The sequence below is a fragment of the Lissotriton helveticus genome, chromosome 4_1, assembly GCF_964261635.1.
Source record: "Lissotriton helveticus chromosome 4_1, aLisHel1.1, whole genome shotgun sequence".
NCBI lineage: Eukaryota > Metazoa > Chordata > Amphibia > Caudata > Salamandridae > Lissotriton > Lissotriton helveticus.
The window spans coordinates 469,868,728-469,940,816 of NC_136063.1; positions in this window are offsets into that span (position 1 = coordinate 469,868,728).

Sequence of the window (72,089 nt, forward strand, 5' to 3'; positions counted from 1 at the left end):
GAGAGATAACTTTGTACACCAATACAGACACATATTCCTTCTTTGTAGCTATATCACGAGTTTACATAGGTAGGAGAGGGAGACAGCACCTCACTTTGGTGAACTTATGGTGTGCAGAGCAACGGGAAACACCAAGAAAGGTGGGAGGCGTGAACTCTATGGGAAATTCCTCTTTACTACATAAAGGACATCTAAGGCAGCACTGGAGACCCAGGCTGGAAATTCGGAAGCTTCTCTCTTAACCTGTTCCTTTTTCCTTACATGCAAATTAACTGACAAACATAGGAGGGAGGGACAGACACAGGCTGGCCACTGGATAATCTCCTCCTAACCCGATATTTCTCCCTTGAAGATCACACATTCCAGCCCCAAACTTAGGGAAGACAACTGTGGAAAGCCTTTAGAAAGTACTGGGACAGGGAACTCTAAATATTCTCCTTTTAAGTTATGGATCGGATTGATTTGAGCTGTGGAGTGAATAGCTCTTGAACTTTATCTAATAAACTTTACTGTGAAATTGTGTTGTTCTTTGACAAGATGATGGATCATATGTGAGAAATAAAAGAAAAATCACGTTCTGCTCTAGGGACATCACCACTCATGAGTTATACCTGCTCAATGAAGTATGGCAAAATAATACTGTAGAGAGCCTGTTGTGCAGGGGAAACATCGTTTACAATAACGTCTAAATCAAGAATGCCTTTACAAAGAAGGCTTTCCAACAAAAAAGACTTTACCATGAATGTTTTTACAACAAATTGTTTAATCACAAGTGTGCCTTTAACACAGATACCTTTACCACGCAAATGTACATATTTCGCAGGTAAGTATAAAACCTTTCGATATTTATATATGTTTAAATATATATGTGTGTATGGTATATATATATATGGCGGCGGTGCTGGGCTGACAATAAACACACAATAGCACTGGAATATTGGGTTTGCTTCGTCTTTTCCAGAAATTTGAGGAGTATAGACAAATACGTGGAATATATATATATATATATATATATATTTCAACGTAAGGTAGCCCGCAAAGGAAGGACGTCAACCGGCAGGTAGGTAATTCAATTCTTTACTGACAGTATCTTGCACACAAGCAGCATGGAGAATGCAGGCATCCAAATATCGACTAAGCCAGACGCGTTTCGGGTACAGAAGTCCCTTCTTCAATGGCTGTTGCTTGGTTAATAACACAACAATTTCCACTGTACTCTTTTAAGTTGCAAGGTACCGTCTCAGTGGGCGTGGCAATTCGCATCGCCTTCTGGTTCCTCTAGTATCGTGTTGTATTCTCAAGTGAGTTCATTATGTTAAAATAAATAAAAGCAATTGTTTCCCCTGTGGGTTGATGCCAGAGTCTCTCATTGTTGCCTGCTCCGCTTTTCAAATGCTGCCTTTGAAATTCTGTCACCTGCAATGCTGACACCATTTTGGCACCAACACGGGCCCGCTCACAAGCGGTGTGCCTCCTTCCGCGGCTGGACTTAGCCGCCAAATATTTCAACGTAAGGTAGCCCCCAAAGGAAGGACGTCAACAGGCAGGTAGGTAATTCAATTCTTTGCTGACAGCATCTTGCACACAAGCAGCATGAAGAATGCAGGCATCCAAATATCGACTAAGACAGACGCGTTTCGGGTACAGAAGTCCCTTCTTCAATGGCTGTTGCTTGGTTAATAACACAACAATTTCCATGGTACTCTTTTAAGTTTCAAGGTCCCGCCTCAGTGGGCGTGGCAATTCGCATTGCCTTCTGGTTCCTGTAGTATCGTGTTGTATTCTCAAGTGAGTTCGTTATGTTAAAACAAATAAAAGCAATTGTTTCCCCTGTGGGTTAATGCCAGAGTCTCTCATTGTTGCCTGCTCCTCTTTTCAAATGCTACATTTGAAATTCTGCCGCCCGCAATGCTGACACCATTTTGGCACCAACACGGGCCCACTCACGAGCGGTGTGCCTCCTTCCGCGGCCGGACTTAGCCGCCAAATATTTCAACGTAAGGTAGCCCCCAAAGGAAGGACGTCAACCGGCAGGTAGGTAATTCAATTCTTTACTGACAGCATCTTGCACACAAGCAGCATGAAGAATGCAGGCATCCACATATCTACTAAGCCAGACGCGTTTCGGGTACTGAAGTCCCTTCTTCAATGGCTGTTGCTTGGTTAACAACACAACAGTTTCCACGGTACTCTTTTAAGTTTCAAGGTCCCGCCTCAGTGGGCGTGGCAATTCACATTGCCTTCTGGTTCCTGTAGTATCGTGTTGTGTTCTATATATATTGATATATATTGATTGATATATATATATATATATATAAACTTCTTTGCCTTTACCATGCATGCTTTTGCAATGGAAATGTAAGTATTTTATAAGTAAATATAAGCCCTTGACACACACACACACATATATATTTACATACATTTTTTATGTATATATACATACAAAAATATATATTAATAAAGGGTTTATTCATACCTGTAAAATACTTACATGTTCATGGTAAAGTGATACTCGTGGTAAAAAAAGTCATTGTAGAGACTTTCGTTGTAAAAAATGTCATTGTTTCAGTGTCATTGTAAAGGCATACGGTGAAAATCCTGTTGTGGTTCTGTCATACATCAGTTGTGCAGCTGTATGAAGGGAGTAGGGTCTCCTTCCACCTGGAGGAACTAACATCTTGGGCAACCCTAAATCACATCATCCCCATAAATCAAACAGGATTCTGCAGAGGACATAGCACAATCACAAACATCATGGCACTAATCCTCCTGACAGACGCTGCCAAGATAACCAAGAGCTCACTATTTCTATGTTTTATAGATTACAGTGTAGCGTTTGATCATGTAGACCGAAGCAAACTCTGGTAGAAACTGGACCACTGGGGATTACCGGGGCCACCCCTGAAGCAGCTGATACTACTCCATGCCAATAGCTGGGTCAAGATCAAACTTGGTAGCGCGACGCATCTTTCAAAGCAAATCAACACAACTAAAGGTCTAAAGCAAGGATGCGTCCTTGCACCCATGTTGTTTAACCTTTTCCTCGCAGACCTGCCTGGAGAATTTGATAAAACTAACTCACATGCAGCACGGCTGGGAGACATCTCGCTATCAAACCTCCTTTGCGCTGATGACTTGGTCTCAATAAGTCGGTCCCCAATTGGACTACAACACCTCTTGGATACTACTAACACATTTTCAACAAACAACGCTTTGAAAATTAACTTAAATAAATCTAAGGTTATGTCAGTAAATTACAACAAAACAAAGAAACTGGCATGGTCCCTGGACGGACAGAGGTTGGATCGAGTCACCAACTATAAATATCTTGGCGTATTACTAGACAGCAGAGGCTCGTTCAAACCCCAACTAGAGGCCATAGTACGGAAGGGCACTATATTCCAATTCTCAATGAAGCCGCTAAAGAAAGTTCTCCTTGATCCATCGTTTGACCCCTCCTACAGGTGATTAGAGCACGCCTGCAGCCTCTGTTCACATACGGTAGTGAACCCATGCAAGGGAAAGACGCTAACGCTCTAGACAAAACAATCAGTAGAGCATACAGGGCAATTTTCCATCTGCCAAACCATGTGTCCCCTGCCCAAATCCGCCTTGAATTCGGTATTCAAAAACAAACGGTTGAGAGGAGAGGCGCCTATATAAAATGCTGGCGCAAAATCAAAGGGGCGGAGCAAGGAACCCTAAACGCTCATCTATGGACAGAACTGTTAATACGATCAAACTCACCCGCTAAGAAATACCTTCTAAACTCATTGGAACACCTGGATCTAACCAGCCTTTGGGAGTCATCGACTGACAATAATAGTTTCAAAAAGTTGGTAACAAAAGTTACTAAACTGATCTCATCTATTGAAGATAAAGAAACCCTGGCCAAGAGGGCCCATCGCTGGGCCGTGCTGAAAGATTACAACGCCCTGAAACCGCAGGAATACCTGAAAATGGGTCTCACACGGAAGACAAAAGATACATTTCTAAACCTGCATTTCGGAATCATGCCAATTCTACCCCACTTGGCACCATGGAAAAGGAGGCCAGAAGAACATGTTTGCCAACTCTGCAGATCAGGGAATGAGGACTTATTACATATAATCTGCACCTGCCCTAACCTAATAGACATAAGGCGCGCCCTACTTCGATCACTCTGGAAACAAAAAGGTATAACAAGCTGCAGGGAAGCTGTGTTGATATGCTTTAAACCTGAAGAGGTCCAGTTAAACTGTAGACTGACGAAGTTCTTTGACACTGTGAGCACAAGACTTATGAATCAATCACATGGCGTGGTGACTAACAGCACGCAACAACCTGCTAACTAAGAAATTGTTCGCCAAGGTCCTGACAAGTCAAAGCATGCACCAGCACATTGAGTCACATCTTCATTCTATAGGTGGACTACAGACAATGCAAACAAGAACGATGATTTTATAGGGTTTTAATCACCTTTTTTCTTCCAATAATATATGTGTATTTAAGTTTTAAAACGATTTTAAGAAGGAAGTTTTAAAAACAGGCACCACAATGGGAACAGCAAAAAAGTTCCAGCACGGCATGGAGGATGATATCCATGCGGTGTTGGAACTTTAGGAGAATACAGACAACAGACAGGGGGGCACATGTTGTGCCCATTTGAATGAATCCCCATGGCCAGGGAGCAATAGGGGCCCTGTAGGACCCCCTTTCTTCCTACACCGCCAGCCTTTTCACAGCAGGGCTCCCTCCATGAAATGTCTGGCGATGGCGGAACTCGTAATATACTAGGAGGGACTGTGCCTGCCAGTTTGAGCATCTTACATTGTGGCACAGCTGCACCACCTCCAGGGAACAATTCTTCCCTGGCGAAACCAGTGGTCCTCCGCCGCAACGACTTCGAAAGTCGCCATGCGGTGGATGGTGGACCACCACCGTGAGTCTGGCAGTCAGAAGACCGCCAGACTCGAAATCAGGCACTAATTGGTTTGTGGGAAAGGTGATGATGTGACCATTTATTACAACCATTAAACAATCCACTGACATACATGATAAGGATATTGCAAGTCCCCGAGGAGCTCCATAACCTTATAAAGCCTTATTTGGTAGCATTATTCTATATGATCATGGAGCTTCTCGGAGACTTGTAATATCCTTATAAATTATAGAAGGGGATACTTTGCCCCGTATATAATGCTAACAACAGTGGGGACCGCAGACAACTCTACTGTGTATCCCACTGAATATGAATTTTACCTGCTTGCAACCTCTTTGTAATCTCGTGGGAGGTTATGTTGGAATATGAGGAGTGCAGTGTCCTGGTGAACTATGCAAGACACTTCATGTGTGAGCGAGTGTTGTCGGATGGATTTCCCAGTTCATCAGATAAAAGTTTTCTGCTTGGTTTTTACCGTTCAGGAAACTATGTATTTACACTTTCTGATGGAGTTTGTGGTTTGCAGGCATGTGTGACTTCTGCTCACGGAATATGTAGATACAGTTTATCGCTCATCCTAGAAAATGTATCCATTCTGAATTGGAATTAATTTTCTCGAAATTTGAATCCTGAGTCCATTGCTAATATGCGATGAAGTGCTGTTTAGTACCATGCTAGAATTACAATGGCGTTGATTTTTATGCAGTCATAGGAGTTAATGTTCATATTATGAATGGATTTTCGGTGTTGCAAAAAACAGTGAGGCGAATAGGATATAATGTAATATGTAAAACGGTACTAGGTAACCTCTTGGTGCAAATCACCACACAGGCTATTTCTGCAATATGGCTACTAATGGTGATCAGTGAGTTAGACCTAAAATAAGGAAGGTTCCGCTTTGAAAAGAGAGTGCAAAGGCCTGATCACGTTATATATAAAGTCAAATGTACTAGCTTACAAAGCATGATTATTTTGCTGCAAGCTCAACAAAATGGCTCAGGAGTAAAACAAATGAAACAAGCATTGGAAATGCATCGGTTTCACCTATGTAATGAATAAAGAGCTGTTTTCATCAATCATCATCAGGGAGAAGGAAAGAGCTCCCTGACAGATAACACAGGAGTGGAGAGGAGCTGGCACTGTGGCCAGACTGCTGACTTGAGAGCTGGGGATCCCGGTTCTAGTCTTGGTGGAGCCGCAGCATCCTGTGATTCTATGCAAATCACTAGGGGCCAGATGTACAACCTGCCAAATAGTGCTGCGCAAATTGCATTACATTTTCGAGGCGCTATTTGGCATGTACAACAGAGTGTTTAACACTGTTAGTGATTCACAATGGGGTTCCAAATTGCGAGGCTCATGATTATTAATGAGCCTCTCGCAATTTGCAAGCACATTGGGAATGACAGGCCCTCCCAGGGACGGTGGGCTGCTGGGCTCAGCAGACCACCATGTCTGGGAGAGCTTTTACATAAAGGAAAACGGGATGCATTTAAAAAAAACAACAACAAAAAAAGTTTTCGGCTAATTTTTTTTAAGGGCAGGCAATGGTCCCTGTGACCACTGTCGGCCCTGAAAAAATAATATTGCATGCATTTACAAAGGGGAAGGGGTCCCCTGGGGATCCGTTTGTGCATGCTAGGAAGCGTCCTACATCTGGCCCTTAATTTCTCTAGGTGATAAATTGTTATGTAAATATGCCGCAAGAGAAAAAGGCAAAACTTTATGAAAATATAGCTCCACTAAAGTGAATGCTAACAGTATTTCCGGGGCAGGAAACTGATAAGAGAAGCAAACGAGGAACAAGCATTGGTAAATGCAGGAAAATATGCCACAGCCAATAAAAATGGAGGAACAGTAAGTGGCACACACAGGAACCAATGAGAGGCCAGGAAAGAGAGGAGGTGGGATGTAAGTTACTTTTAAGTTTATATTAAAAACAATAGATTTCTCAGGATTGGCGCCAGCGCTGTGCAAGCAAAACCTAAAAAGGAAAAGAAATAAAAAAGGGAAAAGTGAAAGAACGCCACGTACTGACTTTAAATGTTTGGCTTTGTAATTACCAAGATACACATATATTTCTACTTTGGATTGTGTCACGTGTATGGATATCATCTCTAAATCTTTATATTTTAAATGATGTCCCCAAAAAATTGTTATATTTTTCAACATGTTGTCCACGAATGTATGCCTGAAGACCTAGAAGAAGCACATTTATGAAACTAAGAAGGTCCGTGGTGTCTTCTTTCCGTTCCTCTTCCCTGGCAGTGCGCCACGAACACAGGCAGCTCAGAGGAAACATTAATCCAGTTAAACCTATTTATTCTTTTATATTTACTTTTCTTTGACCTGACTTCACTTTTCTCTCCTTGTATAAACAGTGAAAGTGTGTCCATGCCCATCTGTGAGACTGTTATGTTATTCCAATATCTAAAAAAACTTAAAGAGCCCAGAGCTCTGTGACAAGGGCCTACCTGCTATAACCATGTGCGGTGCGATGTTGTGTTGCAGTCTGGACAACACACGGATAAAATACAACTTGACCTACTGCCAAGTCACTCAGGGACGGCGGCCACCGTTGAGCAAAACATGCATGTGCACTTACAAATACGTTAAGCCCCACTGTAAGATTTCTAGTAACCACAAAAAGCTGTTTCTTTATCTCTCTTCCGCTCGATAATCAGCAAAAACTATGCATTGCCATAACCGCGCAGTGGCTCATTTGGCAGTGCCTGGCCATTGAGGCAGCTTTCTGCTCTCTATGATTTGTGAATCTTTGTGTTCCCGCACATATAATTCAGGTCTGATGTGATCGACAATCAGAGCCCTGAAATATGCAGCCATCCCCAACCCCATGCGTTTTTAAAGAGCTATCAGAGTGCAGTTGCTTGACATCAAATCCAAAATAAGCATTGGCAAAGCCAATTGTTCGGGCGGTGGTAAGCCTCAATTGCTTTACTTCTTTTTTAGTACACACCTCCAATAACAAGTAAAGGTAAAAAAAAAAAAAATGCCACAGTTTAAAGTGGCATTGATAAGTTTGCAAAAAGAAAGTATGTAAAAATGTCCAATCTGCAAAAATAACTTAAAAACCCTGAAGCGAAAGCAGGAATGAAAGCAATAATGTGCCTACCAATCATTGTACTGAAGTGGATTACTTTTTAGGCAGATGTGCACATGCTAAAGTTAGAAATGCGTCACTGACATTGAGGAGAGCCAATAGTTGCAGTGGGCTGAACTGTTTCCAATACTGTAGGCGGTGGTGGCGGAAACAAAATGTGTATGTCCTTGAGCTGCACAATGGAGGAAGAAGGCTTCGCAAAAAACAATCTGTGTAAACATATATGCATGCATTTTATAATGACTTAAAAAGCAAGGCACTGTCTAGGACATGGGTACTCACAAGTCACAACCTTTCTGTTGGGGGCCAAAATTACAGTGTGATTCGTGGCCGAGGGCCGCACCGGTAGGGGGGGGGGGTCATTGGGGGGCGGGGCTAGAGTAAACAAAATCAAACCAGTTTCAAAACATTAAGACAATGCTGTATTTCAAAAGCAGATGTAACTACAAAGATCACATTTTGATAATACATTTTTATTATCAGACAATAGCTATCTTAAGAGGCATTGCATAGCTTCATACACACTTTGACCCCAATTCCATCCCAGTCTCTCTCACTCTGCCAGTCAGTCTCCCTCTATCAGACAGTCAGTCTCTCTCTCTCTGACAGTTAGTCTCTCTCTCACTCTTAGTCAGTCTCTCTCTGTCAGTCAGTCTCTCTCTCTGTCAGTCAGTCTCTCTCTCTGTCATTCATTCTCAGTCAGTCTCTCTCTGTCAGTCAGTCTCAGTCAGTCAGTCTCTCTCTGTCAGTCATTCTCTCTCTCTCTCTGTCAGTCACTCTCCCTCTCTCTCCCCCAGTCAGTCAGTCTCTCTCCAAACAGTCAGTCTCTCTCTCCCTCAGTCAATCAGTCTCTCTCTCTCTCTCTCTCTCACTCTCTGTGTCTGTCAGTGTCAGTCAGCCTCTCTCTGTCAGTCAGTCTCTCTCTCTGTCAGTCAGTCTCAGTCAGTCAGTCTCTCTCTCTGTCAGTCAGTCTCTCTCTGTCAGTCAGTCTCTCTCTCTCGCTTAGTCAGTCTCTCTCTCTCTGTCAGTCTCTCTCTCTCAGACAGTCTCTGTCTCTCTCTCTCTCTCTCTCAGTCAGTCTCTCAGTCAGTCTCTCTCTCTGTCAGTCTCTCTCTCTCTCAGACAGTCTCTGTCTCTCTCTCTCTCTCTCTCTCTCTCTCTCTCAGTCAGTCTCTCAGTCAGTCTCTCTCTCTCTCTCTCTCAGTCAGTCAGTATCTCAGTCTCTCACTCAGTCTCTCTCTCTATACTCTCTCATCTCATCTCTCTCTCTCTCTCCACTCTGTCTCTCTCTCTCCACTCTCTAACTCCACTCTCTTTCTCTCTCCACTCTCTCCCTCTCCACTCTCTCCCTCTCTCTCTCTCTCTCTCTCTGGGGGGGCATGGGCAAATTACCTGCAAGGTCCGCTGGCCACCAAGAAGGCCATGACGGGCCGCCTGCGGCACACAGGCCCAACTATGAGTACCAAGGGTCCAGGCCAACGTATGCAATTTCGCACCAAACAAGCGAACTACGGCTTTCACATGCTCTGCATGAGAGAGAGGTTCTCGAAATATGTGATAGAGAACTATGTGTCATCTTCTCAAGTTTCAAGTTTAATTTATTTGCATAGGTAATGTAAATCGTTGCAATACAATATAACATCAAGTTAAAACCTGGCATACATATAAATATTTCATAGTACATATATTATTTGTATAATAATCAATGTTAGAATCAGAAAAAGAAAGTTCTCCTAACCAAGCTAATTTTGATTTTGCGCGTTATTTAAGGGTTGAAGTTCTTAGCACCAGTCCATATCTTTCCTTCACTACTTATGCCAGACTTCAGTAAAAAGTGAAAAAGTGAAAAAAAAAGTTCTTTGGACTTTGATAAAGGGCATTAGTGCCAAGATTAGAGTAAATAAAAAGGGAGCTTCCTCTTCGATACTCCGTGGTAACCTTGCACTTGTTCCCGATGACTAAAATGGTTTATAACCCTCTGCCAGGCATTTCTGATAGACCACTTATTGTCATATCAGCACTTTTCTCACCCACGACGCCTGTTTGTTTATTCCACGTTATTGTTACATGCTGTAAAATATCTGTTGTCACTAGTACCTCTTTTGTTGCACATTTCTGTAAATCAACATCCATGCTGGTAAGTGAGAGCTGCAGGATTCCATGAATCCGCTGCTCTCCCCTCAAAGGTAGCCGGTGCTGCGCCTGACTCCACGATGACCACCGTGGACCAACTGGGAGGAAACAAAGGGCAGGACAGGATGGGCCCGTGGACTTTGTGGCAGGTGGTGCGGATATACTTAAAGCCTGGACCCAAACAGCAAAGCAGAGCACAGAAACAGATTTGGAGCTTGCTTTACCCTATGGCTCCTACTGCAAAGGATAATGATAGTGCCAACTGCCAAGGGCCATGTTACGGAATCTGCTGTGCAAACACCAGTGACAACAGTTTTGCCGTTTGTGAAATTAATATTTGCCACAATACAAACAACACAAAAGTCTTTGCGCCGGGCCAGAAATGAGAAAATTAATTGAGGAACCATTGCTGAATATACACTACAAGTGCGTGTGCTTATACATCATTGTCTTAGTCTCACAAAGAGGCTTAAAACAAACCCCGGTCCTGGAAGAACAAACTTAAATACAAACTGATATTACCCTGTTATTACAACTAGGCTGTTAATAGTGAGACAAAATAATTTTGCAAAATGGAGAAATCATCGTATAATATTTTTTCCACGCAAATGCTTTCCCCCCCCCTGTTTTTATTACACACGCATTTTTTTTGCCCCAGCAAAGATTTCGCTATACCATCTGAAGGTCCAAATCATTAGCAAACGCAGCAATAAACATATCACTGCATTATATAATGCTCATGCAATAGCCATGCAATGAACAATGTGTCAAGAGAATAAGGGGTTGGCACGTCAGGGTTTCTGGTCCCACTTACAGAGTAAAGGCTGGTTGCTGACCAAACAACTGGACTTACGACAAACTGAAAACCAGCAGGGACAGCAGAATTTAAATTCTGACATAAAAGAATAAAGTTTTGTGATAACTGAAAACCAAATACATAATTTAGTATGTCAACAAGGTCTACAAAACCCACATGCCCGTGGCATTTGCATGGGCTTTGCAGAGTTTCCCTACTACCCCAACACCTTAAGACAACAAACACAAACATAAATACTGGAAGAAAGCAGGGAATGTATGTGCTGATGAAACCATACTAACTTCTATGGAGACTTGTGCTTATGTGATGAACAACAGACCTTTCAAGTTGTATTCTTGATTTGTGGCTCCCATTAATGAGCCTCATTCATTAAATCCTTACTTGGGTGGCGTTAAACTCAAACATTGCATTTTCTAAAGAAAGATTCATAGCACAATCAACTTTAGAGTCAAACGGCATTATCACAATGAACCTCTTATAATGAGTAGAAAAGATGCAGGCGCTGGAGAGTAACCGGTGAAAAGTTTGATGTAACGGAGTACAAGGTCAGTGACAACGGCAACATCAGAAAATGCCATCTGACCCCAACTTGTCTTCAAGTGTCCTAACTGTATCCGACCATTGCAGTACTCCAGATCCCACACACGATGAAGACTCAAGAATGGTCATGCAAGCGGTAGACATAAGACACCTCCTTTTTCCAAATAAAAAATAACACATCCAAAGAAAAACTAAAATAAGTTCAAACAACAAAGAAATAACTAATAATAAATTGATGAACCCTGTTGATATTTCTTCTAACACACAGTATGACTAGATTCATATCAAAATAAACAAGGATAATATAACACTCAAACCGAATGATAAATTCCTTAAACCTGAGCGCATGAGAGCACTCTAAAATAAGATAAAATCCAGTGGTGGCTAGCATCTACTGGGGGAGGGAGCGAGCGGGCGTGCGCGCACGAGCAAGCACAAATAAGCAAAAATAATGTTAATAAAAAATAAACACTTACAGAGTTGCATTGGACCTTGTCTTCCTCTTCTTTTTTCCTCTGCAGCCCGGCCACCAGGAAACACCCTAACCAATCCGGTACTGCTCTCCCATGAGAGCAATGTTAGGATTTGTGGGAGCGGCCTCACTTGGTACTCCACCCCCTCTGGAGGCTTTGGCTTGCTCTAACTCAGTGGTTCCCAAACTTTTTTGACCTGTGGCTCCCTTGACCTAATTGGCAGTTGGCCGTGGCTCCCCACCATTTTTGGTGGGTGGGTGGTATGTACCTCCTGTTATCTCCCTTAAAGTAATTGGGACGTATTCTTTCATTCATCATACCATACAGTTACTCATCCAGCCATCCGTTCTCTCATCCATCCACCCTTTCACTTCACTCATCTATCCATCCTTTTGTCCATCTACCCCCTTTCACTAACTCATCAATCCTTACATCTACCCTTTCACTCATCCATCCATTCACCATTTCACTTATCAATTCATCCATCCACCCATTCACTTGCCCATCATCTACCCTTTCATTCATCCATTCATCCATCCTTTCACACACCCATCCACCAATTCACTCACCCATCAGCTGCCCTTTCACTCATCCATCCATCCTTTCACACACCCATCCACACTTTTACCCATCCATCTACCTTTCCACCCATACATCCATCTATTTACGTTTTCTCTCATCCATACTTCCACTCATTCACTCATCCATCCATCCTTTCTTTCATTATCTATCCATTCCCCCTTTCATTCATGCATTCATCCTTTCAGTAATCCATCCAGCCATTCAGACATTCCTTCACTTATTTACTCACCCAACTTTCCACATTATGAGCGGAGCCTTTGTCTGCAGAGTTGCAGGCAGAAGAGTCCTATCAAGAACGAACTACAGCAAGGGGTGGGGTGCGGTGGGGGAGAGTTCACTATGCCCCTGCACATAGGCAGACTGAAAACGTAGAAGTCATGAGTCACACATGATGCACAGTGCCAGGATGTGAGGTTACTGTAACATGGTGTTGTTTCCAGGGCTTTAAGCGGTGTAAAAAAACTGGGGGGTCTCTTCAAAGGTTGTTGGATGTAATTAATAGCGCAGTTTAAACACCTAGGCTAAAAATCTGCGCTTAGAATAGTGTTGCGCCCGACTGGTATTATGTTGTTTATGTCATTGCATCCAGATATATAATACAGCAAGTATCATTGCACCAACAACAAGCCAGGACTATTGGCTTTGTCAATGGTTGCTAGTTCCTTAAAATAAAAAGCAGCAACCATGGCTTTGTTGAATATAATATTGAAAATACTTCAGTTCAAAAATGATGAGACAGTGAAAGAACGATAACCTGTTCTTTTAAACTTATTTCACAGGCTTCTTTAAATGAAGTGTTCTCTAACTTTGCAGCATGGGCGTTTTACCTTTTTTCTTACAGATTGCCCTTCTGTACACTGAGGCAGGGGGCCGCCACCACATGCTTGAACACCCCAGACTGCCCCATTGTCATTCAGTAAGTGGCAATCAGCACCATACAGAATTTCAATGGGCGGGAGGGGATGCCCTTGTGCTCCTGGAGGAGTGCGAGGCGGCTCCAGCAGCGGGGGTGAGGCCTCTCACAGGGGAGCAACGCTGCTCCCTGTGATGGCCACAATGACAGATAAAAGGTGTAGGGACGGTCCGTAGAATTTACAGACGGTTGGTCACCCTAGTGTGCGCGGCACCCCTGGCACCTCATTACGGCACACTGGGGTGCCGCGGCGCACAGTTTGGGAACCACAGCTCTAACTGTTAGAGCTGTTTAAAGTGCGCATTTGTGGCTGGCCATCGCAAAATGGCCGGCCAAAAAGACATGCGCACTTTAAACAGTGCTTTGCCAGTCCACACATATCCCTGCTGAGTGACATGCTGCTGTCACTTGGGAGCGGCCACGCCCACATCCTGAGGCCCTGTTCAGGAGGGGCATAACAAATGAAATGGTAATGAATTACCATTTTCTTTTTCATCTCGGGGGCTTTAGGAATAATTTAAGTGAGGCCGCCCCTGATAAAATCATTACATTCAAAAGAAAAAAAATGAATTCTTCGCTGACTCAGTCTTCTTTCAGATATTTGTAAATCTTTATCAAACAATGTTTTAGACTGTGCTGACCAATCTCTAGCAAATTTAGCTTCATCAATCTTCTTTTCTTGGGCCACCCATTCACAATTCAACTACTGACCATTCTCAAGCTTAGCAGCACAACCATCTGAACTTATCTCCACAATATTATGTACAGGACCAAACTTTAGAGGACCCTTCTGAACCCGACACCGGTGTAACTTTACACTAGGCGTGGGCGGAATTTGTGTAATTGCGTTACGCAAATCTCCGCAAAACGGTAAAAAATCTCGGCGAACACGCAGAAATTCCGCGAACACGCATAATTGCTTGTTCGAGATGCTTTTTTCCTGTTCGCAGTCGCTGTTTGCGTGCTCAGGGGGAAATAGTTTGTGAACACGCATTTTGAGAACGCGAACAAGCAAAACATTTGCAGAACGCAGAATTTTGGGCAATTTGGCGTTCTCCGCGGAACGCAAAATTTACCAAATTGCACAAATTCCGCGAGCAGAATGGAATTTGCTGCCCAGGCCTACTTTACACATACAATATCTACAAAAACTCACAATTAGCCTTGAGAACCTTTCATCACATCATGTCTGTTCTTGCTTTGGTCATGACTCATCATGATGGTTTTTTTTGCATTATCAAGAAATCTTTTCACATTCACTCTTGAAGAATACATCCAGATCTCCTTTGACCAAATGTAAACATCTAGGAAACAGCATATCACAAACTCTCTGTTAAACCTTTCATCGTTAGGGTGGTCTTTCTCCCAACTTTCTGCTTTTTGCCTCCCATTTTTGCTGTATCCTTTTGATGGCCTTAGGACTCTGAACACTTTACAACTGTTAACCAGTGCTAAAGTGCAGGTGCTTCTCCGCTAAACATGTTGAAATAGGTGTATACATGATAGGCATATTTAGTTTACCTGTAAGTCTCTTATAAAGTGGTATCCCCATGTATCCAGGCCTATAATCTAACTGCTACTAGTGGTCCTGCAGCACTGGTTTTGCCACCCACACAAGTAGCCTTTGAAACCTGTCTTAGTTCTGCCATTGCAAGGCCTGTGTGTGTAGTGTACTGCAGCTTCAACTTGGCATTTAAAACAACTTGCCAAGCATTAATCTCCCCTTTTATTACACATAAGTCACCCCAAAGGTAGGCCCTAGGTGAATGTAGGGGAAAGATGCTGTGTAACTAAAAGGCAGGATATGGACTCTTAAGTTTTATACTTGTTGCTAGTGACAAACAGCCTATTTAGATTGTTCACTGCTGTGAGGCCAACTCCTTCCATAGGGTAGGATTGATAATTCCTGAAAATAACTTTAAAACTAAAATTCCTGAATAGAAAGGAGTAGCTACTTCATGTTTAATGTATTTGGAAGGTAGTGATAAATACTCTGTAGTGCTAAAGTTGGATTTGACATTACCATTTTAGAAATGCCATCAGTGGCGGTTGGCAGGGAACGGGGATGGTGAGGAGGGGGGAGAGAAGAGGACAAAAAACAAACTTTTTAAAACAAAAAACACTTACCTTTTCATGGCCGCTGTCTCTCCTCCGTTATTGCTTCTCTTTGTTGCGAGTTACAGAAGGAGGAAGCACACAGTCTCCTCTAAACCAATCGCATCGCTGCAATGCAGCATTGTGATTGGTCTGTGTGCCGTGGTTCGGCGCTCAGACTGGGACAGGGAGCCAGTGCGTGTTCCCCACCAGGCTGTGCATTACAGCCTGGTGGGGAAAATGAAAAGTGCACATGCCACAACTCCTCTCCCTGTGACACCAGCCCCACCCTGTTATTCTCATTTTATTTTTACTTCTTCCAGTGCTCCTCTGTCTCCAACTATCCTTGCTGTACCCGACCATTCCAGAACTCAACATCCCACACAGAATTTGGACCATAGAATGCTCAGGCACATGCTACATAAACAAACACTATAGTGTTGCTGTGAGCAAATTCACCAACTTTCCATCCTCCCACCTATTTTTTTTAAATAGCCGGGCTTCAAAGTGCACCTCTTGTCATAAAATTATGTGAGAATCACCAAGAGAGAAGGGCTTTGGCTTTGCCCACCTGTTGGGAGCCAAGTATACATGTTTTGATTGGGCAAAAGTTGTGTGCTTCTACAAAAAAGTGCTTGCCCTCCACGCAGCTGAGATTCTTTGTTTGTTTATCAACATGCATGAGTTTGAACTTTCAAGGGCACACACATGACATTATAATGCTATTAAAGTGAATTAGATAGCTAGAAAATATACTATGTTTGTCATTCTCTGGCAGCAGCACAGATGGGAGGAGGGTAGCCTTGAGGAATGTATTGGAGAGAGTGGAGTCCCTCATCCCTCCACTTAATCATAAACTTTAGATTTCAGAATGCAGCGTTGTGTTTGAGAGTAGTATAGGATGGCCAGGGCTACACTGCTCTACATGGATTTCTAGGTCTGGCTGGATAATGCACATTTTTCCTGAATGTATGTAATCAAAAACAAGGAACTTTCAGAGTACTACTGAGAGAGGGGTTTAAGCTCCATCCACATATTGGTTCCTATTAGTACAGGATTTCATTGGGCTGCATTTGTGTGCTTTCACTTAAAAGACTTCTTGTATGGCACTTTTTTTTGGGGGGGAAACATGTTTTATTTGAGTTTCAAAGTACCTTGACAGTAGGAATCCAACATATATTATGGCACTTTTTGACATGTGGTAAAGTTTATACTTCATACAGCAGAACTGAGTTAATTGTTAGGTAAGCAAAAGATCAGGGCTATATGCCTGAACTAGATCTTTGTGGCTCAAGTGCCTCTGTGGCTTTTTCGGTGGTCTTACCGCCTATAGGCTTAGCAGACCGTACGCTCTATTTAGATGTTAGCTGGTATACAGACGAAAGACTTCCACGGTCCCACCATCAACGCCAGGAAATCTCAATCATGTCGACAGTGGGAGAGACAAAAGCAGCTATCGGAGGGAGGATTGCCAGTTTCAGCGGTACCAAACACGATGTGCTTTCCCGTTAACCTGACTGTGGCGGTAAAACCTCCACACCTGAGTTGGCGGAATAGAAGGGATATAAGAGAGAAACTCACCTTTTCTCACTTAAACACTTCCTGTTATGCTATGGATTCAATCTTCCAAGTCCTGCCACTGCTGCATGATGATGAACAAAACCGATACCATTGGGGACACAACACTAGCACTCTTACTTGCTACCTATTGACTTGTCTGTTAACATATCTACAGAAGTCATGGATTCATAAATCTCTCTTACAAGTTACAGCATATCAATGTGCAATGCATATGTCTGTAAGGTTGATGTTTCAGATGTAAAGAAACACACCTGCATGATCATATTGCATGTTTAAATTTGGTGCAAGCTGCCTTAAACAAATGGACACTAGCACAAAAAAGGATATCTAAATTAAAATCAAAAAGTCACCATACAGGTATGTTTACAGAAATTCCTAAAATTCCCACATTAGAAACATATGCAACACACATCATAGGGATAAATGCAATGTAAAATGATGTAGAAATTGCTCTAGACAAGGTGTAACCTTTAACTTAGAAATTAACTGTAACATCAATGCCATTCACAAATTAGAATTATTCAACATATGCATCCATCTAACATTTCCCCTTTTCTAGTACAAGTCCTGTACTGTATACAATTTCAATAGTCAGAAAACATTTCAATCTGATCAGTAATTAAGGTGAAATAAACACACCTGCAGTGACACGTCCAAATAAAATTTGTAACGTCAATTAGTTAGTGCAAGTGGCCATTGCAATGATGAATGTCTGCACCTAAATTTAAATGACCATCACATTCAATGATAACCAGTGTATGCGTTTTTAGGAAAGTGGGTTTCTTTTGCAGTAACCCCCTACTTTTTGCCATATTTCAGATTCAATATGACTTGATGTGCCATAGGTCCCTGTCAATCAGGTTCCCATGGGCTGTGTTCTTTCCCAAAACTGTACATTTGTACCCACAAATGGAATCTCACTGGCCACATATAAGTCCCTTGTAAAAAGGTACCATGGGTACCAAAGCAGTGCGGCCAGGGAAGGCCTCTAAGGGCTGCAGCACATATTGTACCACCCTAGAGGCCCTGTACCTTAACACACACACACACACTGCCATTTCAGGTTGGGTGTTTTAGCCCAGGGAAAAGTGTGCCATGCCTGCAATCTACTGCCTATGGTATAGGTAGATCATCCCTCTAGCTGGCTGCACTATACCACTGGTGAGGGTACAGTTGCTTGAGCACTGTACCCCTACAGTGTCCACGTTCATTCTTAGACATTGTAAGTGCAGTAAAGCCATAAAGAGTATATGGTCTGGGACGTTGTCATTATGTACTCCACAGCAGCATAATGGCTTTACTAAATTCGTCGAAATTTGGTAGCAAAAGTATCAGCATTATAAACCCACATTGATGCCAGTGTGGTTCCCTCCCTGGTAAACACCTGCCTGCCACTACAAAACAAGTTTCTGGACCTCCGATGTGGGAGCCTTTGCTCCTTGCACCCAGAAACAAAGCCTTTCTGGGCGGAGGTATTCGCACCTTCCCAGGTCAGGAAGAGCCATCTGTGGCAGGGGAGATTCAAAGGCCTTGCCACCTTTGCAACACAACCCCGAGCCTCTCCTGCTATCAGAAGCAGGTCCCCTTCCTGTCTCACCCCCTTTTGGCAGAAAGACAGGCAGAAACATTTAGAACAACCTAGAAGATGTGCCCACCTCTGCCAACCCTAACCCTTAGGTGGGGGAGGTGAAGCCCACTCTTCAGTGCTTGCTATCTTGCAAATGGCAGGCACTCTCCAATCAGGATTAGAGATTGTGCCCACTCCCCCATGCGGGGTGAGCACACCAAGGGTGTAGTCACCCTAAGGTCAGTAGCCCACTGGCTACTGCCTCGAGACCCCTAAAACGCCTCATAAATACAGCATTTAGAGGGCAGCCCTGAACCCAGAAGGCAAATTCCTGCAACCTACGAATCAGAATGGAAGAAGTTGCACAGCAGAGGAGACGACAGAGAAGAATTTACTTGGTCCCAATACTACTGGCCCGTCTGCAGTTACAAGATATCCTGCGCCAAAAGTCGACTTGTCCTGCAGCCAGCGACCTCCAATACCCCTGGGAGGACTGACGGCTTCCAATAAAGACCGGATCTTCTATGAGCAGCAGCTTTGTTCAAAAGAAACTCCAAAGACAGACTCTGAACCTACTGAGGACAAAGAAACTTGACGTCTGGAACAACCACTGCACTAGTAGCATACAGTCCAACTTCAAGTGGCCCACTGGTGTCAGCAAGGTCCCCCAGCACTCCAGTACCTGTGTCCACCCGGGTTGATCACTCCAAGACCCCCCAACCACGCCTTCAGCCTCTGCACAGAGACGCCCCCACAACTGCGAGTGGTCCGGTAAGATTAAATCCGACCTCGAAAGGCACCCCTGCATCCGGCCACCCTGTGCCCTGGAGAAGAGGACTTGTGGTGCACCTACATCCCTGAACCCTCTAACTTACCTGGCCTGCTGTTGGTTCTTCCCAGAAGACTTCCTTGGCAGAGCCATCAGCATTGGACTCCCGACCCCTCCTAAGCACCCTGCACCCGGCTGCCCCTGCACCACTGGCAGTGTGGACTTGGTGCGGACCTAGGACCCCCTTTGCCCTGACCTTAACCCTAGGAGCTTGGCTCCCGAGACCAAGTGGCCTGCCCGTGAGCAGCCCCCAACTGAGGTGCCCGATTGGCTAATATTGGCATTTTTCACTCTGCAACCAGCCGCCTCAGTGCCACTGGTGGTGCAAATTGAATGCCTACCTGGACCTTGGGGAACCATGGTCCTAACTCCGAAAACTCCCACTCATAAGTTGTGGTCTTATCTGAGAAACAACTAACACTTTTTCTTCTATAGGAACCCATGTTATGAGATTTTGTGCCTACAATGTTCTAAGTGTTGAATTGATGTTTGCATGGAGAAAAGATACATAAACCGCAAAGTTTAAAAAAAGGCTTACTTAACTTGTATTGTAAAATCCTTGGGCATGGTATCTAGGCATGCCACCCCAGTACTCAATGTAATCTGACAGTAATCAAAAAGTATCCAAAAAGTAATTACTGTGTAATTCCAACTGCTTTTTAAATTGATACAACTGCAAATCCATCCTCAGTTGCATTTCTGTGTAAAGGTTGACAATGAAAGTATATTTTGCATACCTGTATCAAGTCCTGCTTGGTTCTAGAACAAAATATGAGTATATATTTTTTATACCATCATCATCATCAATAAACTTTATTTCGGTCAATATGACCTCAAAAGTGCAATCAAAATACATACAAGTAAATCACACGAAAAAAAAACTAAAATAAAATAGAGATATAAAATAACATCATAAAACAATTACATGTTTTTATAAAGATGAGGAATAGATGGAAATCTAAATATACATTATTACTATACATTAAAATTAAAAAAAATTGCAAGCCTATTGAAGAGTCCTATGACCTGAAATGGGGGACAACAGATGATATCGCAGAGGGTTGTACTAGACCAGAGTTCTTCAATCTGTGGGGCGCGACCCCATCTCAGAGTGGGCGCGCATTCCACACCAAGATCTTCCCTTTGTTTGTTAACTGTCCAGCGTCCAAGTCTTCACCCAGAGCTCCAGTAACAGAGAATTGGAGAGGGGAAGGAGGAGGGAGGGAAATAGAAAAGGCACGAGGTGCCCGTGCTTTTGTGATGTAAGGAGCTGAGTTAACTGTCCCAAGAGGGGGTTAATTCTTAGAGCTGAAGTGCTTCAGCTGCAGTAGGAGGCAGGGAGTCTCCTGCTAAAAACGAAAGCAAGGAAACAGACAGTCCTGTCCCTTCGCATTTGATTTCATAGCACAGGAGAGTCCTTGCCTTCCAGTGCAGCTGAAATTACCGTCTATCTATTCCTGGCTTTCAGTTTTAGAAGAGAACACACACATCCTGCCTCCCACTGCAGCGGAACCCCGTCCTGGAAGGGTTAAATCTTAGCAAAAGGAGATAAAGTTTCTTTTAAATTCACACAGGGCTTCAAGTTGCAAAAGAAAAATGCCAGACAGCCATGTGTTGTTTAAACAGCCTGTAACTTCATTGTCCTGACACTAAATATGCTTATAAACAAGTATGTATTCATTAGTAATGTGACTTTTCTGTCTTTGTTCCATGTTATTATCAGTCATGGATCATTCAAACAGCCCTAGAATACTCTTAACAGTGCTTCTATTTATATTTGCTGTTCAAGGTATGCACACACAAGCATTGACAGTACAGCCTTTGGTGACTGTTTATTTGTTTATTTTTGTGCTTCCTGGGACCTCAAAATAAGGACCTGGAAACGCTAATAATTATAAAACTGGAAGTTCGTTGTAAGATCAGCACATTTATTTCCTCCACCCTGATCCCTGGTTAATGTCATAATAGCAATAGTTTAACATATCTGAAACCCTGCACTGCTGACAATAGCATGCTGAGTTACTGCAAGTGTATGTGAATGCACCATACATTCAGACAACTCGCTCCTCATTCTAGCCCTTCACTTTCATGCTCACCCTGCACTCACATCAATTGCAATGCCCTCACACTCATCCCGACGGACTCACACCATTCACCCGCTTACCCTGTACTCACAGTGATCACTCTGCACTCACAATGCACTTGCGCTGTTCACCCTGTACCTCACCCTGCAGTCACGCAAGCACACTACTCACCCTGCACTCATGTGACACTTCACTCACCTGTCCCTCCCACTGCCCAATCTGCAATCTTACTCAAATAAGACCATCACTAACCATACATTCATTCGTCCCACTCTGCACTTACATCTGCACCCAAATTCATGTCACCTCACTCACCCTGCAGTCACTCCTCTTACCCTACTCTCACACTGCTGCATGGCTCACCCTGCACTCACATGGTACTCCTGCCACCACCCACACAGCGCAGAGGGTTAATGTGCCTGCTACAAAGAATGTGTACCATACAGATCAAAGAACTGAGTGTGAGTAAACAATGAGTAGTGCTATAAAAAAGAAATGTTTGACAGAAAGGTGCTGTAGAGAGATGAGGTGCATTGTTGGTGAGTGGTAGTGAGGAAATTCATGGAGGAGGAGGAAATGGGGGAGGGGGTGCCAAAACAGACCGTTTCACTGTGTGCGACCAGTGCTAGGGCCATCCCTGGTTCGGAGTGTTCGCCCCCACCCGAAGTTTGGGTCTAGTTGCGCCCCTGTGCACATGTATGGGCATGTCGTGCCCCACCAAGGTTTTCTTCCTAAATTACAAAAGGACACATTTACATGCACTGCAATGCAGCCTTTCTGTTTTTGCCCTGATGGCTTGGAATAATTCCTAAACAGATTCTTGTAAATACCGTTTTGTTTAATTTCTTCTTAATGTGATTGATGTGAGAGTTCTGTTACTATGTACAGAGAAATGTTTTTGTTTTATGCAACAACCATAAAAAAAGTGTATTTTAGATCAAAACGGATCCTCACATATGAGAAATTGGAGGATATCACAGATATTATTCGCTGTAAAATTTGTAGGCTGCTGCTTTGTTACAACAGTGAAAACACACATCACTATCTCTGAATATTAGATGTGAACACTTTTAGAATTTTGACCATAGCACCTGTGCGCCGTTAGTAGCCTGGCTAAAGAGGGTATGGCAGAGCTGAAAGTGAATAATTTAATCTCAAAGCTCTTCTGAACAGGGGCCCCCAAAATAGTATTTGCCCAGGGCACCCAAAATCCTTAACATGTCCCTGCCACCACAAAGTCCGTCAGACAACATTGCTCTGAAGTAAAATAGGCAACATCATTCAACTATTATCAGTTTTATTTTTTTAAACATAAGCCCAACGTGTCCTAAACCCCCACTGCTTCAGGCAAGCAACTTATCGTACCACTAAGGAATTCTCAATTAGGTGTTCGTTCAGCGCCCTCTCTGTGGACTTTCACCTTTGTCTTCGGATCCATAACTGGTTGGTGGCAATTATCCCATTATAATGCTGCCTAAAACGTTTGTTAATGGTTTCTAGAGAGGAATTGTTTTTTTGTGAACCAACTCTGAGCTAGGGAGTGCTCGAAAAATCTGATAACATTGTCTCCCTTACAGTCAATGTTTTAGCTGAAAATGTCTGCAGAATATTCAGCTTTAAGAGAAACTGCTATCAAAACTCACTTGCCTTTCAGTTTGTCCTATTTGTGTGAGATTGGGTTTTCAGCACTTGCGGTACTAAAGACTAAGTGTTGTTCAAGACTGGATGTGGAGCACAACCTGAGGATGGCAGTAGCAAAAATCCATCAATAGATTGACAGTCTATGTCGCTAAAAAACGGCACACCTGTCACATTTATTTTGGTGGTGTTATTATTAATCTATGTCATGTGTAAAACAAAGCATCCTAGTAAAAACAATTTGCACACATTTTATCATGGAAAATTGTGTTTTGAGCTGTGTAATAAGCCACTGTCATTTCACCACACCCACTCACAAACCTGCAATTTACTAAACACTCCTATAGTTTTGAACATTATTTGCCGGATATGGCCCGTGATATGCGTGTGGCGGTCGATTATGTAGTGTATGAGATTCCAGAAATTTCTGTCAGGTGATGGGGGGGCTCAACATCTTAAAAAATCAGCTGGGGGGCTCAACCTACAAAAGTTTGAAGACCTCTGTACTAGACTATAAACAAGAATTCATCCATGGAAAGTGCATAGTGCAAATAGTAAATAAATAAATAAGTCAGTTATAAAAAAGTTCATAAAAAGATGACCACAATCTTATCTTACAAAAGTTGGCACAGTTCTCACACTGCTAGAGGTTACTTCTACACAAGAAGTTTTTACAAAAATTGTGGAAGTAAACTGGTTAATTACCAGTTTCCTTGAGCAGTGAGTAGGCAAGTTTTTGTCAGAGCAGAATAACAAGACTTAGGGCCCGATGTAGGTAGCCCTTTACCGGTCGGTAACTGGCCAAAATCGGTAAAATCGTCCGTTACCGACCGGTATTGAGAAAAAGAGATGTAGGTGTCAAAAATAAACCGAATCGGTAAATATGAATCGGGAAAATACCGAATCCGTATTTACCGAATACATATTTACCGAATCGGTATTTACCGATACCTTATTTACCGAGTCCTTATTCACCGATTCGGTAAATAAGAAATCGGAAAAAAGCCCATCGAGATGTAGGAAAGGTCAAAAATACCGAATTCAATGAAATTCGGTATTTAAGAGTCGGTATTTACCATGGACTGAAAGCAGGTGGTAACCATGTGCAGCCTATAAAATGTGCCCAAAATGCAACAGTGTTCCAAAAATGGCGGCACTCTATGTGATTGCGAGGAGGCGAAGGCTACAGGCTGCAGGTCTGAGGGTATGGCAAAGGGAGGAGCAGGTATACAGGCAGAGGATCACACTGTTCCAATTGACTGAGCCTGAGATACTCCAGAGGTACAGGCTGCACCCCAGGACCATCATGGACCTCATAAGGGACCTCCAGCCATACCTGGATCACCCAACACCCAGGGCCCACGCCATTCCACCCCATGTCCAGGTGCTGTGTAGCTTACACCTGCTGGCCTCTGGGAGCTACCAGAGTGTGATAGCTGCAGTAGGAGGTGTATCCCAGAGCTGTCTGTCCCGTTTTTTCAGGAAGTTTCTGGATGCCATGACGCAGAGAATGGGACATTACATCCGGTTCCCTGACACACCTGCAGAACTTGCAAAAACAAAAACAGATTTCTATGGACTGGCACACTTCCCACATGTGATAGGCTGCATAGATGGAACCCACATTCCCCTATGCCCACCTGCAGCCACCGAACACATATACAGAAACCGTAAGTCTACGCACTCCATCAATGTGCAGGGGATATGCAATGCAGGCAACATCATCACCGACATAGTGGCCAAATTTCCTGGGAGCACGCACGACTCCTACATTTTCCAGAACAGTGGAATATACACACGGCTAGTTGCTGGAGATTTTGGAGATGGATATCTGCTAGGTAAATACGTGTAACACACCCTGTAATGAATGAAAGCTGAATGTGCAATGTGATTGTAACTCATGTACCTCTCATTCCTACCCAGGTGATAGTGCATATGCCCTGTGTTCCTTTGTGCTCACACCGTACCTCAACCCAACCAACAGAGCCGAAAGGTGATACAATGTGGCACACAGGTCTACTCGCAACGTAGTGGAGCGAACATTTAGACTCCTCAAGAGCAGGTTCCGCTGCCTCCACAAGAGTGGAGGTGCTCGACAGTACACCCCCATCCTGTGTTGCAAGATAATTGTGACCTGTGCCATTTTGCACAATCTTGCTACCAAGGAAGGCACAGAGGTGGAGTTGACACATCACGAGGACATCGATGAGGACCAAGAACATGCAGAGCCCCAGGCAACAGGACCAGCAGCACTAGATGGTAGATTGAGACAGACAGAAATTACACGTCGATATTTCTAGGTAATGTATGACACATAGACAGGTGTAGTGTTTGACAAGTGTAGTTTAATCTTCACTACATCATCATTGTCACACGGAAAAGGCTTCGTTACTCAAAGTCAATGTCTCTGGCTGCTCCTGCTCAGTTGCCGTCACTGTGCGCAGTTCAGTAAATCAGCACCATAGGTCAGTGCTTACGTCCACGCACCACATTGCGCGATTGTTGTTCCTGGCTTTCAGATCCCCTGCTGGGGCCTGACTCTGCATGGCTGCGCCTGCCGCTCCTGCGCACCTCCGGGACTGGTGTGCTAGAGCCACTCCTGCTGCTTGACCCCTCTGTCTCCTCCACACCGGTGTCACCAGCATTGCCAGTGTTGGTGTTGAGCATCTGCTCCATCGCAGACGTCACTCTCCCCATGCCCCGTGTCAAGTCTGTGCAGCAATGCACTACTGCATCCTGCATGGAAATAGAGCGTCTGCAGAGTAGTGAGGTACTTGTTGCAAATCTATTCATTGCCTTAGTTTGTTGGCACATGTACTGTCGATCCCTGGCACGCTGCAGATGATCCCTGTCCAGCTTATCTGACAGTACTCCCATGTATGTGGAGATGTCTGTAATCCCCTTTGCAATTTGATCCAGACTTGATGCAATGTGGCCTATGCCCTTGTCCATGTTGGACATTTTACTGTTCATGCAGCGGACCTGCCTATGCATGGCTAACAGTGCTTTGGCCTGCTGGCGCTGTACCTTCACCATTGTGCCCTCCAGGCCACAGAAGACGCTCTCCCCTTCCTGCCCCTCCCCACCCTCACGTGCCCTCCTGCCAAGCACACTGGTGCGCGCAGGGCCTGCTGCTGTCGGTGGTTTTGCCCTGTCAGCCACAGGTGCATTCTTGTGGGGGATGTCATCCTCATCCTCCGATTCAGAGGTTTGCAGGATCCTCTGAGGGGGCTCCTCATGTCTACTTGCCCCTCCCGGCATGGACACCCTGGACATTGCAATGGGTGTGTTTATCAGTTCAGGAGATCAGAACAACAGAGGGGAAAGTGGGACAGGTGTTGTGGGTCGATCTGGTGATGAGGCTGCCTGGGTGTTGTCGTTGCCTCCTACTACCGCACTGTGACCAGATTGTCTCTTCTCTTTCTCCCCTCTCTTAGGTGCTGGTGCCCTCTCCTCCCTTGGTGATGCTGAACTGCGTGAGGACTCTCCTGTGGAATGAAATTGACATAGGGTCAATGTTGTTGTTCATCTGTGTGTAGTTCCTAAATAAATAGTCTAAACATCTTTGCCCAGTGCACATTGTGTGTTTGGTGATGTGTGTGGCATGCCTTGCAGAGTCATGTGGTTGATGCTTTGCATCTATGTATTCATGACTATGTCTACCATGATGCATTGCTAGTATGAGTTGTTATGCAGTATGATGAATCTACACAGTGGGGTACGGGGTCAGGTTGATGGGTGTGGATAAGGGTACATGCCTCTTACCTTGTTTTTTTGTAGCTTTTGCTGTGCTGTCCATGTCTCCTATGCCATGGATGCATTCTGGCTCCATGGTGGTTTCCACTAGCTCCTCAATCGCTGTCAGCTTAGGGGCTTTGCTCCTGCCACCTCCAGTCTCACCAGCATCCTTTTTCTGGGCCGCAATCTTCTTTTTTGTCACGATGCGCAGGTCATACCACCGCTTTTTATGTCCTCAATCTCCCGGTGGGTCACACCAATGGCATTCACTTTGCCCTGTATGGAAATCCAAATGTTCCTCTTCACACTCTCTGCAACATGCAGAGACTGCCTCCCGAAGATTTGGCTGTAGTGGCTTACAATTTCCTCTACAGCCACCTGTAGTTCCTCTGGGCTGAACTTGATCTTCCTTTTTCTCTCCCCACCATCCTTTTGGCCTTCAGTTGACTCCATCCTGTAGCACTGCTTGCCTGTGGATGCTCTGCTCCTCTCACCTCTGCTGAAATGTTTCTTCTGTTGGCTTTGCACCTGCATGGGTGTGGCCACTCCCAGGTACTGGGGTGGAGTGCTTCAATCTGATTGGTTGGATTCTCAGGGCCTTGGTTGTGGGGTGTGGAGGGGGTCCCTGATTGGTTGGCAGGCTCACATGGCTGTTTTCAAACTCCCGATTCGGTAAATACCGATTCGGTAATTACCGAATCGGTAAATTCCAAATCGGATTTATCCGATTCTGTAAATCCCATTCATTCCTATTGGCCAGGAGGCCCATAGGAATGCTTGGGTTTCACCGACTCGGAATTTACCGACTCGGAATTTTCCGATTCGGTAATTACCGAATTGGGTTACCGAGTCATTCCGAATCGGTAACTTTTACCGATTTTTTACCTACATTCCATTTACCGATTCTGAAATACCGATTCGGTATGAGTCGGTATTTATGAATCGGTAAATGGAATTTACCTACATCTGGCCCCAAAAGTTTAAAACCAACAAAAGCATCAAAAGTAACCACGGGAGGGTGGACTACCCAACTACTGGAAAAGTGAAATAGTTACATTTCTACTGTAGGGGCTTCTATCACTTGTTGAGGAGTTTTTAGAAAAAGCCTACGAGTGCACCACATGAAAAATAAAAAAACTGCGACTGAGTAAACAATAGTAATACTAGTATCATGCTTGAGAATCATGAACGCCTCCAAACAGTGTCTTGTTCCAAGGTTCTTACAGATCTGCACCAGCCAAAGTTTTCTTGCTTTAAAATAGACAGGGCAGCTGAAGAACACATGGAGTACTGACTCATCAGGGCAGTCGCAAGCCGGGCAATTCGAAACTTGCAAACCCCTCCATTGTGGGTAAAACAGCTGAGTGGCAACACCCCATACCTAATCTGAAGGTAAAGTTTTCTAGCGGCAGCTGGTTTATTAACATCTAGGGCCGGCTCAAATAAGAACCTGTCTTTTATCTCTAGGAATGCTGAGGTTAACTTGCCTATTCGGGGACAGCTGTGAAGCTGTGCCATTTTTTGCTCCTCAAAATGAATCTTCAGTTATTTCTTGGATAGTGAGGAACAGGTAAGCTCAGGATCAGCCCAGAGTTCCTGTAGCCCCATGCTGGTAAACGTGTGTTTGATGTATGCTAGTCACGCAAATTAGCAGCCCCCGCAGATTCATTACCTCTAAAAGTTCCTCTCTGTAGGATAAAAGTTCTTAGGTTACCCACAAACGATGCCAATACATTAAGGGTTTAAGATTTAGTACTTCTGAAATTGCCATAAGCCCCAAGTCTAATCGGAGTGGGGTTAATGGGGTGCTCTATGGGAGATTCAACAAATGTCTTAGAAAGTTGTTCTCTACCTGTGGTAAGTTCTCGGGACCAGAATGGCCCCATAGTTCAGCACCATATAATACCCCTCCCCGGGCTTGCACCTTGTAGATTTCTATAGCTTGGCTAACTGGTTTCAGGGTGGACTTGCAGAAGACCTTCACAATCCCACCTGATGATTGAGACAGTTTTAGGGATGAGTTTTTAATGTGTGCCTCCCAATCCATTTTATCTGTAATGGTAATCCCCAGGTAAACGAAAGAGGAGACTATTTCGAGAGGTTTGCCATATAGTAGAGGGTTGGGACGTGTGCTCTTGGAACTATTAAACGCCATAAATTTGGTTTTCTGCAGGTTAATTTCTAAATCTCTTTCTCTGCAGAAAACTTCAAATTTATTGAGAATCCTCTGTAACCCCATAGGCGATTTGGATACTAATAACGTATCATCGGCAAACATCATTGCCGGGATCAGTCTGGAGGCTAACTTAGGAGCATCTAGGTCTTTTTCAGCCATCAATGAATCTACTAAGCCGTTAATATATAAACTAAAAAGAGTGGGGGCAAGGACACAGCCCTGGGCAGGGAGCAGTTAGCTTTCCATCCTTGCCAAACCTGACTTGCGCAAAATTGTCCTCATGAAGCCATTTAATGAGGTGGGTTAAATATTCTGGAACCCCCAACTCATAGAGGACTGTCCACAATTTTTCCAGTGGGACCAAGTTGAAAGCTGACCTCAGGTCCACAAATACTAGGAAGGGACTGCCACCTTCCAGACACACAGTTTTCCAGTACAACAGTTGTAATCTGAGTACTTGATCCAGGGTAGGTAATTTTTCCCTGAATCCGGCCTTTAGAGGGGACAGAATCTTCTGTTCTTCCATCCAATTTTGTAGCCTGAGCAGCAGGATTCGCGCAAATATTTTTTGAGAAATATCAATCAGGCTAATTGGCCTGTGATTAGTTAGCAAGAGTGGTGAGCCTTTTTTTAAAATTGCGATTATTTCTGCACCAAGCCAGCTGGATGGGATCCTCATACCCTGCAATATAGCATTGAATAAAACCCAGAAGTACGGGACCCAGACTGCTGGTTCGCTGTGGAAAAGGTCCTCAGGGATCTTATCCAGGCCTGGCGCTTTGCCTGGGGATATTTTTGCTAGGGCTCCCTTGATTTCATTTAAGCTTATACTAATACTGGAGCTGTTGTCATAGGGGTGATAGATACATCCAGGATGTTGGGGAAAGTCGATCCCCAAAGAACATCCTGCAGGTGGCGCACCAGGCAGCATTTCTTCCTTGGAGTAGAGGGATTCAAAGTGTTCCCGCCAGACCCCTTCATCCAAGTTCCGGTCTACCGATGGTTTGGGTCCAGAGCTGTCAGAATCGACAACACCCCAAACAACACCCCAAAAGGTCCTCATATCCCTATCCCCGAGGGCAGTTCTCAGAGCATCCCACCTCTCCAATTACCACCCCTTTTTGGCTTCGTAGATTGCCACCTTATATGCCTTCCTTGCTGTTTTAATTTTCAAGCGGCCATTGGCCTTAATTGATGCTACTTGCGTTCTTTTAGCCATACGGCAAAGATCATTAAACCATGAATGGGGAGGCTTCTTGCTTAGATGATTTATTATTTTTTTTGGTAGAAGAAAGTCAATGCGACTTTTCCTAGTCTGGTGTGATTTTTCGCCACCAACTCCAGGTCGAGACCATCCCCGTTTACGGCTTTTGAATTAGATGCCGCCAAAAGAACAGGAAATAAAGCTTCATACAAGGTGCTCAATTTGTCTTGGGAATGGCAAAAGTGAGTCCATCTCACTCTTCTCCTGCAATTGGAAAGAGTCAATATAGAATCACTAGGTTCAACCGGCAATAAGGCTTTCCCAAGATTAAGTGATTTGAGTTCAAGTACTAGTGCCTAGTGGTCGCTATCCAACAGTGGGTCAATTTTAAAATCAATAAGCCTATCCCAGGATTTAGAATCAATTAAAATGTAATCTAATAAAGAGCCATGGTCTTTTTTGTAGAAGGTATAATTATTGGAAGTATCAGACAGTGTTCTACCATTGTAAGCTCTTAACGAATGCTTAAGAACAAGGCAATTCATCTGGATCGCCAGGGGGGACCATTTTTTGATCGGGGGGGCATCTCGTCTCCGGGATTGCCCAAAATTTGTCCTCATCAAAATGACTATCCGGGAGGATTCCCTCCAGGGGCTCAAAATGGCAATTAAAGTCCCCTCCTAGTATCACGATATGATTGGCAGCAATGTGCCTAAAAATATGGTTAGTGCTTCCAATGTGGCTGACTCTTTACCCAGGGCTATAGGTCTAGAACAGTGGTTCCCAAACTTTTGACTCCTGAGGACCCCCATTGAGTTACCACTGGAAGCTGGGGACCCCCAAGCAATTTGTATGAGTTAAATTTCAAATATTAAAACAGTAATTCGAAAATAATACAAACATGTGCACACAAAACAAATACTCCAGGTACTTAGGGGCAGATTTACAATAAGTGACGCATCCATGCAAATCAGCAGGGATGCGCCACTTAATGTGCGCCATGCCTCCGCCACCATTGATGCGCAGCATTTACATTGCTGCGCCTCATGGGGCAAAAAAGCACAGATGCATGACGCATCTGTGCCGTAAAGGTGGCGTATTGCTGGAGTTGCGTCGCAAGCGCGACACAGCTCCAGCAAAGCTCTGGGGGGCCGAATCTTGTTAATGCTGCGTCAATCCTTACGTCTGCTTCAAGCAGGCGCAGGGTTTTGACGCAGCATGGGCCCCAAAGTGACTGAGTGAAATCTTGTAGATTTCACTCAGCCAACTTTTAGGAGGCGTTCCTGCGCCGGAACGCCTCCTTCTGGCGCAGGGCTTTACAACATGGCGCATCTCCCAGATGCGTCACATTGTAAATACCCTGCACCATGGCGCATCTTTTGCACCGCCGCTGCATCACAAAAGTGACGCAACGGCGGCGTAAAAGAGGTGCAAGGGGCTTGTAAATCTGCCCCTAAGGATTTTGGGGCCAGATGTTCGACCATTTCATTTAGCGCTCGCAATTGGCGACACATTGCGAGTGGCAAATTGCGAGTAGCTAAATGAAATGTACAACAGTGTGTTTAACACTGTTTCGGATTCCCAATGGGGTCGCAAATTGCAAGGTTCATTAATATTAATGAGCCTCTCGCAATTTGCGAGCCTATTGGGAATGCCACCTCCTAGGTATGGTGGCCTGCTGGGCTCTGCAGGCCACCATGTCTGGGACTGCTTTTAAATAAAGCAGTTTAAAAAAATGCAGCCCGTTTACCATGCATTTAAAAAAATAAAAAATAAAAGAATGAAACGTTTTCCTTTCATTTTCTAAGGGCAGGCAGAGGTCCCTGGGACCACTGCCTGCCCTTAAAAAATAATTTTGCATGCATTTGCAAAGGGGAAGAGGTCCCCTGGGGACCCCTTCCCATTTGCGAATGCATTACCATCTACTTGAAGTAAGTGGTAATTGCGAGTGCTTTGCGACCGCAAAACATTTGTACATGATTTTAAGACTCGCTATTTGGAAGGGAATGCCCCTTCCAAATAGCAAGTTGCAAAACCTATTTAGCGAGTCGCAAACAAATTGCGACTCGCGAAATAGGCAATGTACATGGCCCAATACGTTTTTGCATGTGAAAGCGGGTTCACGAACCTGTTCGCGCATATAACAACGGATCGTACATCTGGCCCTTAGTATTTTATATTGAAGTAATAGGCCCTCTGTCACATGTATTTCATTTGTTTTATAGCATCTCTCATACCATTGTAGGATGACAGAGCACTTTACATCACACACTTATAGAGACATTGAATCATACATGTAAATCAGTGTGTATATAAAATGTTTAAAGAGTGCTTGGTCTGGAAAAGCACAAACTCAGGATTCAGAACATAACACAGTGGCTAGCACTGACTTTAACATTAAAAATGTATTTCCACCCAAATAAATCTTTTTAGCAGCATCAGGATAATGAATAACTGGGAAAAAAACAAAAGTTACAAACTGGTACCATGCAGTTTGCAATCAGCTCTTTGATGACAGTTTATAGGTCGCTCTGCTACATTACGATTGTCACTTATGAAGTGCACAGTAACAAAAGAATCTCTGTAACAAAAGCAGTAACCACCAACCTATGCACATAAAATGCTGCTTTTTAAAATGTATGTTACACCTTCTTTGCATTACTTTGCAGTAGGCACATCAACCCTCTGTGCTACATTAGTTTAGTCAAAGCTACCACTAAACACAACTCTCCTCATGCTCCAGCAGGTACATTCATCACTGGCTTTATCTTGACACTTTTATTGTTGCTGGAAAGCTGCTAATTATACAAGAAACTTTTCTGTGCTTTTAAAACTGGCACCTGCGGACCCCCTGGGAATGTGTCACGGACCCCTGGGGGTCCGCGGACCCCAGTTTGGGAAACACTGGTCTAGAATATACATTAATAAGAGCTACAGAAATCTTTGATGGAAACTGGAGTATGACGCACAATATGTCGTTAGAGCCTGTGTCTATCTGCTTAGCCATACAGCCTAAATGGACTCCCACTCATGTGCTTAGGCCACCAGACGGTCTCCCTTTACCCCCAGTTAATGTGGGTATACTAAAAATGGCAAAGGCCAATTTAAGAACCTCCCCTCTTGCCCAAGTTTCATGGAACATGCAAATCTCAAATTGGTTTGTATATGTAACCCAATCCGGGTCATCTATCTTGTTCATCAGACCTGCGATGTTCCATACTAAAACCCTTATTTTGGGGCAAATGGGGGGATTCTGTTTATGGAGGGTCAAAATGGGTGAATGCGAAGGATTTTTTAAAGATCCACTAGCATCCCCAGGATTTGGGCCTCCATATGGGCGATCCCTGGGATTATCGGTCAGCGGCGAGCCACCGCATGGGTGGGTGCAACCAGGGGAGGCGCTCATGCTCCCACCGGTTGAACCCCCCCCCTTTGGCGACAGGTCACCGTAGCGATAACTTGTGTCTGGCTTTCTAATTGTGGGGTACTGGTTTGTGCCTTAATTTTGGGGGCGGTTTGATCTAGTTAATCGACTCCATCGAAGCAATTGAACCTGTTTCCAGTAGGAATGTTAAAACCAAATTGCTTTTGCCAGTGTTGGACTGGGCGAGGAAACACACTGTTAAAATGGTCAGGTCTCCAGCGCAGCTCTTGGTGCTGGGAATCATGGGAGGGCCAAGTGGGGGGTAGAAATAGCCTAAGGGAAGTAATAGAATTCCACCCTTATCCCTCCCATCCTCTCTAGCTAAAACTCTTTGGGTCACCTGTGGATTTCTAAAATTAATTACTATGCAGTCGCCATGTATATCCGTGTGCCGTCTGCCAATCAAACCCACCCTGCGTGTGGTTAAAATCTCATCCACGTGCTCATTACTAAAGGGAGTGTGGTTTACAAGCCAATGGACGCATTTGTTTTTTAACTCTTGGTGGGATTCAGATTGGCCCCTTTTAAGTTCAGGAGTACCTGCAAGGACGAAGACATATGGGGTTGATGCAGGTGGTAAGTTTATAACTGGGTGTGTGCAAAATAATTGGTACCTTCTATATTTGTAGACACACCACCCCCCACCTGCCTCTTATTTGATTTTAGATCTCCTGTTTTTTCCCGCAATGTAGACAAGAGAGTTACTGGATTGGCGTTGCCTTGAGGTAAGCTTACCCTGCTACCTCTATTTGCCTCCAATGCCAGACTTCCCCCATTAGATTTTGGAAGCGGGACTTGCTCAGTGGTAGTTGGGCGTGGGTTAACCGATATATTACTAGTAGTGGGCTGGGTATTAATCCTAGTTTAAGAACCAGGGGTACTATCATTTGTCCCCCTTGTTCTAACCCAGTCATTAAAAATAGTAGCCAACCCATTAATTCTCTCTTGTAGGGGTCTTAATGCATCCTTTACAATGTCCCTCATTTGAATCTGGAGATCCACCACCAGCTTTGTAACCCACGATGGCTGGTCACTTGTGGATTCTGAACTCTCATCTAAAATCCCCTTCCCGGAGTTTCCATTATCGGGGGTTCTACCTAGTGGCTTTTTCCTTATTTATTTATTTATTTATTTATTGTAAAGTTTTGTATAGCGCGAACAAGACCCGTGGGTATCAGAGCGCTTTACATCAGAATAGTTAACCAACACCAGTGTTGACATTACAAGAAACAAACGGATATGAGATATAAAATAAAATGAATATGATTATAAGACAATATATGTGCAAACAAAAAAAAACACCTGTGCAAATCGCATCAATATGTGGGTAAAGGCTAGGCTTATATCATATGTCCATATTCCCCGCCAAGGTGAGGTAGGCGATGGTACGCGTTTGGCATAGCAAAGTGTTAACTTTCCTATGGACAAAGCCGTTATGAGGTAGATAATAGTAAGGCTATGATTGTGTGAAACAATATATATGAGAAACAGATACCATGCAATTCGTATTCAGATGTGGGGTAAGGCTAAATTTATCTCCTATGCCCTATACCCTGTCAAGAGTGAGGTAGGAGAGGGGCAGGTATAGGTTGTGCGAAAAAGATATATTAATACATTGTCCTTCAGTACATTAGGTAAGAGTACTTCTGAGTCTCTATCAATCGCCAGTCTTGCGACAATAATTAGTTTCCATATTATTCGGGTGGAGTTTCTCCTTCTGAGAGCCGCATTAGATCAGGGCGGCGTATCTATGCAAGGTATTTGCTCATCATGAGACTCTTCACTTCCCGCTTAAATGATGCAATGTTGCGAATCTTCCTAATGCGTGGAGGAAGAGAATTCCAGATTCTAGGGGCAGCTCCAGAAAATGCTCTGTCGTAAGTCTTTTTCTTTTGGAATCTGGCTGGCCGCAATAGTAGTTCGGCGGCACTCCGAGCTGGTCTGTCACCGCCCGATATCTTAATTTTCTTGGCTAGATATCTAGGAGTGTTGAAGTGAAGCGCTTTATGGGTGATACATGCTAACTTCATTTGGATTCTGGCTTCATAAGGTAGCCAGTTTAATGCTTTCAAGTGAGGGGATATGTGGTCAAATTTCCTTGATCCTGTGATCAGTCTTGCCGCTGCATTGAGGCAGGCTTTTAGCGGAGCCATTGACATTTTTGGTAAACCTGCTAAGGTTGAGCAGCCGTATTCAATCCTAGAGATAACAAGAGATTGGATAGATAACTTTAGATCAGCTTCAGAGATGTAGGGTTTCATTTTCCTTAAGTAGTTAAGGTGGAAGCGGGCACTTTTAGCCATTGCATTAATGTGAGCTTTCATGTCGAGGTTCTCGTCTAGGGTGATTCCAAGCGATTTAGCTGATTCGACTAATGTTGGGGTGCAGTTTAGAGCAGTCACTAGTTTGGTCCATTCCCTTATTTCCAACTGGCACCTTGGTGGCGAAATTAGTAAGAACTCTGTTTTGTTAGCATTTAGCTTCAAGTGATTGGTGGATAACCATTGCAGTGTCCTTCCTAAGGACTCGTTCATCCGATCAATGTCTTCAACGGAGGCGACCTTTATGTAAATTTGCGTATCATCTGCATACATGTGGTAGGATATCTGTGCTTCTCGGAGAATTTCTGTGAGTGGTTCAACATACAAGTTAAACAGGTCTGGAGAAAGAGTCGAACCTTGTGGGACTCCTATTGTGTTAGGACATGGAGTTGAGGTGGAATGATTGACCAGGAATCTTTGTGTCCTGTTCTTTAAAAAAGAGTCGAACCATTTCAGCACATTTCCAGTTAAACCCATCCTATCTCGAAGTCTGGACAGTAAGGCTTCGTGATTTACCGTGTCAAATGCAGATGACAGGTCCAGGAGAATCAGTAGGCACGCTTGATTTTGGTCTAGGGCTTGTAGCGCGTCATCCACAATATGTAGTATAGCCGTTTCCGTGCTATGTCCTGCTCTGAATCCTGATTGGCAGTCGTCAAGTAAGGAAAATTTGGTGATGTGTTGGCTTAATTGACCCTGTACACATTTCTCGATTAGTTTGGCTAGAAGAGGGATGTTAGTCACTGGGCGAAAGTTATTCGGATCTGTTGCATCCGCTGTAGGCTTTTTGATTATGGGAACCACTTGACCTGTTTTCAGGCAGTCAGGAAGGATCCCTTGTGATAGTGATGCATTTATTATATTAGTCCATATTGGAACCAGCATGTGGCTAATCTCTCTTACGCATTTTCCGGGAAGAGGGTCTTGGTAGTGGTTATTAGGTTTAATTTCTGACAGCGTTTTGGCGATTTTATACTGGTCGTATAGTTTGAATGTGTCCCAATTTGCCTCGTTTTTTGTCTTGGTACAATCTAATAACTGGATGTCATCGTTCGGGGGCAAAGGATGTATAGTGGTTGCCGCATTTGTGAGCTCTTCTTCTAGCGCTTTAGCCTTCTCTGCAAAAAATGTGGAGAATTCTTCACAGCCTAACGGAGTAATTGTGTTCTCCTGGGAGGATTTAGCTAGTTTGTTTGATTGCTGTTTAAGGAGTTCAAAGAGTTTTCGTGGTCTGTTTTTGGCATTGTCCAGTTCTGAACGGATAAATTCCTTTTTGGAAGTGATGATCTTTTTGTTATACTGGCTTCTGATTTTTCTGAGAGCTTTCAGCTCCGGGGATGAGGGGTGTTGTCTCCATTTCCTTTCAGCCATTCTCAGTTTCCTTCTGTCTTCATTCAGTGATCCACTAAACCAAGGATTTTTTGTCTTCTCTGTGACTCTTTTCAGTTTTAGTGGCATGGTGTTGTTGACGATATTTTCGATTGACGTAATGTAGTGATCTGTAAGCTCATTTACATCCTGTAGATGGTTAGGTGGCTTTAAGTCTCTCTCACATCTTTCAACCAGTAGCTCAATATTAGCCTCTTTCGTGTCGCGAGTCCATTTTTTGAACTTGGAGGGTTGCACAGTCGTTCCCTTCCTCACTGTGGGTATCACAAATGATATTGCATGATGATCAGACCAATCGCAGGGGTCTATAGAACGGATCGATGCATTTTTGTCTCTTGCAATAATCCAATCTAAGGTCGATCCTTTCAGGTGTGTAGGAAGCGAGCATGCTTGAATTAGGTTTAACTCGTCAAGGAAATCTTTAAGCTTATTAACCAGCTTATCATTGTGGTCGTTCCAATGTAGATTGAAATCGCCTAGGAATATGTTATTGACATCAGTACTGTGGTAGGCAGTTATGATCTCCATTACCTGCTCTGTGAACTTTGCGTTGTCACCTGGTGGATGGTAAAACGCATGCAAGTTGCATGTTTGATTGCTTGCCGCTTTTATATTGAGCCCTAAGTATTCACATGATTCTAAGGGGTCAGCTTGAATTTCTTTGATCTCAATTTCCGATCGGTGAATGCAGGCTATACCTCCTCCTGTTTTTATTGGTCTGTCTCGTCTCACAATATTATATTGAGGTGGTACTAACATATCCATGATTGGAGCAGATGATTCCGATAACCAAGTTTCCGTTAGGATTGCCAGATCAATTTCCTTATTGATGATGAGGGCTGCTATATCTGATGCATGATTAGTTGCTGATCGACAATTGAGTAGAAGGCATGACAGGGGTTTCTCTGAGTTACTGAGGTCCTTATCAGTAGATTCAGTTGTTGTTAACTGGATTTGTTGTAGATTGAGGAGGTTGGGTTTTCTGTTGTTCTTTCTGGATGTTCTGTTGGAATCGATTGCTACTGTTTTGATTATCTCCTCATTCCCGGGGTCGGAATGTTCGTATGTTTGGAGTAAACCAAGTATTTCCTCTTGTGTCAAGGATTTCGTCCTATGTGGTTGATTCAATCTGTTAGCTAGTGCCAAGGCCCTCCCATTAAACATTATATTTGAGGAGTGTAAGACATTCTGGATATTCGCGATCTTAGAGTGGGTGTTGGCCGTTATCTCGAGGATTCTTCTAATTGCTTGGGAGGTGTTACTAGTTTCTAGTGCTAGGTTGCTAACCAGATTCTGAAGCTCTTTAATATCTTTCTGATTTCGTGCCGATTTCTTCGGTATGTTTTTCCTGGATATCCGGGGTATGCTTTCAGTTCTTCTCTGTTTTAGATCAGTACTCCTAAGCACAGTCCTTTTCTTTCTCTCCCTTGATATATTGTTAGTTTCAAGATTATGTGGATTGACAAGAGTGGTATCAAGTTTCTATGAAGCCCGTGGCGGTGTTTTTGTTGGGGAGCGTCTACAACCTTCCATTATTGTGCTTGGTGTATGTGGCAGAGTGATGGTGTCTTCTATTTCCTTTAGTTCCCGGTTCACATAGAGTGCATCCCTCTGGGTCAATGGATACTCTAGCCGTGATGTCTCATCCTTTGGTGGTGAATCCAGCGGTGATGTTTTTGTTGAATCGACTCTACAAACCTCAAGTATTGTGCTTGAGGTATGTGGCAGAGTGTTGGTTTCTTCTGTTTTCTTCAATTCCTGGTTCACATGGCGTGAATCACTCTGGGTCAGTGGATGCTCTAGACGTGATGTTTTATCTTTTGGTGGTGGCGTTTGTTCTTCCCTTCGGTGTTGGTCTAGCTCAACAATTGCATGATTAATGGTTTCTTCTGTCCCTTCCGCCTCCTTTCCTTCTTGCTGTAACTTTCGCCTTGGGATTGGGTTTAGATTTACCTTTCTTTCCCTGTTGAATTGGCGTAGTAGTCCTAAATTGTTCTGGACTAGCTGGTTTGATGAACAAGGGTTGATCACTAGAGGGCTCGGTTACTGAGGCCCCTATGGATTGAAGGGGGCTAAGATCAGGAAGCGCTATGTCTAGATTTAGAGTCAGAGACAAACGTTTCTCAGCCCTCTCAATTTCAGTGGCTACTGCTCCCAGAGCTTTTTCCAACATTCTGTCTATAGAAGTGGGTTTTCTGGTCATTGTTTTGGGTGGGGCTAACATCTGTTTCTTTTCTACACATGCCCGTTTCCCCTTTGTGCAGAATCTTTAAGATGAGCTCTCCCACAAATTATCAATTGGCTTTGAACAGGGAGAGTAATTAAAATAAAACACCCACGATCAGGCTCGATAGGCTATACAATTTACATAAATGTCAAATAAATGAAACAAGTTAAAAAAGCGCTATCCAGGGCGATAAGATTCTGTACACATACAATTCTTTCAAGTTCTCAGTACAGAGTCAATGAAAGGTACTCAGAGCACCAGCCTGGAAATAAACATAGAGGAAACAAAGCCAGTTATTTAATAAACTGGACGCGGGATCAACAGAACCTTAATTTCGTGTCCAAGTGTGAGGATGTTAAATTCATGGCCCAGCCTCTTCCGGCCTCTGACGGGCGCGGATGGGCCCGCCCTTGGCCCGGGCTTCGACCGGGCAACGCCCGGGAACGCCCACGCTGCGGGAGGGCCGGGCCGGTTTTGTGGGCCTGTGGCGCCCTCCGGCCGCGTCACTGATTCTGCGCCATGCGAGGCCATCTGGGAGTTGGAGTTTGGGCCTCGCGGGTGTCTTGGCGGCTCCGCTCCCCTTTTCCGCTGTAGAACAAAGATGGTACAGTGCTGGCAGGCGTGGCTGGCTTCTGTTAATGCCCCGGAGGTAGGTCCTGATGGCCGTTCCCTTCACGGCTAAAACAAACTGGGCAGCGTCCTACGCTGTGGGAGGGCTGGGCCAGTTTTGTGGGCCTGTGGCGCCCTCCGGCTGCGTCACTGATTCTGCGCCCGCGAGGCCCTCTGGGTGTTGGAGTTTGGGCCTTGCGTGTGTCTTAGCGGCTCCGCTCCCCTTTTCAACGGTAGAACAAAGATGGTACAGTGCTGGCAGGTGTGGCTGGCTTCTGTTAATGCCCGGGAGGTAGGTCCTGATGGCCGTTCCCCTCACTGCTAAAACAAACTGGGCATTGGTCTAGATGCAGTCTCTGAGTCTTGACTGAGTGAAAACACTAAATGCTTGACACACTTTCTGGATAGGCTAACTGCTCGCCCACACTACCTCAAAGACAGCTGTTAGTGCTTACCTAATTTAGCCTCTGCTATATGTCTGTGGACTCCCTAAACTCCGTACACACTATACCTTACTCCGGTATAGTATATTCAGAGCCAGCTTCCTAAAGCATTTAATAAAGCAGACATTAAAATAATCAATTGAATTTCCTGCCATCATGGTAAAGAAAAATAATTACTTCCCATTTTAGTCTAAAACATTGCTAGCAATCAAACAATTTCTAAGGAAAATTAATGCCAGGACGAATTTGGTAAATCAAAACTACGTAATTATTAAACAAAATGCGATAAGGCTGTTAAAAGAATAATAAAGGCAAATGGCAGTCAATAAAGTCAAACATCTGCACTGTTACGCAGTGGCACAACGCTTGCCTTCAAATACACAGCCAGGGTATTCTCCTCAGGATGGGGCATCTAGTGGGCAGACCAGCCACCTCTAAGATGTTACATGGAGGGGGTTTGGGTTTGAGAGGGGTGCCCTTAAGTTTGCTGGGGTGGTTTTGGCAGGGGTGGAGTTGCATTTAGCAGGAGTGGTTTGGGATGTGAAAGGGGTAGATTGGTGCTTGGTAGGGGTGGCTTGGGATGTGGAATGAGTGGCTTGGGGTGTAGAAGGGGTAGAATGGCATACGGTAGGGGTGTTTGGAATGTGGAAGGGGTGGGTTGGGATATGGGAGGGGGTAGGTTGAAGTTTGGGGTTAGCACATGGGTGAAAAAGTCATCTTCAATGAGAAAATGGGTAGGGTGTTTGGGAGAAAGTTCTGTTTGAGAGATAGAGGGAGTGGCAGTATCTGATGTGCATGTTTTTGTTGAGGATTGGGAATGCCGGTGCTAGTAGGGCTGGTGTATGTCGTGCATGTGTGGGTGTGTCATGCATCATAGGTGTCTACTGTTGGATGAGGGTGGCCATTTAGTTTTGTGGCTGTGAATTCCGATGTGTGTGTGCTGTGGAGGTGTTGTGTGTGGTTGTGGTGCATGTGGGTATGGTGGTGCTTGTGTTGTCTGTGGAGGTGCTGGATGTGGTGCTTGTGGGTATGGGGGTGAATGTGGTATCTGTGAAGGTGCTGATGGTGGAGGTAGTGCATGTGGGTATGATGTGGATTAAGTGGCTGTGGAGGTTCTGGATGTAGGGGTGAATCATGTTGGTGTGGTAGTGGCTGCAGTGTCTGTGGGTGTGCTGGTGGTGGGGATGGTGCATATGTGTATGGTGGCAGCTGCAGTGTATGTGGTTGTGAAGGAGGTTGTGTCTGTTTAGATGTGTGCCTGTGCTTTTTGTGGCGTTTGTGTTTCTGTGTGGGTGTGCTGATTGTGTGTGTGTGAGAGGGGGTGTGCAAAGGTGTGAGTATGCTTGGAACAGATCTGGGAATAGGAAATTTGGATGGGTAAGGGGCAGGAGGTAGAATACAAGGTTGGGATGGCTGGGAGGCTGTGGTCAGTGAGGGGGCTAGACCTTGAAAAGAACTCTTGCAGGTAGGCTACCATTTGCTGCAATTGTCAGCCAAGCCACTAGATGGTATTCAGCTCTGCAGTCTGACCTACAGAGATGTTCCTGAGGAGGTCAATAGCCTCCTCACTCAGCATATGGAAGGTGAGGTGCCTGGAATGAAGCAGATGCTAACTCAGGTGAGAGAAGGTGGGAGGGTGGAGATGGTACTGTGAGTAGTAGACAAGGATGCCGGTGTAACAGGAGCAGTAGGGTTCACCAGACTCTGACTATGCGAATTGTCTGATATGTATGGTTTGATAGCTAATCTCTTTGTTTTGGTCTGTTTTATGTACTTCACCATGGCTTCTTCATTGGAAATGTCAGATTTGTGACATTAGCAGGTATATGATGCTGTTTGAATGTACGAAGTGGATGTGGATTGTTCCTGGGAATGACTGGCACAGACTTTGGGTGTACAAAGTCACTACCACGACCGCTTGTACAGCAACAGGATGGAAGTTAAGAAAAATCCATTGGACTTGTTCCTTGTCGTGTGGTGGTCCTCATACAATATGTGTGCCATCATGTGCTCCAACAGACCAATATTATTTTGGCTATTCAGTAGGAAATGTTGTTATGTTGTTAAGGTCTGTACCTGAAAATGTGATCACTGACAAATGTATGAGTTGGTGGGGCATGGTTGTGCACCTGAGTTAAATACTGTGTACATACAACTACATATATAAATTGCTAGATGTGATATATATACTACAGTAGGAAATGGGTTTATGACAAGTGTATGTATTTCAGTGAATAAAGGGAAAATAAGTAATGTGTGAAACCAAACTGGGAAAACCAAAAGTAAAGAAGTCAGTCATGGTGAATGAAACCATAGTTGTAGATGCCAAATTGTTTGAATTCCAAAGTACAAAATACTACTCCCGTTAGAAAGGGAAAAGTGTCCTGAAATAGTGCACAAAGTGAATGTGTTGCATACAGTGGAGGAAATTAAGGTTGAGGTTTCTTACTGGCAATGGTGGGTGTCTTGCCATAGATACAACCTGGAATTTTGCGTGGATGTTCCAGCTTGTTATTACGGGAGGAATTTGCTGCTGCTAAGGCAGGGGTCTGTGCAGACTTGTCTTCCTCTGACAGGGCACTCGTTCTGTGGCTGTCGCAGATGTAGACGGTCCGGATGTGGTTGGACCTCAGGAAGAGGTAGATGGTGGTGGAAAAGTCCTGCAGCGCCCCAAATTGATGGCCCATGTTGGTGTTCCGGGCAGACAGCCCTTGGTGTATGTCAATCTGCTTAATCTGCCGGATTCCGTTAGAACTTGGCTCATCACACCTTGGGACTCCTAATAGGCTTCCACGACTTGGTCGATAGCAGCCTGGGTGTGAGTGACACCAGAGGCCTCACTCAGTGCCCACAGCTCCCTCCCATTAACCCTACCCCCACGGGCCTGTGTCCTTGGCACCCGGGTGCAACCTCCCACTAGTTCCTGGTTCCCCAGTGGCTGGATAGGTGATTGTCATCTTAGGATCCAGGACTGGGGGGCACAACACTTAATGACTGGGGGAGGTACATAGGTTGGGGGATAGGGATGGCTGAGGTGTTGCAACTGGGATGGGAGGTATTGTGGGCACAGTGAGACCCACTATTGCTGTCTTCCCAGGCTGACCAGATGTGCCAGGACTGACATTAATGTCCACATCTCCAGGAGTATTGTCATCACTGAGAACTTCATCCAGGGGTGGAGTGGGAGACTGTTAGTTAGCAAAGCTTTGGCCATGTGCTGTGCTAGATCGACCTGTTGAGAAATAGAAACATTGTTGTAGGTGGACGTGTGGTACCTACATCCAAATGTTTTGTGTCACCGTTAGTAGAGATTTAGGAAAAACCAAATAGGAAGAGCTTACTATAGGGATATATTTACGTATTATAGAACATGTTAAGAAGTCATTTGCAGACATTCAATATGTGTACTAGAATTGAGCAGCTCATTAGATGTGCTGATATGTTGCATTTTGAAATAAGGAATTAATATGACATCTCCCAAACATTTAGGGCAGCACAGTGGAGAGGTATCATGTGCATTTGAACATTTCAAGTCCTAGTTGTGTACAATACAGGTGTACACACAACTTGTTGTATAATTTGTATAAGTCATCATGTGCCCAGTGCAGAGCCAATGGGAAACCTGCTACTTCCAATCAGCTGAGTTACGTTAATGCTTTACAAATATTTTAGTTCAGTTGAGGAGACCAGGACAACATCAAAATAAGTAGACAGAAATGTCTATGAGTATTTATTTTATTTATTTATTTATTTATTTTATTTAGAAAGTTTTGTATAGCGCCAACGTGACCCTTGGGTATCAGAGCGCTTCACAGATACAAATACAATACAATAGGTGGGTTAGGCATACATATTGCATATCATAACTATTCAGAGAATGAGGTAGTTAGGTATAAAGTTATGTAGTAAAACGATTCATACTGATATGTGGTGGGTAAGTATATGATTGTAAAGCATTATATCATAACAATGTACAAAGGCGCAGTATATTCAACTACAAATTGCGATCGGCATGTGCATATTCTAATATAATTTCAGCCGGTGTCTGTCTTCAAGGTTATCATACATGAAATTCTATTTGCCTACAGTACTGTAAATTGTAGTACAATAAAAATAGGACCACTAGTCTTTATCTGTGCATTTCTCCTTAATATTCTGGGTAAGTATATCGCCTCTAAGTTATTCCCAGTGCAATTAGAGACTTTCTATTTACTTCCCTTTGTAGTTCTGTTTTGTCCCGACAAATGTCGCGGCGGCGGTGATGTCTCTTCTTGCCTAAGTGAGGAACTTACTCATTAGGAAAATCTTAGCTTCCCTCTTGAATGTTGCAGTGTTAGTAATTTTCCTAACAATTGGAGGGAGTGAATTCCAGATTCTAGGCGCTGCTCCTGAAAAAGCTCTGTCATATGTTTTCTTCTTCCGGAAAATGGGTGGTCTCAGCAGCAGCTCCTTGGCACTCCTGGCCGGTCTGTCTCCTCCAGATAGCTCTATTTTCTGAGCCAGGTATCTTGGAGTTTTGTAGTGAAGCGCTTTGTGGGTGATACATGCCATTTTAAGTTGGATTCTCGCTTCGTATGGTAGCCAGTTTAAAGATTTCAGATGTGGTGTGATATGTTCGAATTTCCTAGCTCCGGTGATGAGCCTTGCAGCAGTATTGAGACATGCTTTTAGCGGTGCCATGGAAATGTTTGGTAGACCTGCTAAAGTAGTACATCCATATTCAATCCTTGAGATAACTAAGGATTGTACTGCCATTTTGAGATCAGCTGCTGAGATGAATTGTTTCACTTTCCTAATATAGTTCAGGTGAAAGCGTGCATTTTTTGCCATAGATTTCATATGGGTTCCCATGTGAAGGTTCTTGTCTAATGTGATTCCTAATGATTTTGCTGAGTCCACTAGAGTAGGAGTGCAGTTTAGTGCTGTGATCAATTTAGCCCATTCTTTCACTTCTGTGTTGTTCTTAGGTGCAGAGATTAAAAGGAACTCTGTTTTTTTGTGCATTTAGCTTCAGATGATTGCTGGTCAACCAGTTTAATGACTTTTTTAAGGCCTCGTTCATTAACATGATATCTTCCAGAGAAGCGATCTTGATGTATATCTGTGTGTCGTCTGCGTACATATGATAAGATATATTTGCGTCTTTGAGAATTTCTGTCAGAGGTTCGACATACAGGTTAAAGAGTGACGGAGATAGTGTAGATCCTTGAGGGACTCCGATCACATTAGGACTTGATGGGGATAGAGTCTGGCTGACCAAAAATCTTTGAGTTCTATTCTGAAGGAAGGATTCAAACCATTTAAGCACGTTTCCCGATATTCCCATCCTGTTATGCAGCCTGCTTAGTAATTTTACATGATTTACCATGTCGAAAGCAGAGGACAGGTCCAGAAGTACTAGTAGACATGTTCTATTCTGATCTAGGGCCTGTAATGCATCGTCGACAATATGCAGGATTGCTGTTTCTGTGCTGTGGCCTGTTCTAAATCCAGATTGGCAGTCGTCTAGAAGTGTGAAATTTGAAATGTGGTGGCTCAGTTGGTTTTGTACACATTTCTCAATTAATTTGGCCAGTACTGGAATATTGGTAACTGGGCGTAAATTATTAGGGTCTGCTGGGTCCGCTGTAGGTTTTTTGATGATGGGAACCACTTGGCCTGTTTTTAAGCAATCAGGAAGTATCCCTTGTGATAGCGAGGCATTTATTATTCTGGTCCATATAGGGATGACAATGTGGTTGATTTTTTGTATACATTTGGCAGGTAGAGGGTCATTATAGTGGTTATTCGGTTTGATATCCGATAATGTTTTGGCAATAGTATTCTGATCGTAAAGCTTGAAGGTATCCCAATGCGCTTTATATTTTGCCTCATCGTGGTTGATTGCCAGGATGGGTTTGATCCGTCTGTGTGGTTTGACGGGCATGTTGTCTGCTGCCTTCTTAAGCTCTATTTCCAAAGTGTTGGCCTTGTCGGTGAAGAAAGTTGAAAATTCTTCGCAATTCAGCTGAGTTTTGGTGCTTTCTTGGGTCGTTTTGGCTAATTTGTTGGATTGTTGCTTTAAAATCTCGAAAAGCTTCCTTGGCCGGTTTTTAGCGTTATCTAGTTCTGATCTAAAATATTCTTTTTTGGAGTTAAGGATCTTTTTGTTATACTCATTTCTAATTTTTCTGAGTGATTTCAGTTCGGGTGTTGTAGGGTGTTGTCTCCACTTTCTTTCAGCAAGTCTTAGTTTTCGCCTATCATCATTTAGCGCCTCATTGAACCAAGGGTTTTTGTCCTTTTCTGTGATGCTTTTAATGGCATGGTAGTGTTGACTATATTAGTTATTGTAGTGTAGTGATCCATTAGGTCATTTACATTCTGCACGTTGTCGGGAGGATTCAGACCTTTCTCACAGTTTTCAACTAGCCGTTCAATATTCGCATCCTTGTTATTCCGGGTCCACTTTTTGAGTTTAACAGGCTGCGTGGTCTTATTCCTTTTCAAGGTGGGTATTAGGAAGGTTATTGCATAGTGATCGGACCAGTCACATTGCATAACTGAGTGTATCACTATGTTCTTGTTTTTTGATATTATCCAATCCAGTGTTGCTCCTTTTGTGTGCGTCGGCTGTGTGCAAGCTTGGGTAAGATTTAGCTCCGTTAAAAAGTCTTTAAGAACACTGATCTGTTTGTCTTTCTTGTCGTCCCAGTGTAAGTTAAAGTCGCCCAGGAATATGTCGTTAGAGTGGGTGTTAGAGTTTTCCGTGATGATCTCCATTAACTGGTCTATGAAAGTGGCATTGTTTCCAGGAGGATGGTATAGGGCATGTAAGTTACATCTTTGGTATTCTGTGGATCGTATATTTAGACCTAGGTATTCACAGGATTCGAGGGAGTCGCATTGATTTTGTTTGATTTCTATGTCCGATCGATGTATGCAGGCTATACCACCTCCTATCTTTTTTGGTCTGTCTAGTCTTACTATGTTGTATTGAGGGGGCACTAGCAGATCCATAACTGTAGATGATGATTCCGACAGCCATATCTCTATTAGGATTGCAAGGTCGATTTCCTCGCTAATAATGAGAGCCGCGATGTCTGAGGCATGTTTTACTGCGGACCTACAGTTGAGCAGTAGACATTTCAGAGGTGTTCTTGTGTTACTAGAGTCCTGTTCAGACAAGTTGTTAGATAATTGAACTTGTTGTAAGTTGTTAAGGTTAGGTTTCCTTTCTTTATGTCTGGCTGTTCTATTCGCATCAATCGGAACTGTTCTTATTTCTTCCCCTCTACTATGTTCTGGAGGCTCATATGTCCGGAGTAGGGATAGGGTTTCATCTTCTGTTAAATAACTAGGACTCCTATCTGGACGGTTCTGCCTATTTAGTGCTGGCATGGCTATCTCCTTCCTTTTTTCTTGAGAATTATGCAGAACTTCTTGGATGTGTTCTATTTTGGAATGCGTGCTTATCGTGAGTTCCAGAATCTTTTCCATTGTTTTCCGTGTGCTAAGGATGTCCTGTGATATATTGTCAATTTGTGCCTGCAACCCTTTAATATCTCTCAGGGTCTGATGCGACGTATTAGGGGTGTCCATCCTCTCATTCTTGTATTCACTGGTTTCTCTATTCTTCGTGATGTCTTCCAGTATCGATGATCTTTGTGTCAATATAGGTGTTATAGATTGCTCAGCCCAAGAGAAATGAACATCAGTTGGAACATGTGAGACAAGTGAGAATGGGCAAACTCACTATTGCATCTTGTTTTCTGTTAGAGAAACAGGGCCTTGTGGTAGCTGCAGTGATGTCAATCTCTACCTGCCAACACTTGACAAATGGTTAAGTCCATGAGAAGTGGAAGTCTGTTGTAACATGTGAAAAACGTGAAAATGGGGAAACTCACTATTGCATCTTTCTAAGAGTAACAGAAATAGGGCCTCATGGTAGTTGTAGTCATTTCAAAGTCTACTTGCCAACAATTTACAAATGGTTAATGTTGCATACTGGCTGTCGAAATGCAGTAGAATTGGACAATACATTACACATTGACACATATATTGGGTCGCGGGATGATAATTTCATAGTAATACACTAACATACAGCATCCTCACATGTAGCATGTAATGGAGATTGATACATGTGATCTTATATTCAACAATATACATTGAAACTGATAATCAAACATCTCTAATACTTTGAGTACTGCATGTTAGGAAAGTAGACAGAGAACACAATAGCAAAAGCTACACACAGGACAAATGTTGTGACAGTTAGGTGTAACTTACCAGACTAAACTAACCAATGTACACCTATCAAGCCCTCAGAATGCAGTATGGCCAAAACTTCCCCTCCCAGGGAAAGAGTTGCAATGAGGTGCTTGGAGGTTCATCACCAGTCTTCTGGGCCTCCAGGTGATGCATGGAGACCTGGGAACGCACCTTGGGAATGCACCTTCCCCCTTAGGTCGTTCCACCTCTTTCTAATCTACTCCTTTGTGCACATAGTGATACCTGCAGCATTCACTTTGTCAACCACCCTGGATGAAAATCTAATTTTCCTACTGAGAGGAGTATGTTGGACTTGGTCTCCAAACAATTGTAACTCTTATGGTTTCATCCATGATGACTGACAACTCAACCGCTGAAAAACATGGATTTTTGTGGGAGTAACATAACTAAAAATAAAAGCGGGTGACAATGACTAACAAAAAACAAAGAGGAATATCAGTAAAAAAATGGAAACAAGTGGGCAGAGAGTGTTAAATGGGATAGGGATAAAGGGCTGCCTTATCTGAACAAAATATTGCTGCTCTGTCTTGCTCTGCTGCAGTGGAGAGGTAAAGAATCGTGGCCTTGGATAGGATGTGTTTTATAGTGTGATTTGCAAGTGTGCCCACTTAGTCAATGGATGGCAGCTGTGTTGCTTTTGTATCCTTCCACTGGGCACCCTACTGGGCACCACTATAAGGGGACCACCAGTACAAATGTTCTATCGTAATTGGCTCAAAGGGAAACTATGGCCCTAATGGCGTCGGAGTACTCATCGCCAACATTGCAGTCCGCCGCGGCCGAGTGGGAACCACTCCGTCGACAGCGGTCGCGGTTTGAGGCTCCATGCATCGTAACACGGCTCAGCGGTCTTCTTGGGACCGCCAAATCGGTGGTACAACAATAAGACTGCCCAACTCATCGGTGCATAGCCTTCATACTAGAATAGATAGGTTCCTGTGCTCCAGATCCATTATCACGAAGGCTCATGAATCTATGTACCTGGCTAAGACCTTTTCCGATCATAGGCCCTTAGAACTTACACTTCGCTGGGGTATGGTACCAACCCCAGTGCCCACCTGGAGATTGCACCCACACCTGCTCGAGTACGCTCCCTTCCGCACGACACTGTCCAATACTATTTCGAACTACTTGAACGAAAACTGGAATACAGCTTCCTCTATTCTGATCGAATGGGATGCTCTGAAGGTAGTGATTAGGGGGCGACGATCGGACAGTTAGTGGGGGCCAGGCAGGAGGTACATCAGAGGTTAAAAGACGTTGAAGAAAGGCTACAGACACTGGAGAGGAAGGCAGCCCTTGATCCCGAAAAAATGGGGGCGTTGCAATCCACCCACATAGACCATGCTGAAACGCTAGAGACATTACGGACGATAGACTATAGGGCGTATCTCCAACGAAAACAAACTGAGGCGGATAGATCCAGCACACTGCTAGCCCGCTTATTAGGGGATTGACCTGACTCGCCAATTATAACAAGTATTCGTACCCAGACGGGACATTTGGTCAATACACAAGCAGAAGTAAATTCGGCATTTCATGACCACCTTAAGGCACTCTATGAACCCTCTGCCCCAGTAGGCAGTGCCTCGATTGATGAGTTCCTACAGGATCTCCCTTTCCCGGTGCTACCGGAGAATATACAGAAAGACATTGACAGTCCCATTACCCAACAAGAGATACGTATAGCAATTCAAGGTCTGAATCGTAATAAGACACCTGGGATGGACGGGCTCCCCTTAGAATTTTACCTTACTTACTCAGAGTCCCTAGTACTTGCGTTGGAGGCAGTTTACAAGGTGGCATTTGAGACTGACCCTCTGCCTGATTCCACCATGCAGGTGTTGGCTACGTCCAGACGGCCTAGAGATGTCCTACTATAGACCCCTCTCTTTGCTCTCCACTGAATATAAGATATTAAGTAAGGCCCTCACTAACCATGTACCGGGATCAGTGCAGATTCCTCCCAGACCGCAGCACTTCTCTGAACACTCGGCGATTACACTCTATAATGACGTCTACCCCACGAGACCTCCTCTGCGCGGGATGTATAGCGTTAGATCTTAAACAAGCATTCGATTCCTTATCTTGGGAGTTCATGTTTGGGTCATTGAAAAGATTTGGATTCCCAGATAACTTCCTAAAGTGGGTTCGCCTATTGAACACGTCTCCAACAGCCAGGGCCCGCATTGGCCGCTATATCTCTGACTAATACACCCTTCACAGAGGCACAAGACAGGGATGCCCCCTGTCCCCATTGTCGTTCATGCTCGCACTCGAACCCTTGGCCCTGGCCCTTCGGATGTCAGCGGACCACCTGGGCATCTATATCGACGGAGTACAGCATCAGATATCTATCTATGCGGATGATATCCTCTTATACTTACGAGACCTGACTACTGACAACGCTCCGCTCCCTGCCATATTCGCCACTTTTGAATGGCTCTCGGGGCTGGCAATAAACCCTGCAAAGTCGACCAGTTTCTTCTTCCGGGAGATGCCATATCTAATTCACCTGCGGTTTGGCACTTACTCTATCCCAGTAGCCCCCACCACCTTCAAATATCTAGGTATACAGGTTTATAGGACACAAGAAGATCAGATAGAAGGTAATATTCTACGGGCAATAACAAGGCTCCGTACTAGTGTGGGGCTCTGGTCTTCCCTACCCTTATCAGTGATGGGCAGAATTGCCATTTCAAAAATGGTGATGCTCCCTCGCCTCTTATATTACTTTGTGAATCTACCGGTGGTCCTCCCACAATTTATTTTTAATACACTGAATACCATTTTGATTAGTCTTATCTGGGGGGCTGGCCGGAGACGGATCAGCCTTCGGAAACTCCAACTAGGGACATCAATAGGCGGTCTGGGGGTCCCCGATTTCTGAGGATACTACTATGCTAGTCAGCTTCAGTGGTTCTCATACTGGACTGCGGGTAGGAATTTGCAAGAAATCGGATCCACACCGCAGAGGCTGGACCGAGGAGAGCTTCATTCTTTGCTGCTACCAAGGGCTCGGGTACCCCCGGACTGTTCCCTGCGTTAAAGACTGCCATGTGCTGCTAGAAGAAAGCTCTATCCTGCGCATCTACAGTAACACCATACGCAGCAAATAGTCCTATATAAGGCATCCCTACATCACAGGGGAGACTTACACGAACCAGACTGCAGGACTGGATGGATAGTGGGGTGGATGAGGTAGGAGCGTTTTTTGGAGAAGGTACTCTGTTGGACCATGACTCCTTCTTGCAGGCCACTGGAGCGCCACCATGTCTGTATTTGTTACACGCCACAGTGACACATTATATTAGAACCATATGGGCCCGCAGAGAAACAAACTAGTACACCTTTTATATTATATGGGACCTGAGGGTCATTTGGTATGTTGGCTGTACAGAGGGATCCGGGCACATGCAGCGATTCCGCTCACATCCCCAAGGGCACACTGGGCAGATGATTCTGGGACTGAGATCAAGGACAGGACATGGAAGAGTATTCTAGAACACACCAAAAGAGTATCGCGTAATGCAAGACTTAAATTTATCCAGACAATGGTACTCCATAGATCATATCTTACTCCCAAAAAAACATACTGCCCTCATTGTTGCCCCCGTTGTAGGGGGGACGAGGTGGATTTTGTTCACATGATGTGGTCCTGCCCTCGACTACGGGAATACTGGGGTGGTGTTGGCGGGCCCTCACCACAGTGTTACAACTACCGGTCGCCGACGAGGTCTTACTCTGCCTTATGGGCCTGCGTCGACGCTCAGGATGCAAAAATTGCTGCTGAGATTCCTAGATATAGCACTTATTTTAGCGATCAGGGCTTTGACGATGAGATGGAAGTCCCCCAGATCCCCTTCCGTTGCCGTGTGGCAGGCGGATATGCTGCAGTGGGGTCGGGCGGAGGGAGCTGCTCTCCGAAAGGAAGAGGAGAGTGGTCTGAGGAAGCAACCTATAGCACTGGATTGGGAAGCCACACTGATTGTGCTAGAAACACTTGAATTGTACCCCACACAGGAGGCTACGTCCCAGTAATACGCATGGGCGATCAAGGTCTTTCGAGTAGTAGGCCCTGTTGGCTCAAGACATGGCAATTTCATTCTGGACAACGTACCCTTTAGCTAGAGGATTAGGTATAGAATTCCAACGGCAATAAGGAAGCTGAAACAAGACAGACCAGGAGGGGGGTGGGGTGGGTTAGGGACTAGGGAGGGAAGGTGTAGGGGGTTTATATAAGTTCCTGTTAGCTATATAAAAATGCACACCTTTGTACTGACACTAAGGGTGTAAATTGTCTATTCCTCAAATGATAACCTTGGTTCTACTTGGGTGGGGCCTGATTGTCCTGTGACAACATGTATTATGCCAAGAACTAAATATTTTTGTGGTTTGATTAATGGGGGTTGTTATAATTGGAAAACACTGTACCGACTGAATCACCCTGTTACTGCATTTGCCATATTGCAGTCGCTAATAAAGTGTGTTAAAAAAAAAATGCCAAACTCCTAATCGGGCTCATAAGTTACTGGAGATAACTGTAAATATAACTGGTAACTTTCTGTCTTTTTTAAGTTTAAAATGTTACGTTAATATTAATATCATTTATATTTTTTTAGTTTTTATATTATTTGTATTTCTAGTGTATGGTAATCATGTGTGGGTACATTTATGTATTTAATTTAGATTAGGTGCTTAGTTGTACATATTTTTCCTAACAAAGTCATTGCTGTCATTAATTTAGGGGATCGATTCCAAGTTTGGCGGTCTGCATCGGATTCACGTCCACCGACTATGCGGTCCACCGGCCGTATTATGAGTTTGGTGGTTTGCTGAACAAAAGACCGCTAGAGCACCGCCAACACCACCAGCCATTTGCTGGCAGCCTTGAGGATGGGTGGGGAAAAGCAGTTGTCATAGGGTGGTTCAGAGAAGCACTGCCATCCGAATAACAAGTTGGATTTCTGACAAGAGGACTGTGGCAGTGGGACTACCTGCTTTGACTAGGTGGAATCGAAGAATTTGGGGTGCATACTCACCCAATGCCATTACCTACCTTTAGTCACTGATGTGGATACCTTCCTCCAGGGATACCTTTCCCAGCAACATCTTGACCCCAATAAAAATGACACTATTGGCACAGAAATCCAGTTAACTCAGTTTTGTACTATTTACCCATTGACGGGACTGGGCACATGAGGTCCAGACTCCAGCAATGTGAAAGTACTAGTACTAGGTATTTTTTCATGTGTCATGCATGTGTACACTGCAGTCAAAAAATACAAACCTGCATCGACACATAGGAAAAAATAGACATTGTTGTCAGAAACTCAGCTTCCGTCCCATCAGTAACATCGTACGCAGGCGAGAGACGGCTGTCACGCCAGTTTTCTTGGGACCGCCGCCGTCTGGCAGTCGGAGAGCCAAAGTTGTAATCAGGCCCTAAATTATCAATATTTTTCTTATGTTCAGTGTATTTTATCGTAGTGATGATATTTTGAGTCTTTATTTTTACTTTCAATATTTATATATGTTTGATGACAGTACTTTTGTAGTCAATATTGTTTTTCTCTTTTTAAGTATAAGATCATAAGATTATGGTTATCAGTATTCTCGAGGGACTATTTGTGGATTTCAATAATATTTTCCTTGATGTCAGTCACAGAAGTGTTAAGGTTCCAAACCTCATTTCACCATGGATAGGCACACTCTTCACTAAGACTATATTTTTATGGCTTTTAATAAAACCAGAATCAAATTGTAGTGCATAGAATGAGTAAAGATAGAACTATGAAAACAAAGAGAATATTGACAAAAATAACAGGTCATAAACATAACATTACAAAGAACTGAAATATTATGACATTAATTAAAAATGTACGTGCATTTGTTTTCCAACCCTAACTTCTTGCCTCTAGCTAAGCTATGCTAACACCAAAAGGAGCTTTTTATGAGTTTGTTTAGGTGGCCTTTCCTTTCACCCACATACCTTGATGGTACAACAGGGATACTGTTCTGTTTGATGAGCGCTAGTTTCCAAGCAAGTTGATAAGCCCTGTTTGGTGGCCAGATGATCCTGCTTGCGGCCATTAAGATATTTACAGCTCCTGTCTCTGTGAGTCCAATCTCTCAGCTTCCGGGTCTCAGCTTCCTGGAAGGTGTAGTTTTCACTCGCTTCAACACATATTGGTATTTAGCTTAAACACTCTTTTCACATTGCTTTGAGAATAACAAGAGTATTACTAAGGGGTCGATTCCGATTCGGGGAAAACTTCTCCGAATAGCCGTACGGAGCGTTTTTCTCATACGAATTGTACCCTGCAACGTCCCTCGTACGTACGACAAAGTACGATTCGTACCAGGAGCGGGACTCCGTACGAATCATACAGAGACCGTACTAATCAAATCCCCGTACGACTCTCCCTCGGAACCCACTGTACGCGACATTCGTACGGTTCGAAGCTGGTTTTTCCAACCCAGCAAGTACGATTCGTGTCGGGTACGCACCGTACGACGCTTTTTCTACGGGAGCCGAAAACCTCCAGAGAAGCAGAGTTCGCCCCGAAACTGGTACGGGTATGGTGCGTACACCCCATGATCGCAGGGATACGGTGCGTACCCCTGCGATCATGGGGTGTACGCACTGTACCCCATGTTTGCTGGGTGTACGGTGTGTACACCCTGCGATCGCGGGGTACGGTGCGTACACCCCATGATCCCATGCGATCATGGGGTGTACGGACCGTATGGTGTGTATGTGATTGTGTGCTTTTCGGTACGAATCGCCCTTACCTGACGTGGACCGTAAGAATCGCGTCCTCATACCCCGGTCCGGATCGTACTCATCGGGTTTTACGGCATGTTTACGAGTCATACGGTTCATGGTTTCAGCCTTGCAATACGTTCGGATCGCGACGATTCGGATGGATTCACGAAATACGGATCGTACTACGTGACTCGGACGGACGGGTATGATTCGTACGGAGAGGGTTCCGGATACGAATCGTACGGATGTTTTTTTTCCAGGATCGGAATCGACCCCTAAATGTTAGCAAAAATAACAATCAACAAATACCTATGCATGTTATTAAAAATAATCAAAATGCACCATCACGTACTACAAGTTCTATGAAACATTATTAACTGTTTAAAAGAAAAATTATGCAATATTAAACATTGTTGACTATTGCATTTACATATAAACAGATGCTGAACTATTAAATCATACTAAGGGCCTTATTACGAGTTTGGGTGGCATGGAACAGCCGTACTTGCGGTGGTGGTCAGACTGCCACCACCCGGCGGTACGACCGATGTATTACGATGGTGGCTGTGGGACCGCCACAAGACTGCCGCCACCGCCAGGATCCCACAACAGCGGCAGTGGGTAAAAGGGTGGGTATCACGGCAGAGCTGATGCCGGCACTGCCATGCAGATTCTAACTGCCTTTCCACCAAGCATTTCATGGCGGGGACCCTGCCATGAAATGCTTGCCAGAAGGGGGTGGAAAGGGGCCCCCCCAAAAGTGCACAATTGTGCATGCACTGTGTGGCATGCACGACAGGCGGAGGTATGCTGTTTAGGCTCTCCTATGAGCCAAACATACCAATCTCCATACCACCGGCGCCGCACCACCAGCCCAGGATTCAACTCGGAATCTGTTGGGTGGGTTCACCACAGGGTTGGCGGCCTTCCTGGGAATACCTCGTCCTACAGGAAAACACCAAATATGTAATCAGGGCCTAAAATAAACATTGAAAAATGATGAGCCCCCTTAATCTCAAAGTCTGAATATCAATGGTATTGGATATTGAAGACAGAATATCGAGACTATCATGAAATGGAGGTAAGTATTATCGTCTGCAACTACAACCCCTACTCCAAACGGAAGAGAACACGCACGGGAGGGCTACAGGAGGCTTCTTTATTGATTTATACTTGAGGAGTTCAGCGCTGATCATCGGGTCTGCGTCACGAAGGCTTACCGAGATGCCTTATTCTACAATTGTTAGCATTCAATCAACACTGATCCCCTGAATTCTGCACATTGAATTTTCAATACCTATTCTAATTCACGGCTGCAATTATGCAGAGCGCCACCTGAGGGCTGTAATCCTGGCTTCACCTTGATACAGGTTGTTCCCCCCACTCCCCGTCCTGAGGAAGACCCGCCTGCAGAGTATACAAACCAGCCTCTATGCCCCAAGGTTGAAACGTCAACACTTTCCCCTAGTGGGCCTGTACCCTACTTCATCCTATCCCTACCTCTTTACAGATGATTATAGTCTGTACAACATCAAGAACAAGAAAACTACTTCCAAATCCATGAGAGACAGGTCCCACGGTAAAACTGGTGTTACTGTAAACCACAACCAGTTTACTAAGGACATTGCTATGTGTAATTGATTGTTTTAACTACTCTCTGATTTCTCTCCCTATATATCTGTTCTATTCTCATGAGCACAATCCTGGTCCACACTCCCCCTGGAGCAACCCTCTTTTCTGCTTTGAAACGTTCTCTACAGTGACCTGTTATGAGAACTGTGAGATTAAACAGTCACTATTAAAGCTATCTATGGTGCGTGTGTGTCATTTTGAGGATATACCTAATGGAATTGAGAAACCATGGGGGTACACTTATGATGTATCTTGAGTTCTATGTGTACCAGGTCTATAGATTTTGATTTAATGAATACCTTTTGAAGGAAATTAGTCTAGAACCATTGTTTTCTATACGCTCTTTATTGATTCAGGCCTCCCTTGACCAAGAACCCAGGACTGACACGTTTCGGCTTCCCCAGCAGCCTTTGTCAATCTGGTAAGCACCATTTTTTCAGCTCATTTAAAATGTCTCAATCACAGACATAGATGAAATACAGCATGTTTTAAAAGAATATTGTAACTAATACAGTGAAATACAAATTACGTACCACATCGATGTAGTGGACTTAAGGCAACTCAGGGAGCCCGTCAGCCAGCCGGAGACCGACCGTAATCCCAAAGGGCAGTCTTCCAGCCCTTGGGATGATGCACTATGTCTGGCAGGGTTACCATCGCAATTGGCCCCTTAATGGTTCATATTTTTTTAAATAATGTGTTTTTGTGGATTAGAGTGTGCAGTGTATTAAATGTATTTTGGCAAATATCTGAATTCTTTTTTGTTGTTTTTATCGTTTAATATTTTTTTTATTTGTTATTCAGATTGTGGCTATTTTGGGGTTGGATGGGCTGCTTATTTAAAAACATTTTAAAGACATTTGTTAAATTATAAATTGACTTTTTAAGGATTTTTATATTTAAAAAGAATAGTTTTATTGCTTATTGGTCTGTTTTGGCAGGCGTTTGCAGGGTTTTTGTGTGGGTAGTATATTAATTTAAAAAACATATATATATTCATTAAAATATTCATTTTGTTTTAATTGGATGATTTATTTGTAATTACTCACTGTTCAGAATTTTTGAGGTTGTAGATTGTTTTGGGGTTTTGGTTTAGTAATTTATTATCTATATATTTATTTAAACATATCTCTAATTTAATAATTATACATTTTAAATATATAATTATATTATTTATAGTTTGAGAATTCGGGTGGGTTATTTATTCCGTTTTTAATTGTATTACTTTTTTTATTTTTGTTCTTGTAATTTTACTTTAATGTATTTTTTTTACATTCTATTTATGTTATTTTTATTTGGGTTTTACAAGATTATGGGTAGTGTATGAAAATGCATTTTCAAAAACAAGTATGCAATGTATTATTTTTTATGTATCATAGGAATTTATTGCTGGATCTTGTATTGATTTGATATTTAATTTTCAGGGTGCATGAACGGACGTTGCACTCAGCTATTGATTAGGTTTTAGGGCGAGGGGATGGATTTTGTATTGCGTTAATGGTTATTATTTTTTATGATACTGGTGTGGGCATTGCACTGGTTTACAAATTTAGGGTGCAGGGATGGGTATTGCACCAGGTTACTGATTTGTTTCTAGGGCGGTGGGTTGGGTTTTGCACTGGGTCACAGATTCGTTTTTAGGACGCTAGTGTTGGTATTGTACAGGCTACTAATTCGTTTTTTGGCTGTAAGGATGGATATTGTGTAGGGTTACTGATCAGTTTTTAGGGGGCTCGAATGGGTAATACACTGGGCTACTGACTCATTTTAAGGGCGAAGCATGGGTGTTACTGATTAGTGTTAAAGGTGCAGGGATGGGTGTTGGACCAGGTTACTGATTAGTTTTTAGGGCGTAAGGCTGGGTGTTGCACAGCGGTACTCATTTGTTTCTAGAGTGCAGGGATGTGTAATGCACAGGGTTACTGATTTGTTTTTAGGGTGTAAGGATGGGTGATGTACCCGGTTAATTATTGTTTTTAGTAAGAAAAGTTGGGGACGAACTATTTTAATAATTCGTTTTTTAGGGCACAGTTTTCGGTATTGAATAGAGGTAGGTGTTTTAAAAAAACTTTTTGTATTTTAAAATAAGGTTATATTTTGTTTTTCGATTGTTTGGTTATTATTAATACTTTTTTTAAGTCTATATTATTGTAATCTATATTTTCGGTTTCCATATTTTTAAACTTTAGATATTTTAGTATAATAATAGTTTGGAATCAACATTTTGGCCATTTCAATTATAAATGTAGGGTTGCCGATAACATGGGTTTAGATATTATAATCTAAATATTTCTATATCACAATATTTTTGGCCTTGGTATTTAGTAATACAAACTTAAACAACATACGCATGGTTAATTCAACTAAATTAAACATGTTTAATAACTGGAAAATGTGCACTGAAATAAATAAATATATGAAATGCAATGGGTAATATATAAGAATAAAATGCAAAAATTACATCAGAGGAGTCGATGTCTAGAACAAGATGTAGTTATTTTAGCATTTAGTCCATGGCATTCGATTTAACTACTTGTACTCTGACTATGACATTTGACATACCTTGTGGCCATCACAGTTTAACCCTCTCTTTAGGGTCACTGATACTAGATTACTCTATGATGTAAAACTAAATAATGCACGGAATAACCTGAACTGTAATTTATATTCTTATATCTATCACTATCTTCAGTAAGCTAGAAGCAAGACTGTGATCGAAATGATTGGCAATACACATAGTTTAACAGCTGCATCATAATGAATACTCAGAAGTATTGTGCTTTGACTCTTGGCACTATACATTGATTTTTCCCACCACTGGCAATACCTTAAAACCATAAGTGATGCAAGCAACATAAACAATGTCTGTACAATATAGATAATTCATTAGCTTCTCCAAAGAACAGGTGTGATGGAGTTCATATTTTTAAAATAAATAACTCCTGTGTACAGTTTAAAATTCTTGAAACGATAACTCCAATACTACAAAGCAAAGCAAAGTGTAACTCCCTGGTCTCTAACGTTTATCCAGAATACATCTCTGAGAAAAAGTTCCTTGATAATTGTCGATGAAAGTGCAATGAGTTCCAATCTCACATCATAATTACTTAGATCTGGAGTGGGATTTTTATACTTGAACCATTGGACATAGCAACTTGGGAGTCTCAATGTATGCATATGTATTTGAAGTTATATAGCATGAACATAGCAAGGAAGCAATCCAGAACTGTAAATTACATGGGGATTGAGATCGTTCAGCACTTCACAACTTGACTGTCAATAACCTTAGAGGTGTTTTGCTGCACTTACTCCCCACTTATACTCAGTAGGAAAGAATTCGTTGAATGTAACACCATATTTTTCCATTGCAACCTAGCAGTCAGCTTTAGGACCTTATTATGAGTTCGGCAGTCCATTATACCGTCAAACCCATGGTGACGGTGCGGCTACGGGCGGTCCGACCACCATGCCGTGGTGGCAGTGCGGTCTTACCGCCGTATTCTGACTTTGATGGTCAGACCGCCACAGGACCACTGCAACCGCCAGGCATCCATGATCCTGTGGCAGTGTTGCATCGGTGTGAGACTGCAATATGCTGGTGGTGCCACCGCGGCACCGCCAAGCATATTACACGTTTCTTCAACGAAGCCATTTTTATGGAAGTGAGCCCGCCACGAAAAAGGTGGCGGTGAGGAAACTAAGGGCCCCCTGTTGCCTCTGTGCATGGGGGTGCATGCAGGGGGCCACATGGTGTGACCCCTGTCAGTATGCACCCTCTGTTCCTGCACGGAAAGAAATGCTCAACATTGTGCAATTCTGTCCATGCTGGAACGGACTGTGCACTTCCACAGAGGTGCCTTTCTAAGGCTCTCTTATGAGCCTTAGAAAGGCATCGCCAAGGGTCCGCCACCGCAGGACCGCCCGCCTGTATTCCTGTCAGAATATGGAGGCGGGCTGACATTGAGTTTGGCAGTGACTGGTGTGGTGGCCCACTGCAACACCGTCGTACTCGTAATCAGGCCCATAAAACATTTCTTATTACCGGTATTATAATATTCAGAAATGCACCCCGCCATTTGTATGATGGACTTTTCTGCATAGCAGGATTTGTAGTGCCTACTAGATACTTACTGTATATGGCATTTTGGTTGTCATTTGCGGTTCAGTCAGCACTCAGACTCCTTTCACTTACGCAATCACCTATTCTGCATTCCACCACTCATTTGACAGCAACAGGTCTTAAGGTAGTATCTTAAGGCAGAAGCACTGACAGTGATTCTGGTGATTCACCCAAAATCCTTTATTACTCTGAGTTCATGTGTTAAAATGGAGGATACTGAAGTGTTTCAAAGGCAGATCCCAAGAGGGAGACAGACGGTGTATGCTAGGTCTTTTGAGAGAAAACTTCTCTGTAAACTGATTAATAAGGGTTCAACGTCCTAAAACTGAGACATTCTGAATGCCCTTATTGTCGCACATTGGGATTGAAAAGTTGTGGGTGATAGTCCTAACAGAAATCTATCTCTAAGGAAATCCAAAACCCTTTTAAGATCAATTGAACTGGGCACATAATCCCTGTTCCTTTACCATTTGTGTAAGGTCTTCCAGTGGTTAGAGCATGCTGTTAGGGTAGATGAATTCTAGGATGTTGGATTATTTGCACAAACTCTGATAAAAATCCCTTCGCTAACAAGTTTACCCTTTCAAGAGCCATGCCTGATGATGAAGATGCATCAGAACTGCAATCGGAAGGGGAGAGCCCACCAGGGGATATGGTTACCATGGAACAGCTCACTGTGTCTCAACTGCCAATTGTAACAATAGAGAGTACCAAGGCCATCATCCAACTCTGGTATCACCAACAGGGCAAAATAGTTGATCTTTTGAAAAACCCAGGCTATAATAGGGTTTAGAATGAAGGTGCAGAGCGGATCTGTCAGCCATTTAAAGACATGGCATCTATTTTCCTAGACTCTGGACAAGGAATTATGGTGCAGAAGCAGGAGAGTGTTCTCTCTTGAGGCGAATAGTTCTACTGTTGGATACCCAAATCTCCTCTGCAACTGCCAGAACACTTCCCTCACATAATGTCAAGGAACTAATTGTAAGGAAATATCTGCTCACTGTGTCCACTGCAAGTTCTCTTTCCCTGTCAGGTAGAATGCTGAAATAGAGTTCAGACTGTATTCTGCCTAGGTGGCAATCTCTTGAACTAGCAGGTTGAGACTTTGAATGCTGCATCCTTCTTGATTATTCAGATTACCACCCTGTTGTCTGTTCTGATGTAGACATGCTGATTTACCAACTGTGGAGCAAACTTCATTAAGGCAAGATGGACAGCCTTTAGTTGTCTCCAATTCGAGGACATTGCTGATTGTAAAGGATACCATTTTTCAAGGGCTGTTGTACCCTCCAAGGTAGCACCACAACCCAACTTGCTGGCATATGTTGTGACTACTTTTGATGGCACTATGAGGAAGGGAAGGTTTTGTTCAATTTCCCCTCTTTCAATCACCATCACAGGCCTCCCTCACTAGGGTATCTCCTGTGACCACCCATCTCGAAATTCTGTGAAGCCGGATCCTAGTGAGCCAGCAAGTAGTTTATTAAAGTGCACATCTGAAGATGAGCCCAACAAACGACTGTCAGCGTTGACAGACCACTGTTTTAATGGAGACATGGTCTCTGTCAACAATGTCACAGCCTTTGTCTTGAGCTTGTGTTTTTTGTCCTCAAGCAAAAATGCCTTCCCCACGATGGTTCTGAAGTGTGCCCCTATGAAATGCAAGCCTTGTACTGGAACAAGGGAAGATTTCTTTAGGTTTAGCAAACATCAATGGTCCTGGATGACTCTGCACACCTTCTGGTCATGAGACAGGGCCTTGGAAAAGCAGACCAAGCGATCAGCCAATCATCTAAATACGAAAATAGTTGATTTGCCTTACTTTGCAGAACCCCCACTAAAGGAGTCAATGCTTTAGTAAATACCCTCAAAGAAGAAGCAAGGCCAAATGGAGGCACCTGGAATTGGTACTGCTGATCTTGTACACAGAGGCAACGAAACCTCTGCAAACTGGGATGGATTGGCACATGAAGGTATGCATCTAACAGGTTCAGAGATGCTAAGAAATACCCCTTATTGATGAACAGAAGAATCTCCGGCAGGGTTGCCATTTTGAACTTCATGTGAGGAATGTACCAGTTCACATTCTTGGCATCCAGGACTGATCTGAATCCCCCTGAAATCCTTTCTGACTACAAAGAGAATCTAATAGAATCCAAATTTCTCTTTGGTGAATCCGTACAGGCACAACTGCCCTTTCAGTTGACTGGGGGTGAGTGCTTGCAATGTTCAACACTCCGTCCGTCATCCCCTTTGGTTTTGCTTAAAATTGCCCTTTCAACAACAACTTCTGAATTTCTTCTTTAAGGCTTGTTGTTTCCAGTTTTGCCAGCAGTTGGGTAACACAAATATGTTCTGGAGGCTGTAAAGAGAAACCAATCTTAAACCCCTTCTCTACTATCTTGAGGACCCATTGATCAGAGGTGGTGTTTCTCCAGGCATTCACAAAATAGATACGATAGTCAGGATTTCGCTGGAGGCTATGCAGAGGAACCTATTTGTAGGGACTGGGATTTTTCGGGGGGGAGGGGAGAATTTCCTGCCGAGTCACCTCCCCTGAAAGGGCTGCCTCACTTTTCCCACAAGAAGGACCAAAAGGCCTTTTGTACCAAAAAACTTTCCTCCAGCTACTTTGGCAGGAGGTAAAAGCTTTCTGTCTCTCTTTCTATGAATGCGGCTGTGACTGCCATCTGATTCAATTTTTGAATGGCACAGTTGTTTCACTTGCATCCTCCTCAAGTGGAGAAACACAAAATAAAGGGGCTGCTTAAAGAATATGATGAGAGGGGCTGGAGCCTCTGATATTTCACAGATATACATTGGTCGTGGGCTGAATGGGGGTGCCCTGAAGTTATGGGGGGGCCACTGAAGGGTTGGGAACCCCTCTGCACTGTAGGGGCCTTTGTAACGCCCTTGTCCTCACCTGTGCTATCCACCTTCTTCTTAAACTCCATACGATACTCCATTGCTAGAAACACTGTGTTATGATTCATATGTTGTTTTCATATGGTTAAGTTTTATCTATGTCAATGTAATGGTGAGTCCGGCCAGAAACATTCGAGCGCAGTACTGCAAGCATAAAAAATTGATTTTTCGCTGTGCCAATGGCACATTGGAACCTGGATGCATTTAGCCGCGTCAGGGCTTATCACCATTTCCAGTGCAATTAACTGAGGTTGGCATGAGCTACGAGCTTGAAGAATAGACTTTACGCTTTGCTCATGGGGAATTGGGACGGTTCATCTCCATATGCAGCGCAATTAACCAAGGCTTGCGCGCGCAACAACGTGAGGGTACAGTTACGGGCTTTGGGGCTTTCACCGTTAGCGCCCGGCCTCAGCACGAAGATTGACGTACCTGTCATTTTCACTTCAGCGCTACTCTCAGTGCAGTGGGAGGAGGCAGGGCTCGGCTGGTGAATTTCACTTCCTTTTGTTCTTGTGGCCGTGACTAGTTACTCAGCACTGGATCGCTCTTCGTGGGAACACAGACAGTGGTCTCCGTTTCAGTAGCCAGTGCTTTGGCTCGCTCTGATCAGTGTGCACACAATGAAGGCTCCAGACAGCCCCTAGTGTTCATTCGGTGTGATGATATGTCTGCATGGAGAGATTGGAGGAAAGATCCTGGAACCACAGGAGGTTTCGTAAGGATCTAGAAGTCTGGCTGTCTTCATTTGAAGCTCAATTCCAATATTTGTACTGGTTCATTTTTTTGGGCCAGCATTATCTTTGAGTTTCAGTGATTTTGCGACTCAAAAAAAATGATTCCTAATTGAGGTGTATGTGTTTTGACCTATTACTGCGTATCACCTGGAAGCTTACAAAGAACTATTCTGTGCCGTTCACACTTACTTTTCAAAACAATTGCATTGCTATATTTTTGGTTCGTTTTTCCCAGCCTTGTCTTGAATTCTGGAACAGTTTCAAGACTCAAGGAATAGTTGCACTTGATTGTGTCTATTGTTTTGACCATATTGTCTGCTGATAGTATCCATTTACAATGAATGTCTCTGCTTTAGCACCACCACTGCCATTTCTTTCAGAACCTGGTGATCCTCCAATTGAATTAAAGGAGTGGCTTGATATTTCCGACAATTACTTGGAAGCTTTAGATAGGTTGGCATTTTGTCCTAGTCAGAAAAGAGCAATGTTACTTAATGCGTTAGGGAAAGAGAGTCAGCATATATTCAGATACTCAACAGCTTTAGAAGGTCAGCTGGATTTAGAGGAGCATGAGGAGGCACGAAAGAAGTTGGAGATTAGGTGTATTAGGGAAAGCAATTTGTTCATGAGGAGGCACAAATTCTACACTAAACTGCAGCGGTCGGATGAATTTATTGATGAATTTGTCTCTCGGTTGAGGGAATTCTCAACCAGATGTCAGTTTGGTCTGATGGCTGAGGAAATGATTCATTACCAATTCATTGTGCAGAGCAAGAGTAGGAAAATGCAAGAGAGGCTGTGGGCTGCTAAAAATCCAACATTAAAGGAAACAATAGCAATGGCAAAAATGGTTGAAGAGTCAGAGTACTGTATGAGGGAGATTGAGAAGAAGGAGGCGAAATTAGAAGTTGAAGCGGTTGACTCTCACGAATGACATTGCAGCAATCACCAAGACAAGCTCTACGGTTGTTAAGAGTAGTAAGAATTTCCAAAGAACTAGAACCAGTGGCAGGATGTGTGGCACACTGAATCAAAGAATTTCTTTGCCCTAGGAAAAGTCTGCAGAAGTGTGGGTGCAAGGGGCATTTTGCCCACATGTGTCGTGTTGGAGGAAGAAGTAGGGTGGCCGTTCTTTCTGAACTACCCCTCTCTGCTAATGCGGGTGTAGTGACTGAGAGGATCCTATATGTGGGAGAGGATGATGATTCTCCAAACAGGAGGCACAGACCTAAAGCAGACTTTGAGATAGGAGTAAAGAGGGTTTCTCTGATGGTTAATCTGAGATCATTATACACAATCTTTCCAAAAGAAATGTTCTACTCAGAGTGGCAAAGAGTCAAATTGTCTCCCAAGAATATAAATCCAGGAGGTTAGCTTTCAACATTGTAGGTTATATGGACTCTGAAATGGCCTTTGGAGGGAGGAATGTCACAGGGAGAGTGTATGTGGCTGAGACAGGGCCACCTATTTTAGGATGGGTCCATCAGTATGACCTACACATCATTATAGACCCTCATGCTCCTAATCAAATCATGGTAGTAGAACATCTGAGGCTTGATGACATTAAGGATGCCAAGAGGGTATTTCGAAATGAGATGGGAGAGTTGAAGGGTTACTTGCATAAGATACAGCTTAAACACAATGTGGTGCCTGTACAGCATAAAGTTAAAAGGGTGCCTATTATGATCAGAGAGGAGGTGAAGAAATTGTTGAAGGAGATGGAGAGTGGGGTGATAGAACCAGTGGAAGTGTCTCATTGGATATCTCCAGTAATCATTACCCGTAAGGCTGATGGTAAGCTCAGATTTTGTGTTGACTTAAGGTGCTTGAATCATAGTGTCATAGTTGACAAGTTTCCCCTTCCCAAAATTAATGAGCTTGTGTCAATGATCAAAGGGGCAAAGTTTTTCCCAAAACTCAACCTTAAACACGCTTGTTGATTCCAAACCTCTGGCAGCATTTATCACCATCAAGGGCACATTCCATTTACACGTATGCTGTTTAGCCTTTTTTCAGTGGCTAGTGTGTTTCAGAGATGTCAGAGGCGTTCAAGGGTATGACAGACATCATATATTTTCAAGATGATATTCTAGTTTTCGGTGACAGAGAGGGGAATCATAATTTTACACTGAAACAGGTTCAACGCAAGATTTCAGAGGCTGGTCTAACATTGAGAAAAGAAAAGTGTGTTTTTCTTGTCAAGGAAATTGAATACCTGGGGCATACATTATCAGCAAATGGAATCAAGCCTAAGAAGGTTCTCTTGGATGCTATCAAGTTGGCACCATCACCCCAAGACAAAGACCAACTGAGGTCTTTCTTAGGTTTGATCGAGTTCTATGTAAAGTTTGTGAATAATTTTACCTCCAAGACTGAAGATTTGAAGATACTTCTAAGGAAAGGTGTCAAGTTTACATAGTCTGCCATTTAACAGGAGTGTTTTGTCAACATTAAGAAAGACATATGTAATGCTGATATTTTGGTTTCCTTTGACACAAGGTGTAAGTCTATAGTCACAGTGGATGCGAGTGCACGTAGCATTGGAGCAGTGCTCAGCCAGATCCAAACTGCTGGGGAAAGAACAGTGGGGTTTGCGTCACATTCTTTGAGATACACGGAATGTCACTATTCTGTGATTGAGAGGGAGGCCTTGGAGGCAGAATGGGGCATGGAACACTTCAGAACGTATGTGTGTGGTAGTCAAGTGAAACTGTGAACGGATTACAACCCACTGATAAGGATTATTTTTCCAAGTGGGGCAGGTAAAGGGTCTGCCATGCTTGCAGCCAGATTGCAGGAATAAAACGATGTACTTGAATTTATTCCAGGTTGGAGGAATATTCAAGCGGACTGTCTCTTACGCTTACCCCAGGACTTGTAACAAGTGTATAAGCATGCTGTAATGAGGAGTGCAAGAGAAGGAGCGGTGGCATATGTAAGGGATTTAGTACACTGGTTATTGAGTGCTGTAACTGAAGTAGAGTGGAAGGATGACATGTCACGAGATGATGTGTTGAAGGGGGTCTGTGATTTGGTATTGAAAGGGATGCATAGGGAAATTACCTTGCCAATATCTTTACGATCATTTTCAAAGGTGTTGGATGAGTTGTCTATAGAGGGGAAAAGATTGTTCCACCTGTTGGCGTGCAAAGTAAGTTTTGTGCAATTGCCCATGAGGGACAGACGATGACAAAGAAAAGGATTGGGTCGCATTTTGGTGGCCAGGAATAGATAAGGAAGTAGTTCAATGGGTGGAGAGATGTGTGAAGTGCATTGAATGCGAAAAAAAGATTGAAGTTGATTTTGGAAGTATTTATGATCCAGGTCAGGTATGGCACACTATTTGTGGTGATTTCATAGGTCCTATAGATGGATTAAGGCATGCAGGGAGAGTCACGTTTGTATTGTTGGACGTACATTCCAGGTGGTTGGTAGTCAAAATGTATGGCCGAAGTAACAACCTTCTCTGCAATTTATGTGCTGTGAGGAGCTGGCCTGGTGTAAGATGTCCACAGAGGTCTTAGACAGCCTTATAAAGCTATCTAAGTGGTAGCTGTGTTAAGCAGCCTTCGTGCTTAGTCCAGAAGGAGTGTAAAGCAACTTGTTTTACCAGAATGCAATTTAATAGTATAGATTAAGTGAAAAAGGACCACAACCAGTATTTATAAAAATATGTATTTATTATATAATATTCTCAAGTATGCTCCAATATATAGTACACGGAGATAAACACAATGCACACAATACTTTAGCATAGAAACACAGTAAATAGCACAAAATACACAGTGGCCCCAAGGGGGGGGGGGGGGCAAATCATATACTAAGAAAGTGGTACAAGAACCACGACTCGAGTCAAGACAGTGTTGGGAAGACATAGAATTGATGGGACCCCAAGAAATCACCCAAGGTGAGTAGATAGGGACCCCACAGAGAGCGTATGCAGTGTGGGAACACAAACACATGCACGAGCAAGTTGTGGTTTGATTTTTAAAGATTAAGGATCCTTCCCAGTGGACCCTGAAGAAACCCCGTGAAAGACAGAAAGTTGGAGAGCCACCCCACCCGGGGATACCCTAGTACCTACTTTACCTATACCAGGTAAGCCAGGTGCATTTGTGTGAAGTGGTGTCGGAAACCGCTGTCGAACCCACTGAGGGACTTCAGGAAAGTGCAACGGCTTAAGAGTAGAATGTGCCCTTGGGAATCCAAATGTGGATTTTTGAATAGAAGTTCCTGAAAGCAGAGGGGAAGGAGTCTATGACACTCAGGAGTGACCAGGAGACTTGGAAGACGAAAGCCCTCCAATGTCGGGTGCTTCAGGGAAGATGACCTTGATTCTGCAGCTGTGAGGACCAGGCGATGCTGAGGAGGACCAGGACCCAGGTAGGAGCTGTCCCACAAAGTATGTCGAGTGCTGAAGGGTTGGTGTCCAGCGGGAGCACCAACAAGCCTTGGCAAAGGCAAAGGCATGCCATGCAGGAATCAAAGAAGCAGCAATGTCTGGACCAAGAAGGTCCATGGGATTCACCAAGGCAGGGGAGTCAGGGCAGGCCCCAAGCAATCAGGGGTGCCCAAAAGTAATCAGCGTGACCCTCAAGTAGACCCACAGGATGGAGGCACAGAGGACCTCAAGCAGCTCACCAAAAGATACAGGCCACTATGCACACGATGCGGTGTGGCTGAAGATTCCGGTCGCATGAGATGCTTCAGTTTGGGGCCACTTAGAGCTCGAAGATCTGTGGTTCTGAAGATTCTGGATTCCTGTAATCGTTCTGGACTCGAGAATTAAAACTTCGTCGAAACATGATGAATTTGGTATCAAAAGACCGAGAATGACGAACACACCATGTACATATATTTCCAGCATATTCGAGTGACGATTTCACCTCGAAATCGGCATTTGCGTTCTGAACCCTTGGCTTCCATTTATGTGTTGCCCTTTACATAGGCCTTAATCCAGCTGAATTCAATTCCACAAGGACACATACTCCTTAATCGACTTTTCTATGACCTGTGCAAGTTGGAACCATTGCCCCAGGCCGAACTCGTTAGGTCAGTTCCCCTCCCAGTGGCCGAACAAGATAGCATCAAGGCTCAACCAGCCATAAAACCATTTCAGCGCGCACACCTGCCGTATCTTGCTCCCATCTGTCTCTACTCTTTTTGCTTCACTTACTTTATGGTGGGGAGGTGCCTGTTTTATTGGGGGTCCACCGATATCTGATGAAATGTTGGGCCTTGCCGGGTGATTTGTTGTGGGCAGCACGACGTGAAATATGTACATGTCATCATGACTCTGCTTTTCCTTTGTAACCAAAACCTGTAAATGATATATTGCAAATTCGAAGAATGTTTGCCTGAAGCCGAATATTCTGTATAAAGAGAGAAGCCTGACTTTGTAAATTCGAGCAGTCTCCTGAGAATATACTTCCCCGTGTGTTGTACTTCTAGGACACTTGTTACCTTGGTTGCAGCCAATAAATCGATCTTTGACTTCACCTAGAAGACTCTGAGTTTCTGTGGTCTGGATCAGGAAGAACCCGAGGTCTCTGGGTGTACCCTGACACCGCTGGGTTACCGGTTCTGTGCCGGTTCTTAAAAACCCAGTACCTCAGCTGGCGCCCAACGTAGGGCGATTCCGGTGGTACCAGTCAGCCAGAGGATCGTGAGGAGCTTCGTGTGAAAATTCCGGTGGACGGCCAACCACCTCATCGACCCCTGCATGTCAACGTGGTCCGAAGGTCTTTGCTGCGAGGTTCCCCGCTTCCCGACGGCTACAAGGACTGCTGCCCTGGCTATCGCCCTGATTTGGACCCTTGAAGTTTGGTAGAGCGAAACACTAAGACGAGTCTTCTGGTGACGTCATCGATATCTCAGTTAAGCTACCGACCCATCGCCAGTCTCCCAGTTTTGGCAAAGATCGTCGAAAAGGCTTTGAATGTCCAACTATCAGCCTTCATAGAAGCACACCATCTACTGGATGACTCCCAGTTTGGTTTTCGCCAACACCACGGGACGGAGACGGCCCTGATCAAGGCCACGGAGGATATTAGAGCTATTCGGGATGCCGGGGGAACAGCAGTCTTGATACTGCTGGACCTGTCGGCAGCCTTCGACACGGTCGATCACACCATCCTGATCGACCGTGTCGAAGGCATGGGTGTTCAGCAAAGGGCTAAGACCCTTTTGGCCTCCTTTTTGGCAGAAAGAACCCAGGTGGTTACTATAGGACCATTTCAGTCCTCCACCCTATCACTGCCATGCGGAGTACCACAAGGCTCATCCCTGAGTCCGACACTTTTTAATATATATGTGTCGGACCTCGCCAACACTATCCGAACTCACGGGATGAGCCTTACATCCTACGCTGATGACACCCAGCTGGTCCTAGCCATCAGAAATGACGGCCAAAAAATCGCCGATGACTTCAATCTGGGCATGCAAGCTATAGGGAACTGGATGGCTTCTAATTGCCTCAAATTGAACTCAGATAAGTCTGAGGTGGTTATTTTCGGAAATCTAACCCCAGAATGGTCTTCCCGCTGGTGGCCACAGTCCATGGGTCCTCCCCCCACTCCAGTTAGCAAGGTGAGGAACTTGGGAGTCATGTTTGACGACCGTCTCACTTTCCTCTCTCACGCTAACCAGATTACTTCCTCGGCATTCTATAAGCTGCGACTCATAAAGAAAATTCTTCCCTTCCTTACGGCCTCAGCAGGCAAAACTTTGATCACGTCCCTGGTTTTGTCCACCTTGGACTACTGCAATGCCCTTTTCTTGAATACTCAAGAAGGAGTTCTTAATAAAA